We start from the raw sequence: 72,089 nt of genomic DNA, 5'->3' as shown, positions 1-72,089 counted from the left end.
GCTACAATTAAAACATGATAAACTTGACATACTAGTATTGAATGTTCCCACTGATACTGTGGATTCACTATTATTGTTTAGATATCAATTATACTGGATTATACTGGATTTCATGGGTACAAGGAAACATTGATTTTAAAATGTGCAACAAATCACAAATTTGCTGTATGATTAAATGCAGACTTTACGAAAGTAAATATCAACGAAAATGTTTTCCTCAATGGACAAAAATTGGTACCCACAAAAAAAAATGAATCCACAGCAGTAAACCGACATTTTTCATAATCAAAACTGTATGAATTTTGTAGGTTTTTACCTGGCCTTTCAAAAAAATCTTGTTTCAGTGTACGGTTTCCTGCTCCTAAAAGAGCTTCAGTGGCTGCAAATAAGTTTTCAATTGTCACTGCATAAAAAAACAGACTGTTTACAGTGTTGTTTCCCCTCGAAACATGTAAATATTTAATATAATTTATAAAATTATTTCAATCATTCAACCTGTTTTAATTGAAAGCTAATTAACTAATTTTTACAATCAAATACAAAAAACATGATACTTTTTCACCAAATAAGTAAATAAACAGCGGTTTCCCTTCATGGTTATTTTTAGTCGGGGAATAACCCCTAGTTTTTAGTACGAAACTGTTTATAGCACCCTTAAGGCAAAACTTTGTATGCGACAAATTAAAATTTCTTAGCTTTTCTGGATCTGTAAACTATACTGATTAAAATGATGTCTTACTTTAAGGATTGTGACCACGAACAGTGAAACTACAGCTCTTTTTTTATGTTGCATAGTAATGGCATTTTGGCCAGTGGCAAACAGTTTAACTGGCAAATTCCAAACAATTCCTGTATGATGTATCACATTTTCATCAGTTTTACAAAGAAAATAAATCATAAAACAGGGTTTCTTTTGAATGAATAGAATAAAAACTATGAAATAAGCATGAATAAAGGTACTTAAATCATATTTTGTACCTAGAATTATATCAACTAAGATAAGGCTGAGTTGAGAAAAATATTGAAATGGTGTTTTACTTAGGAATGGCACTTGTACCTTTTTGACTATAACAAGTACAAATATACAATATAATGAATAAAAATGTATGTTACTCTGATCAGTAGTAATGGTCAAAGTAGAAAAAATCTACACTTTTCATGTGCAACTTTTAGTTTCAAATATATGAGGGATTGAATAAAAATATCATGACGTTGCAAAAAGACGAAAAACTTCAATATTCGCACAGAGTCTGATTTTCTTATTTCTGGTTGCTATGTACAAATCTGTAATATTTGCATTAAATGTACCAAACTGATGCTTTTAAATTAATGTATACATGTCATATAATATTTTTCAAAATAATGTTACTCCATTTGCTAACACATTTCTTTGCTAAAACATCATTATATTATATGTTTGTCCCTTTAATTTCGTTGTATTACCTAGTGAACTAGAAATGTCTATTCTGTTAAAATATATATCTAAAAATTCTTTCTGATAGGACAAATACATACTAGAAAAATTCTATTCACATTAAAGGTTTCATAAACAAATTTATCACAAAAAGTATGAAATCAACACTTCCATTATATCAAATTTTGTTGTATATAAATGTAGGATGAATTAGGCCTTTGCAATTTGCCGTAAAGGAAATTTGCCTTTTACTGTAGATTCATTTATTTTCGTGGGTGTCAATTTTCATGGATTGCTATAAACTTGCATATTCAAGGATATTTGCTTTCATGGTTTTGCCAATCTCTGTATACAAAGTCTATTGAAAATATGTTAGTCGTTGAACATTTGAAATTGTGGTTCACTTGTACCCACAAAACCAACGAAAATTGGTATCCAACAAATAATAATGAATCCACAGTAATTGATTATGTAAATCAAAGAAATAAATTGAACTAAAAAACCTCTGGTATACAATGTTTGTTCCAATGTTTTGGCAATAAACAAAAGAAAACTAGAGGCTCTTAAGGTGGTACCCAACACTTTTACTAAAATTAATTTGGCTCGTTTAATTTTCATAAAATTTTGTCAAAGTATTTACTTTGACCCTTTATCAAAAATATAAAACTTTCAAAAACTTTCAACCAACCGTTTTGTCAGAAAAATTACACTGGTTATATAGCAGTTTGACAAACACCAATTTTAATCATTGAGAAGCTTGATATTCCTTTTACAACACGACGTAATTAAAACGTTTAGCTGATTTTACAGAGTTATCTCCCTGTAGTGTTAGGTACCACCTTAAGCAGGGCTTAAAAAATGGTCCAGGTGAGCTAAAAAGGTACCTTTAATCTTGCGAAGAACACTGTACCATATTTACAGATGGACAGTAAATACTAATTAAAAAAAATTCCTTCACACAATTTCTTATAATGAAAAATACCATTTCAAGTTAAGACTATTCAACTTAAAGGACTTTAACCAGTTTAAACTGATCCCTTTCCTAATTCTACAGGACATCCACTAATGTGTAACAGACTTGCATTGACTGCCCTTATATTTACCTGTTTCTGTCTAGTTATTAAATCCCAATCATCCACAAGTAAAGGCTTCATTTCATCGGGCATTTTTATCTTGACTTCAATTTTTGTCATATAAGATTCCTCCTATCAAAAAATAAATAGCAATTTGTTTACACTGAAAATATTCTGTTCATGATTTTATACATTTCAAATTAAAAATTTTAATTTAATTTTACCAAACTTGAATGATATCAGCAAAATATCAACAAAACCCAGCATGTTCATAACATGCCAATTGTTGCATACTTTTCCCTTTCTGAGTTGGGTAAATGGTCAATAACTTTAATTTAATACTTTAATATAAAAGTACATAAAAACAAAGTATTTGTGGTGTAAAAGAATTTACAAGAAATCTGGTGAATGATACACAAATTTGAAGATTTCATTTACAAAACTTTGCATAAAACAATGGACTTCATTTAAGGAAAATGAAAACTTGGTATAGTGTAATAGCAAAATTTCAAACTGAAAATAAGTTGATTTGAATACAAAGTTGCACAGTTTGTTTATGGATCAAGATATTTAAGAGAACAGGACCTAACAGCTGCAGCCCCTATTTTTATGATGGTATACAGGCAAAACCTCACTTAATATTTCATTGACAGTTCTTTTAACATTTTTCATAAAATCCAAAGTGAGCATGACAACTGTTATTATCAATAAAATTATCATTTCCAAGGGTCATAACTCAAGTTAAATTATTTGATATTTGCTGATTATTGATCTCATCCTAGGCATTGCCAATATAAATTTCATCATAAAAATTTGACTATAAATGTAGGAGCGAAAGTGTCTACAATGCAGATTTTCATATAATTTCCATGTCAGCCAAGTATACAATAATTACTGTTTCTATAGTAGGTTCCGCCCTAGCTCTCTTCCTCTTCTGATCTACAGTTGTTGGAGTTGATGTGATACTAGTATGACTTGTTATACTGTCTTGTGATGATGCCTGTAATTTAATATGTCAAAGGAATTTATATAGGGAAACTTGTCCGACTCTTATTGTCATAAAATTTAAGCTATATGCCAAAGGAATCTATCGAAAAAGTAGACTGAATATACAGTCAAATATCTTTTTATCAGTCACTTGTAAGAATAACAAAAGTGGCCTTTGTTTCACATTTTGTCAAACAATGTCCTTAAAAACTTACTATATATGGTATAGGTTTTGCTCATTGTTGAAGCAATAGTTTGCCTAAAGTTATTAACATCATCTGTATTTGGTCCATGGTGGGTAAGTGTCCTACTGGCAATCATACCACATCTTCTTATTTTTTATTTTTATACCATAAAAATTATTTAGAGTGCAGTGGTAAATCATAAAATTCATGTGTATATATAAAACTGACCACTGATGAGACTGATAATGTATCTACTGGTGTATCTACCCGCCCTCGTTTACGTTTGGTTTCTGCAGTAGAATCTTGTGAAGAAACTGGTGTTGAAGCAGTACTTTCCTTCCCTGGAATGGTAACAACATTATATATAATCCTATACAAGTAATCTCAAAATTAATTTTCAATCACCTACCATCAATTAAGAGCCAAAAGATCACCCTGAAAATACCTTTTCATGTTGTCTATTCCCAAGTAAGATGTGGATAGAAGATAAAGTTCAATAGTGCTGTCTTTAATTAGATATAGGAAGATATGGTTAAATTGTGGGTACTATTTATTCTACAGTTGCTGGTCTCTTAATGTACTCTTTATATATTCTACACTGTGTAAGTGTTCTATTTTCATAAAATATTTAATTTGTCTTCTTTTTTCATAGTGCATGTAACTGGACCTTTTTTCTACAGCATCCAGTGTGTGTTACTAGCAACTTCTTCTTCAGTGTGTTTAACTTAACTGGTCTCCTTATTTACAGTGTGTGTAGTTGTTCCTCCATTACCTTTTTCTTCTTTATCTTTCTTTGTTTTGTCTGGTGTTTGGTCTTTAGGTGTCTCTTTGACTTTCTCCTTCTTCAGCTTCTCTACAGTAGGTGTAGCTGGTCTCTCCTTATCTCCCTTTTCTTTCTCAACTTTTTCTTTTTCTTTTGGTTTTTCTTTCTCTTTTGGTTTGTCTTTTTCCTTTTCTTTATCTTTTTCCTTGTCCTTATCTTTGTCTTTATCTTTGTCCTTATCTTTCTTGTCTTTATCTTGTTTATCAGCTTTTTCCTTTTCTCGTTCAGCTTTTCTAGCAGCCGCTTTTGCTTTTTTCTGACTTCTACAAAAGAAAACCAAAACTTATTATAGTGTATGTCTACATGTAGAAGTTTACATAAGAATAGTGAAACTAATTACACCTTTGAAGCCAATATGATAAAAGCAAGATGAGGTTTAATACACAAATTTTAAGAAAGCACTATGAAAATTATGGCAAGGGTTGAAATTAAAGAAGCATATTTTGAGATAACTCAGATCTTCTTAAGATACTATACTATATATTACTGTCTAAATCAGCTTCAGTTTTACACGAATTACATAAAAACAAATTACATGCATTTCGATTAGGGCTATTCCAGAAAAAAAATGTATGGTGGGGTTGGAAGGCACATTGTATTTTAATACAATTAAAATAAGACATGGGTGATGGGTATCAGAGCAACTTTTCACACTATAATGCACTATAATTCTCAAATTTTACAATTTTCTGGGTGGCGGGTGCTGACAAAAACTGCCTTCCAACACCCCCATACATTTTTTTCTGGAATAGCCCTTACATGAATATACTATCTTAAACTCAAATGTTATTATAAAACCAACTGGTGTGCTTTTTGTAGTTCCTTCTGTTTTTGATGTCCAGCTTCATTGCACTTCAATACTCTTGTTTCTGGTACCCATTCGTCCCAACTACAAAATATATTGCATTAAAAAGCTTTCAAAAATAAACAATAAATTTCATTTCATGAAATACAAATGAGTTAATGAAAATTGTTCATTAACTCCATAAAGTACTTCTGCTACCCTTTGTCAACTTCTGTTATAAAGTCAACTTTATTTTCAATTCAATTCAATATATTTTGCCTAACTTTCAGTAAAATATCAGATTTCTTCAACTTTCAGTAGTATTCTTTTTCTTTCTGTTTAATACAATCTCAATACATACAACATTTCATTAGAGAAAAAATAACTTTTTGTGTTTAAGGTGGTACCTAACACTACAGGGAGATAACTCTGTAAAATCAGCTAAACGTTTTAATGACGTTGTGTTGTTAAGGGAATATTAAGCTTCTCAAAGATCAAAATTAGTGTTTGTCCAACTGCTATATAACCAGTGTAATTTTTCTGATAAAACGGTTGGTTCAAAATTTTTAAAAATTTTATATTTTTGTTAAAGGGTCAAGGTAAATACTTAGTCAAAATTTTATGAAAATTAAACGAGCCAAATTAATTTTAGTGAAAGTGTTGGGTACCACCTTAAAGGTGGTCTTATCAGAAATTATATTTGTTACTGTGTCTTATATATAAGGAATTATATTTGTTACTGTGTGTCTTATATATATATATATATAGTTTGATTAAAATAATGATTAAATTTTTACTGAAATACTTACTTTTTATTCCAACCATTGTAGTGTATGAAGTATCTCACTATTTTGTCTTTTACTTCTGCTTTAACACACTGAAAAAAAAACAAATTAAGTAAGAAAAGTGACTTCAAATTCTAAATAAACTAACTTGTATGATTATTATTTCATTTTTAAATGTTACCTTTTCAGAAAACAAATCTATTAATACAATTATGAATAGTGTCTAGTTAAGCCAAAACTATTTCAGGGAGGAGTGTAGAACCTATTTTAAATTAATAAGAACACATTACAATTAATGTGCTGCCAATCAAAGAAATTTTACAACAAAATATGAAATACACATTAGTTTGTTCATCATAACTAAATACAAAATGTAGCATAAGAAGAGAAATATAGATTCCTACGCTGCAACAATTGTATTACGAAATTTCTCCACTTGAAACAGTTGAATTTTATTATTTAAAGCGTGAGGCTTGCCAAGCTCTTGAAACAACTAAAATTCAACTGTCGAGAGTGGAGATATATCGTAATACAGGACTTATCATTTGCAGAGAACAGATTTTTCACTAGTGAGAAATATTTTTCTCACACCGGTCAGGAAATGTGAAAATAGCATAAAAATTAGAGAAATATAGATTCCACCGTTGCAACAAGTGTGTTACGATATTTCTCCCCTCAAAACTGTCAAAGTCTAGTATTTAAACAGAAGGCATAAGTGTGACAATATGATAGGCGAAAAATATATATATAAATATATATAAAATATATTTATATTTATATTGATGATTATATATTCTTAAAATGTTTATTAAATTGAATAAAATAAATACAGGGGAATATCTATTAAGAAAATCATGACCTTGTAAAAGGTTGTTCAATTGACCGCTACTGCATATGAAATATTTACATGCAGATCATGAGGTGACATGTAACAATTAGTTAAACACTGGACATACGTGTATTGCATACCATGTGGAGACATGTAGCAATAACAATTAGTTAAAACACTGGACATGCGTGTATTCTTTGATCATTAATTTCCAGGTTGGCCAAAACATGTCAATTAGAGTCAACTTAATAAATATTCATCCCTGTATCTTTTAATTTAAGACTATAATGGTCAAATTAATAGAAACCTTGACACTGTTTATATTCTGTATATATACTTGTGTATTTTACTGTATAGAGGAGACCGTCCGTTATGGACACTGGTCCAGACGGGCTTGAATAAACTACTATTCCAAATAACCATATGTGGTGTTACATGTGGTTATTTTTGGTGAACCGTGCCAGGACGAATTCTGAAAATACTAAGGTACGTGTGATATTTTATTTGATAATCTTAATTATTATATTCTCAAAAATGGCTGAACAAGAATTTAATGTAGGGTTAGTTTTTCAAAATTTAGCAACACAAGTTCAAAGTCTTACTCAAAAGTTAACTGCAAACGGTGTCAATACGATAGTTGAAGGTTTTGATGGTTCAAATTCAGAAATATTTTCTCAATGGATTCGTTCAATAGAAAAATATGCAATGATTACAAATTTAAGTCCAAATGATTGTAAAATGATATGTTATCAAACATCTGTAGGGCCAGTAAGTGATTTCATTGCTAGGTGGTTAAGAGAAACCGATCAGGAGAATAATAATTGGGAAAATCTAAAAACTCAATTGAATTTTCGTTATGGGCATATTCCTGATGCATCATATGCATTTGAGCTTCTGAATAAGGTTAATCAAAAAATTGGCGAAAATGTTCCGATATTTGGAGAACGAATTTTAACTTTGGCAACAGATGCTTTTAGGGGACAAGATATCAATCAACCAATAGTTCAACTTCAATTAGTTAACTTTTTCATAAATGGGTTGTATCAGGATTATTTGAGAATGAAAATAATGCGTGAAAATCCACAAACTTTGGCTCAAGCAGTAAACTCGGCAATGGCTGAAACACAATTACGAAGAAAATTTGATTTGAAAAAAAATAACGGTAATGAGCGTAATATAACACCAATGGACATATCGCATTACCGAGAAATAGGTGTGAAATGTAACAATTGTAACAGATTCGGCCATAAGGCAAAATATTGCAGGGATAAACCGAAATTTCATGTAAATGTAGTAAGTTCGCGTGCCAAATTACATGTACCCCGAGGAAATTCTAATGACAATACGATAAGTAATAATGCAAATACATATCCTAGAAGGTTTAATTCAGTACAACACAATTTTAATGACAACACGATAAGGCATAATACAAATACATATCTTAGAAGGTTTAATTCTGTACAAAACAAGTCTGACTTGACAGGACAACAAAGAAGAACATTCTTCTGTTGGAACTGTGGTAAACCAGGTCATTATGAAAGAAATTGTAGAGCAAGATCAAATGAACAATTTAGGAAACCAAGGGAAAATTTAAACTAGGACGGTCTCTTTATGCTGAAGCCAATAGGGAGACTTTTAAGGGAATTAAGGGAAATAAGATGTTTGAGAGAAAAATTAATTATAGATATACAAAACCTGTATATAATATATATGAATCATGGTTAAAAAAAAAAAATAACAAATCAACAGATTTTAACAATGCATGTTCTAACAATTCTACCTATCACTGGAATAAAAATTATTATAAAAGATATAACAATTGTAATTCAAAACCGGAAACAAACAAAGAAAAAATGGCGCGAAATTTCAAATCAAAACCGGAAGTAAACAAAGAAAAAATGGCGCGAAATTTCAAATCAAAACCGGAAGTAAACAAAGAAAAAATGGCGCGAAATTTCAAATCAAAACCGGAAGTAATCAAAGGAAATATGGCGCGAAATTCAAAATTCAGCGAAAATAAAAAGGTTAGAGCGCGAAATTCAAATATACAAAATAGAAATATTGAAACCTATCAAGAACAAAAATCATTAAAAAATGTATCAAAAAACAAAATTGAAAATGAATCTGAGCAAGTAGAAACATTTGAAATTAATTTGGCGGGAAATCCAAATTCTTGTTTGATTAAAATTGCACATATGAAAGTTAGAAGTTTAATTGACAGTGGAGCTTCGGTATCTTTATTGCATAATAAGATTTACAATTCAATTAAGGGATTACCAAAATTAGAAAAAAAGAAAGTCAATTTACAAGGAGTTAACGGGGCTTCTTTAAATGTTTTAGGAAGTATAAATTTAGACTTTAACATGAAAGGAAACAAAATGAATCATACCTTTTATGTAGTATCTGACATGAACAGAAATGTAATTTTGGGTCGTGACTGGTTAGTCAAATTTGGTGTTAGAGTTTATTTTGATTTGGGATGTTTAAGGATAAATAAAACTTATGTACCACTAGTGGAAGATATTCATATAGCTTCAATTGTTAGGCTTGCTCAAACCACTGTAATTAAACCTCAGACAAGTAATATCTGTTATGTAAAAGGTAATAAAAATTATACAACTTCAAGTTCTAAATCTTTTGAAATTTCACCAATTACTAAGGGGCATTTGAGTTATCAACCAGGGTTAATGGTTGCTAATTCAGTTGCAAACTTTAATGAAAAACGTCATATGCCAGTTCTTATAGTAAATACTACGAATAAAACTTATAAGTTTAGAAGGGGCATAGCAATAGGAAGGGCTTCACCAGTTTTAGAAGAAAATGTTGTCTCACTTGAATCTACTCAAGAGCACTCTGAAATTGAAAATGTTTTTGAAACTGATCTTAATGTGCCTGATGTTCATAGGGGTAGGGTGTTACAAATGTTGAATAACAATAGAGATGTTTTTGCTTTCAAGGATACTGAATTAGGTCAAACTGACACTGTGAAAATGAGAATAGATACAGGGGATAATCCTCCGGTTCAATTGAAGCCTTATCGAACTCCATTACACAAAAGAGAAATAGTCAATAAAGCAATAACTGACATGTTAGAAGCAAACATTATAAGAAGATCAAACAGTAACTATTCCTCACCAGTTGTTTTAGTTGATAAGAAAGATAAAACTACACGTTTCTGCATAGATTTCAGATCCCTGAATTCTTCTACTTTAGCAATCCGATATCCACTTCCGGTTATCGATGATATATTGACACTTTTAGGGGCTGCCAAGTTTTACACATTAATTGACCTAAGGGCAGGATTCTGGCAAATTAAGATGGCGGAAGAAGATAAATCAAAAACAGCATTTGTTTGTCATAAGGGACTTTTTGAATTTAATGTTATGCCATTTGGATTGCAAAATAGTCCTGCTGTATTTAGTCAATTGATGGAAATAGTTTTACAAGATCCAAGTTTTGCTATCTCTTATATTGACGATATTTTGATATTTTCTGAAACTTTAGAAGAACATTTTGATCACATTCAACAAGTATTTGACAGATTGAGACAACATAATTTGAAATTGAAATTAAAGAAATGTCAATTTTTGCAGGAAGAAACTAATTATCTAGGTTTTAAAATCAATATCGACGGTGTAAAACCGGACGATGCCAAAGTTGAGGCAATAAAAACATTACCAAACCCTGTTACTGTTGAGGAGGTAAGAAGTTTTATAGGGGCGTGTTCATACTATAGACGATTTATCCCTAATTTTTCAAAGATTTCTATACCTTTAGTTGCTTTAACTAAAAAATATGCTAAATTTCAATGGGATGATGAGTGTCAAAGAGCTTTTGATTTTTTGAAAGATAGTTTAACTGTAACTCCTTTATTATTTAGCATATCCAGATTTGAAGAAACCTTATGTTTTATATACTGACGCTTCTAATGATACCATAGGTGCATGTCTTACGCAACCTTGCGAAGAAGAAGAGACTCATTTATCATGTTTAAGAAAAGAAAAACCTATTTACTTTTTATCTCATAAATTATCAGATACACAGACTAGGTGGTCTACTATTGAAAAAGAAGCCTTTAGCATTCATTATGCATTACAAAAATTAGATCATTATCTTCATGGAGCTGAATTTATTATCAGAACTGACCACAAGCCTTTAAAGTACTTATTGCTTTCGCCACAATGTAACAAAAAATTACAGCTTTGGGCTTTAGGGATTGCAAGTTACAATTGTAAGATTGAATGGCTAGCGGGGACTGATAATACTATTGCTGACTATCTTTCAAGAAGACCTCCGGGTCAAGAAGGCAATCAAAATCAAAGTGAAACAATTGAAGTAGATATAAGTGACAAGGCTTTTCAAATCAATACTTTGAATTCAAATGAGTTCAATCCAAAAGATTTTGCAAGTTGTGACTATAAAGAAGATGATCAACTTAGCGTTAAGGAATGCACGATTCCTGGTTATGACATGAAAATTGAACAATCTTTAGACATAGAACTTTCGGAAATTATTTTAAAATCAAATAAACACTGGTAAGGCTTCAAAAAGTGTTGATAATAATCATATTATTATCAATGATATACTTTATTACATTTCTCACCCTGATGATGATTTAAAGTTAAGGCTTTATATTCCATTACAATTACGAAATGAGGTCATCAAAAGTTATCATGATAATCTAAGTCATTTAGGAATTGACAAATGTCACGATTCAATTAGGCAAAAATATTTTTGGCCAAAGTTATATAAAGAACTTAATTCCTATATTAATTCCTGTGTTATTTGTCAATCTCAAAGTGCAGGTAAAACAAAACCTTTATTACAAATATCTGATATACCACCATTTCCATTTGCTAAGATAGGGGTAGATTTATCTGGACCTTATCCTACATCATTGTCAGGAAATAAGTATATTGTTAGCTTTGTTTGTCATTACAGTGGGTGGCCTTTGGCTTTTCCTGTTCCAAATAAAACTTCGGAAAATGTTGTTCATTTATTAATTGAGGAAATAATCCCAAACTTTTCTGTACCTTTAGTTATAGTGTCAGACAATGGCGGTGAATTCACTTCTAAAATATTTGAAGAAACTTTAATTAACTTTAAAAGAATTAAATATAAGTCACATAACAACTTCTTTTTATCATCCACAGGGAAACGCGAAAGTAGAAAGATTTCACAGGACGCTTCATGACGTCATGGCAAAGAAATTGCAAAGTGATGCGTCTACTTGGGACGTATGCTTAAATCAAACAATAGCAGCTATTAGATTTCAAAAAAATGAATCAACTAAATTTTCTCCATTTTTTCTTTTATACAATAGAGACCAAGTTCTTCCAATTGATAACCTGTTGAAAGCCTAGAAGAAAGTATGTAGGTGAAGATCCGCACAAGATTTTGCTAGAACAACAACACAAATCTTTCATTTTAGTTCATAGAAATTTGAAACAGTCTAAAGAAAAACAAAAACAAAACGCAGATAAAAATAGACAAGAAATTAATTTAGAAATTGGGGATCCGGTATATTTCAAAAATCACTTAAGAAAAAGTAAATTAGACACTAAGTGGAAACCTTATTACAGAATTATTGAAAAAACTTCTCCAGTTACATTTGTCCTTAAAAACCAATTAGATGGGTCTGTTGCTAAGAAAGTCCATTTAGAACACCTTAAAAAAGCTAAGATTGATGAATGGGTTATTCCAACCAATCTAGAAGGTAGGCAATTAAGGAAAACAAATTATGTTGTACCTCCCGAGGATAGTGACGGTAGTGATAGTGAACTTCCGGTTGCTAATCCACGAGAAAGACTCATAAACCGACAAGAACGAGAAACATCTTCTGATGAGGATGATATTCCACTCGCTGAACTTAAACAAAAAATAGCAAATAGAAACCGACGTGAAAACGAGGAAGACAAATCTTCTGTCACTTCCGGTTCAAGCGAAATGTCGGATAATAATAGTTCCGATGGGTACAATTCAGAACGCAGTCAAAAAATGTCTGTTGATGAAGTTAGAATACCAAAGAAAACTAAACGAACTGTTAAAAAGTATGAAAAGAAAGACGAATTAATTCTAAGTTTTCTCTCAAACATTTCTAGTTATCTTAATAAAATGAACGACTAACATGTCGTAGACGTAGGCTTCGTGATAATTGTTTTTAAATAAATATATGTGTATATAAGATAATTTTGTTTTTATTAATCATTCTAATTCTCGCTTCAGATTGCTCGATGAAAAATTGTTGATTGTTTAGAAATCCTTTAAATATCAGTAATCTCTGAATCACAGTTTTGTTATGAAAAAGGAAGGAAAGTGAAGGTTGAATGTCAAACCTCAATTAAACAATTGTTCTATCCTAAGACTAGATAAAAGTTTATCTTATTAGCTTATTGTTCAAGTATTTGAGTTTATTTTTTTATCTTCTTATTTAAAGTAGATAACATATCGAAAAGTTATTTTTTCAAAATTAAAGCAGTGAGAACTTGAGGACGACTTTGAACTATCAAATTTAGTAAATGCATTAATTCATTAATTTATTTTTGTTGCTATATTTATAGGTATTTGTTATCAAAATATTTTTAAGTTTAATAATAGGTGTTTAGCCAAGAGAATTTAGTAATAGAGAGATTCAAATAGTCACACGATACCTTGGTGGCGATCAAATGGTGTCAACTGATGTTGAGGGCGATGGTACTGCCTACAGAGATGTTAAAATAGCTTCTGCACCATTACTGAGAACCAGCCACTAAGAACCATTATCCAGTATTGGATATTGGCTTTGATCATTGGACACAACGCAGACGTTAAGATTTACATAAAACTATACGATCACATAACTTTTTATTGGTAGAGGGAATCGTTCTACAGCATCACAGGTAGATTTTCCTGTAATGTTTCAGCCGGTGATAACTGAGCAACCTAGTCAGGGACTCTGAATTAACAGAGTAGGTAAGCTAGGTCAGTTAGGAGTAAATCAACAACGGATGGTGGATCACATGAAGGACGGATGGTGGATCACATGAAGTACGGATGGTGGATCACATGAAGGACGGATGGTGGATCACATGAAGTACGGATGATGGATCACATGAAGGACGGATGGTGGATCACATGAAGTACGGATGGTGGATCACAAGAAGTACGGATGGTGGATCACATGAAGGACGGATGGTGGATCACATGAAGTACGGATGGTGGATCACATGGAGAACGGATGGTGGATCACATGAAGTACGGATGGTGGATCACATGAAGGTCGGATGGTGGATCACATGAAGTACGGATGGTGGATCACATGAAGTTGGAATGATTGCAGAACTTCTAAATGACGGGAATTGGTGTCGCAGATAAACAAATGGATTGTTGGAGTTGACAACGACGATCAGAGGAGCAGTTCACTGGAGTCGGGGTTATGAAGACGGTCCGCAGTTGATGGTTGCGCCTTTTTCTAGGAATAAGAAGTTCCAATAGTTGATGTTACGAACTTAGTTATTCACACAAGAATTGTATGAACTATACATTGCTGAACATTCAGATGTTGTTGAACTTTTGAAATGATTTTATTTATGAATATTTTTGTTTTTTTTTGGGAAATTTGTAAGCATTCATATTGTCACCGATTTTAACTAAAATATAAATTATATTTCTTAAGAAAGGGAGGAATGTGACAATATGATAGGCGAAAAATATATATATAAATATATATAAAATATATTTATATTTATATTGATGATTATATATTCTTAAAATGTTTATTAAATTGAATAAAATAAATACAGGGGAATATCTATTAAGAAAATCATGACCTTGTAAAAGGTTGTTCAATTGACCGCTACTGCATATGAAATATTTACATGCAGATCATGAGGTGACATGTAACAATTAGTTAAACACTGGACATACGTGTATTGCATACCATGTGGAGACATGTAGCAATAACAATTAGTTAAAACACTGGACATGCGTGTATTCTTTGATCATTAATTTCCAGGTTGGCCAAAACATGTCAATTAGAGTCAACTTAATAAATATTCATCCCTGTATCTTTTAATTTAAGACTATGATGGTCAAATTAATAGAAACCTTGACACTGTTTATATTCTGTATATATACTTGTGTATTTTACTGTATAGAGGAGACCGTCCGTTATGGACACTGGTCCAGACGGGCTTGAATAAACTACTATTCCAAATAACCATATGTGGTGTTACATAAGCTTGTTCCTTTTCAAATATTTGCAGAAAATTGTGTTCTTAAAGACTTTATATGTGACAATCTTAAGCATCGTTGCCTTTTTTCGTGATGTCACAATCAAAAATTCAGAAGAAAACAAGAAAATGTGACATCATTATTAAATTTCGACCAATCGTTTGCAGAGAACAGATATTTCACTATTGAGGAGAAATACTTTTCTTACACCTATTTAGAATTGTGAATATAGCACAAAAATAAGAGAAATACAGATACATACCTTTGCTTCATATAATAAAGGTCCATGGAAGCAAAGAACTTTTTCTCCTGTAAAAAATATCATATTTGTTACTTTTATGTTTACTTAAAAAGAAAAACAATAATCATTAATATTTCACCAAATCTTCAACATGCATGTTCAATATTAAATTAATGATCCATTAAGTGGCTTCTAGGTATAACAATAAGCACCAAGATTCTGACTCTTTTAGAAACAATTTGAAACAAAAGAAAACAAGAAAGTGTCCATAGTCATGAGGCCATGGAAAATTAATTGTTGGTTTCCCCTAACATGGGAAAATTTGAAAGACCTGGCAGGCAGGCTTTTTTTTTTTTTTTTTTTGTTACCATGCATGATTTTATATCTATATGTTTTGTTTATATAGTGGAACTATAAATTTGCATATTTTCAACACTTTAAGTTGTCTCTGCAAAAAAACAATTTTTATTTTTTTTAATTTTTTTTTATATTTAATTTTTTTTTTTGATGCCCCTGGCACTCACACTGTCTTTTTCTATGTTCATGATCAGTGGACCCTGAAATTGGGATAAAAACTCTAATTCGGCATTAAGATAAGAAAGTTCATATCATAGTGAACGTGTGTGCTAAGTTTCAAGTTGATTGGACTTCAACTTCAACAAAAACTACCTTGACCAAAAACTTTAACTTAAGCCGGACAAACGGACAATCGCACAGACTAGAAAACATAATGCGTCTTTACTATTGTAGGTGAGGTATAAAAACAAATATGACAGACATAAGCAGACAAAGACAACAGTTGAACTGAGGGGCTCCTGATTCCGTCAGACACACAAAGAATGTTGCGGGGTCAAAACCCGTAGAATAAAATCTTATGGTTGTGATAATCAGATTACAAATAACTCTTGTTCCTGTTCTATTGACAGACCCTGCCAAGTGAAAGTCATATGGTTTCAAGCAAATGTGCATCTCTGATTTCCAAAAGGAATAATGACAACAGTACAATACACCTTAATTATTGCGCCCATTAACCCAAGACCTGCACATGTTGAACTATTGATGTCATACAACAATGATTTTAATTCCATTGTGGTGTCAAATACTTTCTATTATGATGCAAAAATTATACAGAACCTTTGAAATGTCCAGTAATAGCAGAGAGGAACTCCCTTCTGCACTCTACTTCATAACATCAAAACTAACACTTGAATCAGAAGTATTATTAGCAACAACAGAAAATGAAAATTACTAACATCACATAGAAGATATTCAACATTTGTTAGAGGTCTTTATTAAAGATACTGGAAGGTTTACAACAAAAAAGATAGTTCAGGTTTTATAAGGGTTAATTATTTATTTATTTATTAATTTATTTTTTTATTTTCTCTGCAGTGCAACATCATAAATACAAATGTACTTATGAGTTTTGTTCAATAGCGACATAAAATTACCGGAGTGATCAAAAATACAGAGATTATAGTGTCAAGGTGACACTCACTAAGGACAAATACTAAAATAGTGAAAAGATCTAGAAATTAGATGCATAATTTACAAATGTCGAAATGGATTTTCATTTCAAAATAAATGTTCCTTGTACATCTTTCACATGCAAAATCTTCCTTGTATAAGTCATTTATAAATGATAGCTAAACAGATAAATATTCTAGGACATGTTAGATAGGACCTTTATCCATACATGTCAAGTGACATGATATTCGTGTGTAATACACGCTTTTTCAACGGTTTACACGCGAGGATTTTATCACATGGCATGTACACGCTTTTCAGCACTTTACACGCAATTACACGCTTTTTCGTTCTTTTCATTTTTTGGTCGTTAGTGATATCGCTATTCTCGGGTTTTTATCCTTATTCGGCAATAAATACCGAAAAAATCGAAGGACAAACAGTAAAAGGTAAGTAGTTTGTGATTAGTTTTAACGATTTTGTGACTTTCTTTCAAATTCACTTTATAGGGGAAATGTGCACAGAAAGAGGTCACTTTCAGGGCCTGTACCATCGTCTAAAGTGCCGATTGTTAAGCCAAAACGAGGTGTACGGCAAGATTCAAGATTTATAAATTATATTTTGGAGTTCAATTTAAATGATCGAGTGACAAGTAACGCATAATTTGTGCATTCTATGTTGCAATGATAAAAAAACAATACATGTGAGAGGAGAAATACAATGTAGCTATTTGAATAAGCATTTAACATGTTTATCTAATGGAAATCAAATTTATAAAACATTTTTCTTTTTCAACTTCAGTTTCAGTTTCAAATCTAGCCAACACGGCAACAGATTTCTACGACCATGGGGATAAAAAATATCACAGAACTGTTGGATCAGCTCTCATAGTACCAGCTTTCTATTGATGAACTACCCAGTTTTAACCAGGCAATAGCAATGGGATCAATGGCAGAGATAATAGATGACATTTTACATTGCCAAAAAAAAAAACATTATGACATTCTTTCAAATCTTGATAAAGCTAATTCAGTCAAATATCAATTCCTACTGTGGGAGAGCCTTTTCAATTATAAAGAAATTGACACTGAATTCTGATCAGAACTTGACTATGTTACATTTGTATTGTGTGCTGTTATCAAATAAATGTAACTTAACTTGAAACTGGCAGTTGTTTTATATATGTGCCTAGTGGTGGTGCTTTAAAAGCAACATATCAGACCACTGTTTAATACAATAAAAGTTCACAGTAGAATATATATTGTTTTTTTATATTCACAAATTTGTATGAAATTATGAACATTACCACATTCATATTAACAAGTCCGCATCTACGTTACGCGTTTTCACACGCTTTTTGACATATCATGTCATGTCATGACATGATTTCCCATTGTCAGAGGTTGACATGTATGCCTTTATCTGGACTCCAGAATCGATTTTTTTTTTTAGCTATGGATTGACCCTTTTGAGATCCGGGAATTCTTTTTTCAAATTTCGTGACCTCAGGATTCCGTGTTTTAAAGCCCAGGATTTAGGGATTTCGTGTTTTTAAACCCAGAATTTCGGGATCAGGACCCCTCCTCCCCCTCTCATGTTAGGCATGACATGTTATTGTAAAAGGGGGGGGGTATCTTTTTCTGGACTTTTTGCACAGGAGCTTGTTTCCGTCTTTGAGATTTTTCGTACAAGTGTGGATAGTAAACCGCACATAGTCATTGACAGAAATAAGTGCCTGTAACTTTTTGGTGCAAGCAAGATATATTTTGGTGTGTTTGTGCCTTTTGTGGATAGCTATATTTTTTGGAATTGAAACAAAACAAAAATCCATTGCAGCGAAAAGACAGGATGCCAATCTATTTATAAATGTCAGATTCACATTATTGCTTAATTAATGCATTAAATACCTTCTTGGAACTTATATTTAGGCGGCATTTCGTTTATCCAAGCTTAGATATTCTGGGGAAATGTTTGCACATGTGTTTACGTCATCAATTTGTGTGTGAAATAATTTGAGACTGTCTAAAACACGGAAGTAAGAAAAGACGGAAATAATACCTATCCTCTAAGTTTAATATTTCTCTAAAAAAAGCTCAAAATAGATTTTAATATTGAAACGGGTTTAAAAGTTTAACAGAATGGTCTAATATATATTTCTTTTAATTTCTAATTGCATTTTGACCAAAACAATATCCGACAACTTTGAAGATCCTTGAACATAAAGTATACAATTAAGACTGGAGACCTTTATTTGATATCTTTATTCTTTAACTCGTAATGTACATTTCTCTATTCTTGCCTTATTTTGACCATAGTCTATTTTCTTGATCTTCTAGCGCCCAATCATGTATTCTCTATTCTGTATTTAATCTTCCCTTTTTTTAAATATTTTGTCGTGATTTTTCTCCTTTACTCTGCAATATCTCATTGGTTGAATTTGGATACAATAATATGTTTCAACATTTGGTGTGTACTTTAGAGGTCGTCTAATTAACCACCGAGATGATCTCCGAAGACTGCCGTCGGCCGTTATAAAATCTTATAGGGATATAAATAGATAGCGACCACGTGCAATTTGATTTTTCTATGTATGTTAGATATCGTACCGTGGCGGAAATTAAAAAGTATGTTAATCATCGTTTTGCCTGTATAAGAGGTACTTTTTTGTGATTTGAAATAGGCAATATAATGGTTCATCCTTATTTAACACCGTCAATGTTAACATTCTATTCCTTTTAAATAGTCCAGAATACAAGTGTTCAAGGCCAATCTTTAGCAGAGAGGTTTGATTAAAGGTCACATAATTACGGATGCAATGATGTCGAATTAATCAATTGCAGTTGAATACTCCATCAGCGATATGATCCAGTCCTACTTTACTTTGCCTGACAAAATTGAACCAAATTGGCTGCTAAAGGCGAAATATCACTCGCTATTTCACTTTTATTAACTGAACAAAAAAAATCATTCTTTTGTTTTCTTTATCTCGTAGCTCAGTAATGCCCTTAAATAAAGGTGTTTAAAATGTACAATTTCAATTACGAACATTAAATATAGTATATTCATACGAGTTTATCCAGATGAAAACTCTCAGTGACATGTTTGGAGTTTTGTGTTGTGTTGGGAAGAGGATAACTGACAATATACTGTCATAGCTATAGGTAGGTTGGCTCGAGGAAAATAAGGCAAGTTTATATAGAAAAAGGCGGACCAAACATGCTGCTATATATACACAGGCACTTGTCTCAGAAAAAAAAATCCTATATACCTTATTATAACAGTGTTATAATAAGGTATATAGGAAAAAAAATTCTGAGACAAGTGCCTGTGTATATATATATATATAAATGATGATCACTATCAAAGTAGCAACTCATGCATATATATTAAAAAGAATTTCTATATAGCAAACTTAATTATATGTATAAAGAATTGCGTAGACAGGACTGGCTGTAATACTTAAAAATCTAACAGTAGTCCATCATAATGAGAAGCGAATATGTGTCAATCTGGACATCTCTCTGGAACACATTCAATCAACACTTGAGCATACAGGTTGATATAAAAGAAATGCAGAGCAGCAACCATGCATAGAAGAACAAGCAATGGGAAATGGGCATTAAAAGCATGCGGGAAAGCGACATCCCAAACAACCCCCATGCAGGCTGAAAGAAGATAGCATATTTGAACGATTGTTTTTACCAAATGTGGATGTTCTGTTTTACTCTGTTGACTCCTTCTTTTCAAGAACGTCCCTTATAAAATTACTAGAACTATAGAGTCTATAATTTTTATAATCCAAGGGTAAAATCTGTTGTAGAATCTTCAACTTTCTTTTTTATTCATAGAATTATAAACTGGATGTCCTGCATTGGTATAACAGATAATGTGAAATATCATATGGGAAACCAAAAGCAAGATTAAAATTTGAGGTAAAAAAAAACACACACACACGTCATGAGTAAACTGAGTTTAATAGCAGTTGTTGATTAGATATTTCATTTCCTAAAGTTCTTTATTATAAATACTTCGCGTATATGCGTTTTCATTTCTATATGTCATATTCACAACACAAACAAGGTTTCTGCTTTCCGGTGAATATTCCATGTGGAGGGAAGCATTCATTATATAGTCCTTTAGTTATAAACAACCAATTCTACTTTCGTAAAACTTTATTTGAAGCTGTTTCCAACTCTAATTGGCATGTTTAGACCGTTATAGCCTGGGATCCTGGCTAATCTTGTCAGTATTGCAAGACGCCGGGATGTCTCGTTCAACGTGTTCTGCTTTATATTTTATTTAACGTGCACTATCTTGATTTTCAAAGTCGTTTTTTGCGTGCTCGGCATTTTCAAATAACTTGAATTCAAACGCTTGGGATCTCAGTCAAGAAATGTTTTTTTAAAAGCCGTAAACCAATTATATCATAAATATGTATACTAAATCGGGAATATCAAGTAAAACAAAAAGTTAATATATACAAGAAGACAGTGAATCAGTCACAAAAGGTTCACATAAAAGTATTTATTTCAAGTTTCGTGCAACGTTCATTTAATTAGGCCTTGAAATTGTTTCACGTTCACTCGATCAGGCCACTGTGGATCAGGCACTGAGACCGCTCAGTTACCACTATATGTTATGCTAAAATTGTTTTCGAATTGTCGCCAAAAAATTGATTGTCTTTCGCCAAAGGCGAAAAAAAAAGTTTGTCCAGAACCCCCCCCCCCCCCCCCCCGTCCCAGAAGGTATCAGGTCCGTTCGCGCCCAATATACTTTCGCACCCTACACGTTCGCACCTCGCATGTTCGCACCCAAGGTCCGTTCGCACTCTACACGTTCGCGCCCAATTTTAATACAAATTCCAGTTGAATAATTGGAAAATCGTGATTGTTGTTTTTAAATGCTTTGATGTAAGGGACCTACCATTTGATTTTTATGGGGGGGGGGGGGGGGGGGGGGGCTAGGATGAAATTTGAAGAAAAAAAAGGCAGGACAGGAGTTTTGAGTAAAAAAAAAGGCAGGATGAGCATCTTGGTAAAAAAAAAAGGCAGGATGACAATTTGGGTAAAAAAAGTCAGGATAAACTAGTAAAAAAAAAGGCAGGACCGAATAGAGTAAAAAATAAAAAGGCAGGACAGAGATTACAACTAAAAAAAAAAGCAGGACAAAATTTTTCATCCTAGCCCCCCCCCCCATAAAAATCAAATGGTAGCTCCCTAAATACTGAATGTATTTATAGCTTGGTATGAGTAAATGATTGAATATTTTAAATGAAAAACACAAAAGAAAATTGTTTTTAACAGCTTGGTCCCTTTGATCTGAAACAATGACATAATAAAATATGCAATACACTATTAATATATAAACCAAAACATGATAAAATTTATTCAACGCACAAAAAAAAACGTAGTCAGAATCTCACTTCATTTTGAAACAAGTCAATGAAACAAAGTTATAGGCAATACACTAAACAAAACATGATTAAGTGTTATTCAATACAAAATAAAACGTTGACAGAATCCCACTTTAATTAGAAAGGAATATTATTTTTTTAACAATACACTCTCAAAAACATGATTAAGATTTATTCAACACATAAAAAATGCTGTCTCGCTTTATTTTGAGACAATGGAATCAATTATACTTTTAAGAATACCTACTTGCCAAAACTTGATATCAAAGTTATTAAACACAAAACCAATTAAAATTGGGCGCGAACATGTAGGGTGCGAACGGACTTTGGGTGCGAACATGGTGGGGTGCGAAAGTGAAAGGGAGCGAACATGAGAGGGTGCGAACGTGAATGGGCGCGAACGGACCCGGATTCGTCCCAGAAGATCAAATGGTTGCTGCCTAAAAGCCGGAATCAACTTCAAGCAGCAAAACGTTTGAGCGAAAAAAAAATGGAATTCAGTACTGAAACGTAATATTATTTGCATATACATGTATAATAGATCATAATAGATATGAGAGTGTGTTTAAAAATAGAAAATATTATTGCGCGAAGTCTAACTTTAGTAATAATTATAATAATTATGACGTAATGTCCAGAACTTTCCAATCACAAAGGATGAAAATAGTCACATGATCTATTGCTATAAATACTAAAAACCCGCCGTCTTTCTGCATAGACGCAACTAACGACGAAGAGAAATTAGAGCTCATTACACAAGAAAACTATAATATAAGAATTGGTAAGTGTATATTAAAACAAGATATTTAATTTATTAACAAAGATGTGTAAACGTAAGGCAATACCATTATTATTCCTATTTGTTTTCTTGATTTAGAAGTTTGCGCAGAACAAATTATTCATTCAGTCGCCATATTGAAAATATTTTCATTTTATATTTCTTCTGATATTTTTCTCCAAACAGAATCAAATCCATTAATTTCGCATGGATCCTGTCACACTTTATTTATGTTCCTAACAAATTCATTTCGTTTTGATGAACTAAAGGATGGTTTCTCTGTCATCAATAGTATTGTTTATACCTGTTGAACTTGGACTCGCCTTTTTGTTTTGAAATAAAATGGAATAAATAAAGAATAAGAAATATTTTCAACCATTCAATTTTAAACGGGTTATTAAGGGGAACTTTTTCATGCTTTTCATATTTTATAAAATAAAGATTGATGTGTCACTGTTAAACCGGATTTCAGTGTTTAGTTCTAACCAGTTGAAACCTTTCCTGGTGAATTACTTTTCCTGGTCTGCTTCAAGAAGAAGGAAGCAGTAAAATAATAGCATGATGAATCAAAACATATTTACATGAACTATTGTCTTGTGAACATTTTTTTGTAATTTCCAGTGTCCTGCTGGACTTCATTTCCCGTTTTCACAGCACATTAATTTGACTTAAAAACACACTTGCAAAAAAATGGCAATCCTGTGTCACACTAAGACCCTAAGCACTGTGTTTCATCAGTACACCAGATATAGGTACTAACCAAGCGGGCATGATTGATTTTGACCTTACACGGTAACGAAAATCTTTGTTTTGCTTTATCAATATTTAATGTACATTTCTCTACATGTGAAATTCCTGCTCCGAAATAATTTTCGCATCGATATTTTCCTATTCTTAAAACAACTTTGATATTTAAATATGAACAATAAACTTGTACATGCGCAAATAGTTGTGAATGTCAACACCAACTTTCAATTTCGATACAGTTGTTGAGACATTTACATGTTTTATATGAAAGAAACCTAAAACAAGACAAAAGCAATAGTTACCAATCATAAACCTACCTGTGTTTACTCATTCCTTGAAACTTTTTGGGTAATAAACGAGTTTGAAAATAAAGTTTTTGTGTACGGTGTACAACAACTTAACTATGCACCGTACATAAGGGTTTATGTGGCCAGCTAAACACCGTACACAACACTTCTTTTGGGATAAAATATCGAAAAATAACATGTATGAATGATTTCAATGCCAATTATTGAAACAGCCAACTTATTACACACACACACACACATTGACCTATCAGAAAAAGAGTTGCAATGAATATAGAATTATATCGGATGAGACGAGGGCCAACTTCTTTTACAAGTATTTGCAGATGCTTTTAGTAATCCCTCTTGTTCTGTGAAATTAATGAGACATGTACATCTCTTATCAACTTACAACCAAAACATTTCTTAAAACAGCAATTATGTTTAAGATCAAAATCACTCACGCCCTCTTGGTTAGTACCTACATCCGCTGTACTATGATTTTAAATATTTCTGACCATTAAGATGGGTAACTTACTTAATATTAAACCTTAATGATGCTTTATCAATTGACAATTTTCTTAATCATTTAAATTTATTTTTCAGACAATGCAGATCTTTGTTAAAACACTTACTGGTAAAACCATCACCCTAGAGGTTGAACCATCAGATACCATTGAGAATGTCAAAGCTAAGATTCAAGACAAAGAAGGTATCCCACCAGATCAACAGAGATTAATCTTTGCAGGAAAACAACTTGAAGATGGCAGAACACTGTCCGACTACAACATTCAAAAGGAGTCAACACTCCATCTTGTGCTCCGTCTGAGAGGAGGTATGCAGATTTTTGTCAAAACGCTAACTGGCAAAACCATCACCCTAGAGGTTGAACCATCAGATACCATTGAGAATGTCAAAGCTAAGATTCAAGACAAAGAAGGTATCCCACCAGATCAACAGAGATTAATCTTTGCAGGAAAACAACTTGAAGATGGCCGAACCCTATCAGATTACAACATTCAAAAGGAGTCAACACTCCATCTTGTGCTCCGTCTGAGAGGAGGTATGCAGATTTTTGTCAAAACACTAACTGGCAAAACAATCACCTTAGAGGTTGAACCATCAGATACCATTGAGAATGTCAAAGCTAAGATTCAAGACAAAGAAGGTATCCCACCAGATCAACAGAGATTAATCTTTGCAGGAAAACAACTTGAAGATGGCCGAACACTGTCAGACTACAACATTCAAAAGGAGTCAACACTCCATCTTGTGCTCCGTCTGAGAGGAGGTATGCAGATTTTTGTCAAAACACTAACTGGCAAAACAATCACCTTAGAGGTTGAACCATCAGATACCATTGAGAATGTCAAAGCTAAGATTCAAGACAAAGAAGGTATCCCACCAGATCAACAGAGATTAATCTTCACAGGAAAACAACTTGAAGATGGCCGAACCCTATCAGATTACAACATTCAAAAGGAGTCAACACTCCATCTTGTGCTCCGTCTGAGAGGAGGTATGCAGATTTTTGTCAAAACATTAACTGGTAAAACAATCACTCTAGAGGTTGAACCATCAGATACCATTGAGAATGTCAAAGCTAAGATTCAAGACAAAGAAGGTATCCCACCAGATCAACAGAGATTAATCTTCGCAGGAAAACAACTTGAAGATGGCAGAACACTGTCAGACTACAACATTCAAAAGGAGTCAACACTCCATCTTGTGCTCCGTCTGAGAGGAGGTATGCAGATTTTTGTCAAAACGCTAACTGGCAAAACCATCACCCTAGAGGTTGAACCATCAGATACCATTGAGAATGTCAAAGCTAAGATTCAAGACAAAGAAGGTATCCCACCAGATCAACAGAGATTAATCTTTGCAGGAAAACAACTTGAAGATGGCCGAACACTGTCAGACTACAACATTCAAAAGGAGTCAACACTCCATCTTGTGCTCCGTCTGAGAGGAGGTATGCAGATTTTTGTCAAAACACTAACTGGCAAAACAATCACCTTAGAGGTTGAACCATCAGATACCATTGAGAATGTCAAAGCTAAGATTCAAGACAAAGAAGGTATCCCACCAGATCAACAGAGATTAATCTTCGCAGGAAAACAACTTGAAGATGGCCGAACCCTATCAGATTACAACATTCAAAAGGAGTCAACACTCCATCTTGTGCTCCGTCTGAGAGGAGGTATGCAGATTTTTGTCAAAACATTAACTGGTAAAACAATCACTCTAGAGGTTGAACCATCAGATACCATTGAGAATGTCAAAGCTAAGATTCAAGACAAAGAAGGTATCCCACCAGATCAACAGAGATTAATCTTTGCAGGAAAACAACTTGAAGATGGAAGGACACTGTCTGATTACAACATTCAAAAAGAATCCACACTCCATCTGGTATTGCGTCTACGTGGTGGAAATTAAACTGAACAAACATTTTACCTTTTAAACGTAACACTTACAAGAAAGAAACTTTTGTGCAATTGATCAATAAAGTTAACTACACTATACTTAATAATCTTTATTGATTGCAACTTTAAAAAAAATAGTATTTAAAAAAAGATTGCCAACATAGGTTTAAATTTGGTTTCATTTAAAATTTTGTATTTATTACTAATTAGATGCCTTATGCTATGAAGTTTCCGTCTGTCATGTCCATTGTCCTTGACCTCATCTTCATGGTTCAGTCACTCAGTGACTACTTGAAAAGATAAAATTTTTGTAATATCTACTAAATTCTAGTAATAGGATAACTATATTTGGTATTTACATACCTTGCAAGGTCCTCATTACAGTTTTCATTTGACCTCAACCTCATTTCATGGATCACTAAAGAAGTATAAAAAAGATGTGGTATGATTGCCAATGAGACAACTATCCACAAAAGACCAAAATTACACAAACCATAACAATTATAGGTCACCGTACGACTGTCAACAATGAGCAAAGCCCATAGAAAACTAACAGCCTTATTAATGTAAAAAAATGAACAAATATGTAACCTATAAACAAACGACAACCACTGAATTGGGACAGGCACATACATAAATAATGTGGCGGGATCCCAACCCTCCCCCTAACCTGGGACAGTGGTATAACAGTACAACATAAGAACGAACTATAAAAATCAGTTGAAAAAGGCTGAACTCATCAGATAGACAAAAAATACCAAGGTTACGTTTTGGTGGTTAATACAAAAAAAGATGTATGATTGCCATCGAGAACACAGGAGACCAAATGACAGAGAAATAACAGTGAGCAAAGCCCATGCAGAATAGTCTGCAATAAATTGCCCTCAAATAACAAATGTAAATCAATTCAACATATAAAACTTTGTTTGATTTCATCAAAAATTGAATAATTGGGGTTCTTTGATATGCCGAATCTAACTGTGTATGTAGATTCTTAATTTTTGGTCCCATTTTTATACGACCGCAAATTTTGAAAAAATTTTCGTCGTATATTGCTATCACGTTGGCGTCGTCGTCGTCGTCGTCGTCGTCGTCCGAATACTTTTAGTTTTCGCACTCTAACTTTAGTAAAAGTGAATAGAAATCTATGAAATTTTAACACAAGGTTTATGACCATAAAAGGAAGGCTGGTATTGATTTTGGGAGTTTTGGTCCCAACATTTTAGGAATTAGGGGCCAAAAAGGGCCCAAATAAGCATTTTCTTGGTTTTCGCACTATAACTTTAGTTTAAGTTAATAGAAATCTATGAAATTTTGACACAAGGTTTATGACCACAAAAGAAAGGTTGGGATTGATTTTGGGAGTTTTGGTTTCAACAGTTTAGGAATTAGGGGCCAAAAAAGGGCCCAAATAAGCATTATTCTTGGTTTTCGCACAATAACTTTAGTTAAAGTAAATAGAAATCAATGAAATTTAAACACAATGTTTATGACCACAAAAGGAAGGTTGGTATTGATTTTTGGAGTTTCGGTCCCAACAGTTTAGGAATAAGGGGCCAAAAAGGGACCCAAATAAGCATTTTTCTTGGTTTTCGCACCATAGCGTTAGTATAAGTAAATAGAAATCTATGAAATTTAAACTCAAGGTTTATGACTATAAAAGGAAGGTTGGTATTGATTTTGGGAGTTTTGGTCCCAACAGTTAAGGAAAAAGGGGCCCAAAGGGTCCAAAATTAAACTTTGTTTGATTTCATCAAAATTGAATAATTGGGGTTCTTTAATATGCCGAATCTAACTGTGTATGTAGATTCTTAATTTTTGGTCCCGTTTTCAAATTGGTCTACATTGAGGTCCAAAGGGTCCAAAATTAAACTTAGTTTGATTTTAACAAAAATTGAAACCTTGGGGTTCTTTGATATGCTGAATCTAAAAATGTACTTCGATTTTTGATTATTGGCCCAGTTTTCAAGTTGGCCCAAATCGAGGTCCAAAATGAACATTGTTTGATTTCATCAAAAATTGAATAATTGGGGTTCTTTGATATGCCAAATCTAACTGTGTATGTAGATTCTTAATTTTTGGTCTAGTTTTAAAATTGGTCTAAATTAAAGTGCAAAGGGTCCAAAATTAAACTAAGTTTGATTTTAACAAAAATTAAATTCTTGGGTCTCTTTGATATGCTGAATCTAAACATGTACTTAGATTTTTGATTATGGGCCCAGTTTTCAAGTTGGTCCAAATCAGGATCTAAAATTATTATATTAAGTATTGTGCAATAGCAAGTCTTTTCAATTGCACAGTATTATGCAATGGCAAGAAATATCTAATTTCACAATATTGTGAAATAGCAAATTTTTTTTTAATTAAGAGTTATCTTTCTTTGTCCAGTATAGTAAGCAAGAAATATCTGCAAGAATTTTTTTTAATTGGAGTTATCTTTCTTTGTCCAGAATCAACTTAAATCTTTGTTATATACAATATACAATGTATATTCACTTTTTACTACCAACTGATTAATTTAAATAATCTTTACCATTCAGTGATAACAAGCAGTTTTTTTACATCTTAAAATTTTATGATGTATTTAAATGAGTAGTAATTGTTGCAAACTCCATTAGAATATTTTAATTGAAATTAGTTTTGGAATAAGGGAAAGGGGGATGTGAATAAAAAATTGGGTTCAATTTTTCTCATTTGAAATTTCATAAATAAAAAGAAAATTTCTTCAAACATTTTTTTGAGAGGATTAATATTCAACAGCATAGTGAATTGCTCTAAGAGAAAACAAAAATTTTAAGTTCATTAGACCACATTCATTCTGTGTCAGAAACCTATGCTGTGTCAACTATTTAATCACAATCCAAATTTAGAGCGGAATCCAGCTTGAATGTTGTGTCCATACTTGCCCCAACCGTTCAGGGTTCAACATCTGCGGTCGTATAAAGCTACGCCCTGCGGAGCATCTGGTTCAAATTGGTCTACATTAAGGTCCAAAGGGTCAAAAAAATTAAACTTAGTTTGATTTTGACAAAAATTGAATCCTTAGGGTTCTTTGATATGCTGAATCTAAAAATGAACTTAGATATTTGATTATTGGCCCAGTTTTCAATTTGGTCCAAATCGTAGTCCAAAATCAAACTTCGTTTGAAAAATTTTCGTCGTATATTGCTATCACGTTGGCGTCGTCGTCCGAATACTTTTAGTTTTTGCACTCTTAAGTAAAAGGGAATAGAAATCTATGAAATTTTAACACAAGGTTTATGACCACAAAAGAAAGGTTGGGATTGATTTGGGGATTTTTGATCCAAACATTTTAGGAATTAGGGGCCAAAAAGGGCCCAAATAAGCATATTCTTTTTTTTTCACACAATAACTTTAGTTTAAGTGAATAGAAATCTATGAAATTTTGACACAAGGTTTATAACCACAAAAGGAAGGTTGGGATTGATTTTGGGAGTTTTGGTTCTAACAGTTTAGAAATTAGGGGCCAAAAAGGGGTCTTAATAAGCATTTTTCTTGGTTTTTAAGTAAATAGAAATCAATTGGAGTTATCTTTCTTTGTATAGAATAGTTCGTCCTGAATATGCATGAAATATTTGCCACTGGACTTTAAGCAACCAACAATCAATCAATCAATTGTATAGAATAGTAGTTGAATCAACTTTTTTGCACCATAACTTTATTAGTAAATGGAAATCTATGAAATTTAATCAGAAGGTGTATGACCACAAAGGAAGATTTGTATTGATTTTGGGAGTTTTGGTCCTTACAGTTTAGGAATTAGGGGCCAAAAAGGGGTCCAAATAAAGATTTTTTTTTGTTTTTAGTACCATAACTTTAGTATAAGTAAATAGAAATCTATGGAATTCAAACACAAGGTTAATGACCATAAAAGGAAGGTTGGTATTGATTTTGGGAGTTTTGGTCCTAACAGTTTAGGAATAAGGGGCACAAAGGGTCCAAAATTAAACTTTGTTTGATTTCATCAAAAATTGAATAATTGGGGTTCTTTGACATGCCGAATCTAACTGTGTATGTAGATTCTTAATTTTTGGTCCCATTTTCAAATTGGTCTACATTAAGGTCCAAAGGGTCCAAAATTAAACTTAGTTTGATTTTGACAAAAATTGAATCCTTGGGGTTCTTTGATATGCTGAATCTAAAAATGAACATAGATTTTTTATTATGGGCCCAGTTTTCAAGTTGGTCCAAATAAGGGTCCAAAATCAAACAAAGTTGAATAAATGGGGTTCTTTGATATGCCAAATCTAACTGTGTATGTAGATTCTTGATGTTTGGTCCTGTTTTCAAATTGGTCTACATTAAAGTCCAAAGGGTCCAAAATTAAACTTAGTTTGATTTTAACAAAAAATTAATTGTTGGAGTTCTTTGATATGCTGAATCCAAACATGTACTTAGATTTTTGATTATGGGCCCAGTTTTCAAGTTGGTCCAAATCAGGATCTTAAATTATTATATTAAGTATTGTGCAATAGCAAGAAATTTTCAATTGCACAGTACTCAGCAATACCAAGAAATTTCCAATTGCACAGTATTGCGCAAGAGCGAGAAATATCTAATTGCAAAACATTGTGAAACAGCAAAAAAAAATTAATTAGAGTTATCTTTCTTTGTCCAGAATAGTAAGCAAGAAATATCTAATTGCACAATATTGTGCAATAGCAAGAAATGTTTTAATTGGAGTTATCTTTCTTTGTCCAGAATCAACTTAAATCTTATATGTTATATACAATATACAATGTATATTCACTTTTTGCTACCAACTGATAGATTAAAACAATCTTTACCATTCAGTGATAACAAGCAGTTTTTTTACATCTTAATATTTTATGATGTATTTAAAAATGAGTAGTTATTGTTGCAAACTCCATTAGAAATTTTAATTGAGATCAGTTTTGGAATAAGGGAAAGGGGGATGTGAAGAAAAAAAATTGGGTTCTATAAACGACAGCAAACACTGTACGGCCTTCATCACTTGGCGTCCGTCGTCGTCGTCGTTAACAATTTTTCAAACATCTTCTCCTCTGAAACTACTGAATGGATTTGGATGAAACTTAGCATGATTGTTCCTTAGAGTATCCTGCACAAAGTGTGTGCTTCGATTTTTGATCCGTCAAAAAACATGGCCGCCGTTACTTAAAATAGAACATAGGGGTCAAATGCAGTTTTTGGCTTATATCTCAAAAACTAAAGCATTTAGAGCAAATCTGACAGGGGTTAAAATGTTCATTAGGTCAAGATCTATCAGCCCTGAAATTTTCAGATGAATGAAACAAACCATTGTTGGGTTGCTGCCACTTAATTGGTAATTTTAACGAAATTTTGCAGTTTTTGGTCATTATCTTGAATATTATTATAGATACAGATAAACTGTAAACAGCAAAAATGATCAGCAAAGTAAGATCTACAAATAAGTTAATATGACCAAAATTGTCAATTGACCCCTTAAGGGGTTATTGTCCTTTAATGACAATTTTTCACAATTTGTTCATCATATTTGCTAACTTTAAAAAATCTTCTCCTCTGAAACTACTGAATGGATTTGGATGAAACTTAGCATGATTGTTCCTTAGATTATCCTGCACAAAGTGTGTGCTTCGTTTTTTTTTTGATCAGTCAAAAAACATGGCCGACGTTACTTAAAATAGAACATGGGGGTCAAATACAGTTTTTGGCTTATATCTCTAAAACCAAAGCATTTAGAGCAAATCTGAGATGGAGTTAAAATGTTCATTAGGTCAATATCTATCAGCCCTGAAATTTTCAGATGAATCAAACTACCCATTGTTGGGTTGCTGCCACTTAATTGGTAGTTTTAAGGAAATTTTGCAGTTTTTGGTCATTATCTTGAATATTATTATAGATACAGATAAACTGTAAATAGCAAAAATGTTAAGCAAAGTAAGATCTACAAATAAGTTTATTTGATCAAAATTGTCAATTGACCTCTTAAGGAGTTATTGCCCTTTAAAGACTTTTTTCACAATTTGTTCATTATGTTGACCTACTTTAAAAAATCTTCTCCTTTGAAACTGCTGTATCAATTTCAGCCAAACTTACGCTAAATGAGTTTCAGAGTATCTAGTATAAATTTTATATTTCGATTCCTTGTATGTCAAGAAACATAGCTCCTATGGCTAAAATAGAACATAGGAGAAAATGATTTTTTTTTTGCTTTTGAAGATAATATGACGATTCAAAGAACATTTGAATAAATTGAAAAGCCAAAATAATCATTGATGAGAGATTAAACCAAAAAAAATCAGGTGAGCGATTCAGGCTCTTGAGAGCCTCTTGTCTCATTTGAAATTTCATAAATAAAAAGAAAATTTCTTCAAACATTTTTTTGAGAGGATTGAATATTCTAAGAGAAAACAAAAAAATTAAGTTCAGTAGAACACATTCATTCTGTGTCAGAAACCTATGCAGTGTCAATTTTTCAATCACAATCCAAATTTAGAGCTGGATTCAGCTTGAATGTTGTGTCCATACTTGCCCCAACCGTTCAGGGTTCAACCTCTGCGGCCGTATAAAGCTGCGCCCTACGGAGCATCTGGTATACATTGTACCAGTATCCCAACAACAAAAGTATGCTTATTACAGACCTGAGAGCATTCAAAGCCATTAATAACTAATCATCAAATCCTGCATCTAAGACTAAATATGCCCAAGTCCTTCTTTCTGGTACTAAAAACATTATCTGTAAATTTGGTGTAAGGAAGGATTTTAAGGTGTATATATCCAACTGGCAGGTGTCGTCTGACTTTCACCTCATTTTCATGGTTTCGGGATTATAGTTAAGCTTTTAGATTGGGACCGTGGTTTAATATATATTGGTATCAGGTTGTCGTCGTCCGAAGACAGTTGGTTTCCAGACAATAACTAGAATATAAGTAAATAGAAATCCATGAAATTTATACACAAGTAGATATGGTATGAGACGACTCTTCATCCAAATAACAATAAATAAATTTAAACCATTATAGGTCAAGGTACGGCCTTCAACACAGAGGCTCACACCGAACAACAAACTATAGATAGGCCCAAAAATATAAGTATAAAACGACTCAAACAAGGTTAAGGACCACAAAAGGAATTTCTTTATGGTCCCAACAGTTTAGAAATTAGTTACTAAACTATAAGGACCATAACCCTCAAAACCAGTCCCAACCTTCCTGTCATAGTTATAAATTGTAGTAATTTCATAATAACTTGTGTTAAAGTGAATGAATTTCCCCTGTTTACCAGTATGCTAAATTAAATATTTTGGGATAAATATGGTTTGTGTCAAATGTTTAATTACAACCCAAAGAAATTCAGACCTTTATCAAGTGCTTATGTATAGTGTCCAATTTTGACCCCACTGTTCAGGGCTGGACCTCTGGTCGTATCGAGCTGTGCTCAACGAAGCTATTTATTTTGTTCTATAAACGACAGCAAACACTGTACGGCCTTCAACAATGAGCAAAACCCACACCGCATAGTCGGCTATAAAAGGCCTCAAAATGACAATTTCAAACGAGAAAAACTAACGGCCTAATTTATGTAGAAAAATTGAACGAAAAACAAACATGTAATTCATAAACAAACGACAAAGCAAGTATTTCTTTAGTTTCAGGTTAATAACTCGTGTGTGTTTAAGTATTTTGATTGCTTTGTATTTACAAAAAGCAGAAGGAAGGGATTCGTTTTGGGGTTATGGTGCCAACAGTTTAGGAATTTTGAAGGGCCAAATACAAGCATTTTTGTAGTTTCAGGACAATTACTTGTTTGTCAGTGTATTTATTGTTCGCTGACATTTTACCACAGGGTTTCATATCTTAAAGGGAAGGCTTGAATTGATTTTGGGAGTTATATTTCCCAAAACATGCAGGAAAAAGGGTCAAACAAGCTTTCTCAATTTAATTGAAATGTAGGATACCGAAACCAGAGATCTATAGTCTAGAGAGTAACTTGTGCTTGAGTGTATGGATCTCTATTGTACTACAATGTTCCATACTACAAAGGAGAGCTGGGATTGATCTGAGGATAAATGCTCCGACGTTACGCGCGATGTTCATACCTCATTGAAAAATCGGTGTAGTTGACAAGATGCAAGTCCAAAATATTTTATTGTGTGATATCGTTCATTTTTTTGCATTTTTTACGACGTTTTGATGACGTCATAGAAAAAAAAGTGTTCCATACTACAAGGGCAAATCTGTCCCACGGGAGAAAAAAAATTTGGTATTCCAGATTTGAGAATCAAAAACATTTATCTAAAATGGAAAAGGTTAGTATTTGTATTTACTACATCAATGTTATTTTGCTTAATTTCATGAATTTAAAGACAAATATCCTGAAAAATGATATATGGTAATTTATGAGCGATTTTTCAAAGGCTAACAAAATTGTCGCACCGAAATTGTTTTATGTAAAATGAACTCAACTCAAATTTACGTCAATTGTTTGCTTACCAGAGCTCTTATAATGGTAGAATTTTATTATTTTTTTAAAATGCTATTTTTCTTAATTTTCCAAAAATCTAAAGTACATCAATTTTCAATAAGTAGTTAAAACGCACCGTCGATTTTGTGGAGTCTTACAAGAATGTCGCACATGCTTAAAACCAACGTTTCAGTCGAAGTTTTGGTTTGAACGTTACGAAATATTCGCGACGTTGTGTTACGCTTACATGTACGAACATCGCGCGTAACGTCTCAATGTTGGGATTCAAAACTGTTTTTTTGGGGGGAGGGAAGGGTTCAATTTTTTTCAGGGGTTCATATTTCAAATTTTTGGAAAGTTTCAGAAGATATCTTAAATCGCACAGTATTGCACAATACATTTGTAATATCCTTGACCACGTTTATTTTGTGTCTGAAACCTATCTTATGTCAAAATTTGATCACAATCCAAGTTAAGACCGTATCAAGCTTGAGTATTGTGTCCAAATTTACCCCATTGTTCATGTGGTCGTATCAGGCTGCGCTCTGCAAAGCATTTGATCTTGTACTGTATGCATTAGATCTATTTTATTTGGTTTATGAAATGCTTGTAAGGTGTAGATGTCCAACTGGTAGGTGTCATCTGTCCTTGACCTCGTTTTCATGGTGTTTGGTTCATTGGTCAATGTTTAGTTTTTATTGGTTCAAGTCGTGTTTCTAAGAAACTATAAGTAATAGGTGTACATGTATTTCTCATTTGGTTTATCCGTTACAGTACACCGGATATAGATACTAACCAAGCGGGCATGATCGATTTTGACTTGACACGGTAACAAAAATCTTTGTTTTGCTTTATCAATATGCAATGTACTTTTTCAACATTTGAAATTCCTGGCTGCTCCCAAATAATTTTCGCATCGATTTATTCCTATTCATAAAACAACTTTGAAATTCTTATAAGGACAATTAAGGTGTACATGCGCAAATAGTTGTGAATGTCAACACCAACTTTCAACTTCGATACAATTGTTGAGACATTTACATGTTTTATCTGAAAGAAACCTAATACAGGGCAAAAGTGATAGTTACCAATCATAAACCTATATAAATACCTGTGATTACTAATTCTTTGAAACATTTTGGGTAATAAACGAGCATAAAAATAAAGATTTTGTGTACGGTGAACTACAGCTTAACTATGCACCGTACATAAGGGTTTATGTGGTCAGCTAAACACCGTACACAACGCTTCTTTAGGGATAAAATATCGAAAATAACATATGGATGACAGATTTCAATGCCAATTATTGAAACAGCTATACTTATTACACACTTGCATTGACCTTCTATCAGAAAAAGAGTTGCAGTTAATTTAGAATTATATCGGATGATACGAGGCAAAACTTCTTTGACAAGTATTTGCATATGCTTTTACAATGTTATAGTAATCCCTTTTGTTTTGGGAAAATAATGAGACATCTCTAATCATCAACCTACGACCAAATCATTTCTTAAAACAGCAATTATGTTTAGATTGAAGTACACATTGATATTATGTGAACAAAACACATATTTTCATTACCGTGTAAGATCAAAATAGCTCACGTCCGCTTGATTGGTACCTATATCCGCTGTACGATCATATACGGTGGTTTTTGTTTCTGCTCTCTTACTTAAATTTGCCTCAACCAAATGTAATGAAACTTGCACACAATGTTAATTATTACAATATACAGATCGAGTTTGAATTTTGGTGGCATCACTTATACTGTTCTAGAATTATGTCCCTTTTGTACAGTTGGGGAAAAAATGATTTTTTTCGTTTCCCTTCTCTAACTTTATTTTGCATCAACAAAATGTTATGAAAATGGTACACAATGCTTATTACCACAAAACACAGATCGAGTTTGAATTTTTGGGGCGTCACTTTAATCGATCTAGAGTAATGCCTCTCTCACAAATTGAAACATTACTTAATATTCGTTTCCCTTCTCTGACTTGAGTTTGCCTCAACCAAATGTTATGAAACTTATGCCTCGTTTACATGGACATTTAATTCGAATTTGAACCCCCAAGGGTGACTGGGGTATAGAAATAAGATCACTTGGTCTTCTCCCGACCGGCAGTTAAACGCTTGCCGAAGTGGGGCGTCCGCTTGGCTGTTCGGGATGTATCAAGTTCGCAGTCGCGTCCGATCAGAAGGGGGACGTTAAATCCGATGCCTCGTGTAAAGATCGTGTCACGTTCTTTGCACGTTAAGAACCCTTGCAACAACTCTTTTGAGGGGTCCGTAGGTGGCCTGTTGCAAGGCAAAATTTCTCTCCCAATCCAAGATTCCCTCATTCCCCAGTGGCAGTCCAAATTTCCCCGACCATCATCCAAGATGGCCTCTATTATATCAACCCAACTATTGTGTTTATTGTGAACCTGTCATCATCCTGAATATGCATGACATATTTGCCACTGGACGTAAAAGCAACCAACAATCAATCATAATTCGAATTGAATTCGAATCGAATTCGCTAATTGCGTTCACACCCTCTTCTTTTTTTAATTCGAATTAATTCGAATTGGCTAATTCGAATTACCCAATTCGAATTAGAAATACGTTTTTGTTAATACGAATCAAAAGTTATTCATGGACAGTATGTAGCGAATTAGACACGCATTGTAATTCGAATTATAATTGACGTTAATTTAGCACGTAAAACGTTTCGAATGCGAATTAAACTTATTCGAATTACTAGTAGTTAATGCGATTCGAATTCAAATTATGTGTTAACTCAGCATTATGCACAATTGTAATACCACAAAATATAGATCAAGATCGAGTTCTAGTGGCGTCACTTTTACTGTTCTAGAGTTGTGCCCCTTCAGTACAGTAAGTACAAAAACGATAATTCTTACAATTTACATAGCGCTATTTTTCGCGCTAGTAGCAACATCTAATGTTGCGTCTTAAATTATATATAGTAAGATCAAGTTCTAGCCTTACTATTATGAAGTTGTTTATCTGACTCTATTCAAGTTATTGTCATTAACTATGAAAAAACCTAAAGGTCAAGTACGGCCTTTAATAATGAGAAACCCCATTCCTATATTTTTATACGACAGCAAACTTTTGCAATTGTATTATATGTTATGGTGATGTCTATCTTAATGTCTGGAGACATTTTAGTTCGCAGACAATAACTTGAGTATAAGTGTATGATTCTCTATGAAACTTTAGATTCCATACCACAACATGACTGTTGGGAGTTTTAGGGATATTGTCAGAGCTGTTTAGTAATTTGGTACCAAAAACGAGCATATTTCTTATTTCAGGATAAGAAGTTCACTTTATCTACGGATATCTATGAAATTTCACCATACGGTTCTACACTTCGAAATTTAAGAGAGTTGGTATTGACTTTTTTGAGGGCCGAAAAGCCCAAATACAGTAATTAAGAAACTAGGGGCAGATAAAAGCTAATATTTTCTAGTTTCTGGACAATAACTTGAGTATTAAATACTATGGATTGCTATTCAATTGTGCCTCAAGGTTTTATACAATATAAAGAAGGTTGGCATGGCTGAATTCTGAGCCGATCACTTTGATGAGTGGTTGGCCTTGGGAAAGGTGATGGTAACAATGTTTTGTTAAAAAAAACCTCGTTGCATTGTATCAATGTTATGCAAAAGTCACCAATGGCTTATACCTGAAAATGATTAGAGTATCTCAAAATTGAAACGCTTTGCAGGCGATCATATCCAACTATAGCAGTCATCACGTGACTTTTGTGACGTCACACATCACCCGTATCAAGCCCAAGTAAATTGTATAGAAATGCATAGGGGCTTTCTGTAATCGATGAAATACATTACCTTAAGTTCATGATACTAAAAGTGTGGGTCTTTGTAGTAATTCCTCATATATTTAGAAATATAAATATTCCTTTTGGAATAGTTTAAATTTTGATCTTCTCCCTTCCAAATGCTTTTGAAAATTTGTCTTGTTGCCTCGATAGTTCACACTGTTGAATCATACAACTACGATAAATATTGGATTTTCTGTCGTCTTTAACCTAAAATTGCGATTTAAACAAAACAGATGGAATAATTGTGGGTCTTTGTGCTTATTATTATATTCATAAATATTTGAAATATCGTATAAAGAATAGTTTAATTTTCTATTATGTCCCTTCCAAATTGATTTGAAAATAAGCTATTTTCAGAAAATCGGCTATTATTTTTCAAGATGGCGACCAGATTGACAGCGTGGGGCGACATGGTAAAAATATTATTTGTACGATTTTTACTATGAAAATTAAATAACTGTTGGATGCTCTCGTTTTCATTCATTGTCTTACCTTAAAGCAGCATGTAATCGAACATTGGTTCCTTTTTATCAAGCTTAAACATGCTGTTGTTATTTTTATAAAATTTTGAAAAATGGCGAACAAATAATTTTCAAACGTAGAGGATGTTCGACACTTATTTTGTTAATGCACATACTTCAATTTATTTTCTCTGTTTATATTGCAATTAAATATGACACGTTATTGTAACTATAAGAATAGCCATAGCAAGATTAAGGAGATATCAATTAAGTCATAACATCAACGTGATCAAAGAAAACAAACATGGCACCTAATCACGATGTAAGTTTTGACAATACCCATGTAGATGCATGTTTTGACAATACCTATGCCGGTGAGTGTTGTCCGATTATCAATGAAATTCTTTGTTATATTATTTCATATTCATAGAATAAGACATCGAATGGATATAAACCGAGGTGAACTAAATATATTTTTCAATTTTCTTTAAATAATTCATCAGGTAACCAGTGAAAAATCCTAATTGAACCAGTCACCTGCAGAGTTATCGAACGTGATTATGACTGTCATAGTTGCATATGGCTTGATACGACCGCAGAGGTCGAACCCTAAACCGTTGGGCCGTAAGTATATTATATACACTACATTCAAGCTAATTCAGCCATGCCAAATTAGCTTGTGATTAAATATTTTACACAGCAAACTCGTGATATGTTTTTTTCAAAACGAATGAATATATGGTATACGAACTTTAAAAAAAAATGAAATTTGACATTGATTTTTTAATTAGTTTCACAGTGCACCTTTTTCAGAGTACTTTTCAAAAGTAAATATTAAATTGCACTACGTTACCAAAAAAGGCAAAAACAACAAACTCACCGCTATATTGCGCACAACTGACCTGATGCCGGGGAAAATCCATTTTAATAGAAATATATTGTGCTGGCTTGAATTAAGATATTTAAATTAGAGCCGGCAAAAAAAGCCAGTGCCTTATAGCAACCTTTGCCTACTTTAGCATGTTTAAAAGACGGACTGCATGTGTCTCTTCAATGGCTCTTAAGTCTCAAAATAAATCAAACTTTTCATTCGCTAAGATATACCCAAATATGCTATTCTGGTTCGAAATTGTTGTAAGTTACAGGGGTATCAAATTGGTCCGATTTATGATAGTTTTATGGTTCATGTAAACTTTTAGTACATTAGTATCTTCTATTTTTCGGTTCTAAGCTGCAAGGCGGAAGTTAGCGCAAGATCAGCTTCCGGGGAAACAAAAAGTAGCGTGAAAATCTTGCGTTTCAAAATCAACGTTTAAAATGTCAAGTCGTAGACGACACGACTCTTATAGTGATGAAGAAGATGGTGAGTAATATATCTTTCCATTAGTAGTTGTCTCTACGTGCACAAAATAAAACTTAAAACAAATACGACCAAAAAATGTGAGCCAACCGGTTTGTTTTCATTTTTAAATTATCCAGCCCTGCTTCTCATATAGAACGGGTTATAGTAATGCAGTGCACCAAGTATATTTGCAGCACCAAGTAAAGTTGCTTGGTGAAAGTATTTGAATGCAGTGCACCAAGTATGCAGAGTATTTGAATGCTGTGTACCAAGTAGATTTGCTGCACCGAGTACGCTGAGTATTTGAATGCCGTACACGGGTCTCACTAATTAGCGACAACAAGCGTCAAGAAGCGACAACAAGCGACAGCAAGCGACAAGAAGACTAATTAGCGACAAGAAAACATTTTTTTTTATAAGTTATAAAGAAATTTGAATGTAATGTGTTTTTTTTAAATGTACGAGCAGATATGTCTTATTAAAATGTTTTATTATATAGATAGACGAAGAAATGAAACATTTGTGAGGAAGAAAGAGATTGTGAAGTTTATATTAGTATATTGGTAAATGAAGAAATTAACATTTGTGAAGAAGAAAGAGATAAGGGGGGATAGGAGGGGTCCTGATCCCGAAATCCCGGGCTTAAAAACACGAAATCCCGAAATTCTTAATTTAAATACAGTAAATCCCAAATTATAAGATAAATAATATGTTCTAAAACACAAGGAAAAGTAATATCATAATACAATAACTAAACGTAATACTGGCTGTTATACATTATAGATGATAAAATAAATATGTAAATAATGTTTCATTTTTTTCTATCAATTTTAACTTTCTTGTAGCTAAAATTATATTCTTTTGCATTCTCTTTTAATATTTATTGCAATAATTAATTTTAATTAAAAAAAAAATGTTTTCTTGTCGCTAAATAGTTTCTTGTCGCTTGTTGTCGCTAAAATAATTTTTGTTGACGCTTGTTGTCGCTAAAATTCTTGTTGTCGCTAACTAGTGAGACCGCCGTACACCAAGAAGATTTGCTGCACTGAGTACGCTGAGTATTTGAATACAGTGCACCAAGTATGCTGAGTATTTGAATACAGTGCACCAAGTATGCTGAGAATTTGAATACAGTGCACCAAGTATGCTGAGTATTTGAATACAGTGCATCAAGTATGCTGAGTCACAGTCGCCTGAAGATTTCATAATTATAGCGAAAAAATGGGGGAAATAAAATATTTTTTGTGGTATTATATGGAATAATACCACAAAAAACGCTATAATTATGAAATATTCAGGCGACTGTGGCTGAGTATTTGAATGCCATGTTCAAAGTAGATCTATCACCGAGCAAGGTTTTTATTGAGCTAGGTGCAAGTTATGACACCGTATGACTCATTGTATATAATACACCTTATCGCTATTTGTCCCCCATTACTGGATATCACACAGGTTCCCGTAAAATTTTGACGCCATAAAACAAAACATCTGACGCCACAATGGAAAAGTGATTGTTGTATGCGTCAAAGGTCAAGCGGCTAGGTCGGCCGGCCTAGTAGGGTAAAAGCGATAAGGTGTATAATTAAGGTATTTTGTTTCATGAACCGCTGTATTGTTTTCAGGTTCTAATTGAAATTTATTTATCAATTAAAAGAAGAATTAGTAAAATTATAATCTTCACTTTGATCGAGGATTCAAATTCAAACTGCTCTGCTCTCAAATTATTTGTTCATACTTGTTATCCCCACCCCCACCACCTGCTCCCCCTCCCTACCCCAAGAGAGGGCAGAAACTTATACAAAATGCTTATTTCTACAAAACAAAGATCAAGTATGAAATATGGTGGTGTTACATTTACCTTTTTTGAGTTATGCCCATTTACAAATGATTTTTTTTTCTTCTCCGTTCTCTAACTGTAGTTTGCCTCTACCAAATGTAATTAAACTTAAACATAATGATCATGATGATAAGAATTCCAAAATACTGATCAAGATGAATTTTTGCGTTCTAGAGTCATGCTCCTTTACATATGGAAAAATATGAATTTAGATTTAACCAGCTACAATTATGGACACAGGAAATAACTTCAATTTGCAAAAGTTATTTTAACAATTACATCAACTACAACCAAGGCTATATTGTTCACTGAAAAAAATAAAACAATCTTTATCTTCGGTGCTTACAAGCAGTTTGAATAATGTTGTTCAGTTTTGTCCCTTTATAACATTATTATATATGATATTTTGTTTCCTTTCTCTTACTTAAGTTTGTCTAAACTTAATTGAATGATATGTATATATATATATATATATATAGTTTTCAATTTAGAACACTTAACTCAGTTTAGGTTCAAATTTTGGAAGCGTCACTTTTACAGTTTTTTTAGTTATGTGCCTTAATGCTAGCTGGGGCATCATCTGTGTCCCTATGGACACATTCTCTATTTTTTTTAAGTGTTTTTGGTTTAAATGTATTGGCTCAAAAATAAGACTACACTACAGTGTTCAAGCAAGGATTTCAAAAGGGCAGGGATCCAATCATGAAAAGGGTACTTAAGCATGTTGATTGATAATTCAAAAAGGGCATGCCAAACATTGCATTTTACCCCCAAATTGAAAGGCTATTAAGAAATACAGAAAATTGCTAATGAAAAGCAATGGAAATCATTATTTTTTTGGACAAGATTAACTTGATTGATAATTTTCTTTCTGGAAATTAGCTTTCTGAAGTCTCTATCTCTACTTTTATTGTCTATTGGTTAAAAACTGTACTTTCAATCTGCAGGTGTACATAGTACTTGCCCATGTTGACAAGTTATAATAAGAGTTCAGACTTTTGTTTTTGTGTAAAAAATAAAGTTATATATGTAATTTTATGTTTAGGTCCTTCCTCAGCAAGAAAGAGAAGACGAGTATCAGAAAATGTTGACATTGAAGACAGACTTGAATCACTTATAACTAGAGTTGGAGAAAAGGTAAACAAGAATAAAACAAAAAACACAACTTAAATCTATTTAAATCATGGTAGAGTGATAGAAAGTAATAACTGAGGCCACACCAATTTAGTTTCTTGTTCTACAGATTTTTGGACTCCAAAAATTGGGGCGAGCGAGCGATTTGATATTTAAATAAAAGAATATTTAATTTGCAAATTTTTTAGGCAAAGCTTGAAAAGTAAAGGCAAGCAATTATAATTTTTTTTGTTAACATAAAAGAGTAGGTGAATGAAAAAAAGGAAGTATATTTTTCCTGTTCAACAAGAAATAATTGAATAATAAAATCTGGTCTATGTTTGTGTGATTGACAATGCTCCATCCAAGTCATAATTAGGTTCAGAACAACCCCTTAATTTTATAAATATCTCTTTTATGAGGGGTCAATATAAGTTTTAATATTTTTTTGACACTTTTTAGTACAAAAGGGCTCATATTTTCCGAAAGAACTATAATATCTATCTGGAAATAAATGGTCAAAACATGTCCAAGAATTTTGTAATATTCCTGGACTTGTATAGTAGCACAATACAAATCCTTGGTATTTCTATTTTCTTTTCTACAATCAGTAAAATGACCCCTTGTCTGAGGGTGGGTTGTTCCAAACCTGATTTAACAAACACAGGTCAAAGTATGGCCTCTTACACAGGGCTTTGATCCAGACTAAACAGCAAGCTATAAGGGACTCCAAAGTTATAATTGTACACAATTCGAACAGGAAAACCAATGGTCTACATGTTGTTTATATATCCAAACGGGAAAATACCAATGAACCACATCAACAATTGATAACTGCTAAACGACAGGCCCCTGTATCATGTTTATAATATTATCTTTTGAATGATATACAATACTTTTGTCTTGCAGAGTACATCCTCTTTAGAAAGTAACCTTGAAGGCTTAGCTAGTGTCCTGGAGGCAGACTTGCAGAATTACAAGACAAAAATCTTGAAAATTTTAGTAGAATGGTAAGTGATGAAGTTAACTTTGATCATGTTTGATGCAACTCTGAATAATTTTGTATTTATAAAATCAGATAGATTCCTTGTAAAAAATACTTAAAAATGTAAGTTATAGATGGTCTGTAAAGGATCTTGACAAACACAATCGGAATTCTTTTATTAGTAGTCAACATTGTGTTTACACTTACAGGATTCCCTTTGGATAGGTATTTACTAGTGGAACATTATTAAAGAACTAAATTAATGAATGTAAAATATTCATATCTAATAAACATGATAAAGCTCCAGATTTCTTACAGCTCTTCTATAAAAGCATGCATAAGCAAACTTGATTGCTACATTATGTTTGCTTGGATGTTTGCATACAATTAGAAGTCGTAGTTCTAGTATGTTTACTATTTACTTGAATTTGATTGGACAATAAAAATTGACATGAAATGAAGTTAATGTTTGTTGACCATTTAAATTCCAGTATATAGTAAACAAACAAACAGACTACCTACCTGTTGTTTACAAACATAGCAAGCAAGTTGATCAAAGGTTTGCCTTACATGCTTTTATAGAAGAGCTATAATGAGTGTTTACATTCTGCTTGCAAAACTTGCATAACTTCATTGAAAAATAAAAGCAATAGGTTTCATAAAATTTGTATTTTTGACAACTGATGAAGTTTGTTATAAAATTAATAAAATATGTTTTAGAACTAGGTTTTATTTGTTTACATTAAATAAGAAAGGTCAATTTGAATTTTAAAGAGAAATGTCCTGTTTAAACATGTTAAAGCATAAGTGTAAAAAGATTTTGTAAATGCCAAGTTACAGTGTACCTCCCAGTAAACAAAAGGGACTCGCATAGGACCCTCACTAATTAAACCCCGTTCTCGTTCATAAAACTTTACTCAGTACTCCCAGAACATAATACGGGCTTGAAACACAAAATTCAGTATTTTGATTGATTGATTTTTGAGTCTGAGTACAAAAATCGTGATCGAAAGTTTTATGACTTCAAGGCCTGGTGTTACACCAACTACATTGAATATACTGATGCCTGAATTAAGACAACATTGTGATAAAAACAATTTGTTTTATTACATTGTACTTGCTAGGATTTTAATGAGAATTGAATTGACTATTATTGAAAGCCTCTAATTTAAGAAATGCCCAGCTAAATACCTAGTGGTATGATTTTAACAAAACTTTGTAATTATTGAAAGTTCTGCAAATCCTGAATGCATTTTTGGTGTCCAAATTCATTTAAATGACAAAGTATTCAAAAAAATTTGCTTACTATACATCAGTTTTTCTGTCTAACACAAAAATCAACAAACAAAGCCAGTGCAAACATTTTTCAGTTTTTCTGTAGTTTTTGCCATCCTTTTCCTTTTGTCTTTTATTGATAATTGTCTATTTAGCAATCATGAAACATCCATTTGTTGTTGCTCTTGTTGTTGTCATTCTTGTCCTTGGTGTTATGTGGATTAAGGTTTCATTAGCAATCATCAGACATTTATTGATTATGTGATTACATTTTCAGTGTAGCAGCTTTACCAGAGAAGATGGCTGTGTATACCACATTAGTGGGTCTTCTTAATGCAAAAAACTACAACTGTGGAGGAGAGGTACGTTTAACTTTTTATCATAAAAAAATGACCATAAGTTATTACCAATTAATGGTTTGAACTGGTCAAATTTGGCCTGAAATTATATATCAACCAGAAAAGATCTAACGAGTCGTTTCAAACTTTACCAATTTAGGATTTTTTTAATGAAAATTTAAGCACCACTGTCAAAAATTATACATTGCGGTAAGACCAATAGCACCATGCAAAAAAAATATAGATCGGTCCTTCAATGGCCTGGGAAGAACAATTAAAAAAATCAGTTAAAAATCTAATAGAAAAGATAGGTTATAGGGCATTCATCCATAACACAAAAGCAGTACATGCACAACCAAAAAAAAGGCAAGCAAAGGAATATTGCATGTATTGCTGTTCATCATCTCAAGTCACAGTTAGGCCTTTAACACTGAGCAAAACCTCTCTCTCCACTACAAGTTTAAGATTACGCCTATCACTGGTTTGAACCGAAGTCTATGCAAACTGATGACCATGCCATGATTGTGAATTTTAAGAACAAAGCCATAGATTAATATCAATAAAAGAAATTAAATATATACTGTCATAATATAGCCAGACAAGCACATTGAAAAACAATACAAATATAACAACAACCATGCTGCATATTGAGATATGTGTTAGATAACTTGGCAGCAATAAATTTGTGTATAAGTTAAATAATTTGAGTAGACTTTGTAAGGTTTAAAACCACTAACTTGGGGCTGGTAAAAAAGATCATACCAAAAAAGTATATATTTAAAACAATGCATCTATAATACTAAAATTACGAGGTCCAATTTGTCAGCCGTCATCACATAGAAACGACGAATCAAGGAATTCAACTTTATATATAACTAATATAGTACAAAGGTGTAGATTGAAAATTACACCACTCCAGGACCTTTTGTTTTCCACGTAATTAATATTGCCAATAATTAAGAAGTTCCGGGTCGAGTCCGATACCGATACCGATACCAATAGTATATTCACCTGTTACCGATTACCTTATCTGTACGTTCCGCATCTGACAGGCGCACCACCAAACGGTGTATTCAGGATTAATATGCTATACAGTATTACACGGGCCATAATCACAGGGTTGACACTACTTAATTGTCAAATTGTTACCTATTGTAGTATTTTGATCAGTTAGACTTTCTAAGATAACAATACGAATACTAAAAATCTGGACTAAAAATAAGGCGTATAGGTACAGTTTTCAATTTGTTAACGGACATGACATAAAACAGCGAATCAAAGAATTCAACTTTATTTATAACTAATATAGGAAAATGCTGTTGATTAAAAAATACTCCATTCCAGGAACTTTTGTTTTCCAAATAATTAATATTACCAATAATTGATAAGTTCCAGTTCGACGGGTTCAAACAGGAAGATTTGAAAGCAGAAAAAACTGTGTATCTTATAATCGGCATGACTTTATCAAATGACAATACTATAGTTATATACTTTAATTTAGTCACGGACCCGCGATATCACGGGTGTGTTCTAGTAATAGTTAACTTAATGTAAAGTATTAGAAATATGGAGATATAAATAATTTTGAAAAAAATGAGTCTCTTATCCATTTTTTATGCAACAAAAACAAAAATCTGGTGTTTTTTTTGTGTCAGAACTATTGTCTAATTTTTGCATTGCATATTGAATTTGGCAGGAGAAGTGATTAATAACATTATATGTATGCATGAAATACAATGTATTGAGGGCTGTTTCTTGAAAATAAACAAAGTTATGTTTTTGTCTTTCAGTTTACTGAACTATTAGTAAGACATTTAAAAGAAGCTCTGAAGACAGGAGAATTTGATAATGCTTTGTTAATTGTGAGTAGAATAAACATAACAATGTTACAGTAATGTGTGTTGATACCAACAAGTGTTTGGATATTCTTTTTCATTTTATGATGTTTTCTGAATTAATAATACTGTAGAATTTCACTATTAAGTTTGTATATGTTCCAGACCATATGAGTATTTGGACCGTACGCATACACGTACTAGTCGGAAATTTACAATTCATAACTCATTTTAAAAAGCATACAAAAATAAAAAGAAATACATAAAAATATTGTTCTTTTGATGTCTCCTGTATTTTTATCCTGAGTTTTTTTGTTGTTGTTTGAGCTGTCAAGACTTTTATTTTCTTTTAATTTTTTCAGGTACGATTTTTATCTGACCTAGTAAACTGTCATGTAATTGTTGCTGGTTCACTGATTGCAATGTTTGATAACTTTATAGAAGTGACATTGGAAGACAACATACCTCAGGTACATTCACAAGAAAAAATGGATGTGGCTATAATTTCGGATCTGTTCTATAATAGTTAATTAACATGCTATAAAGTGTACAAATAATTCATAAAACATGTGTCAAAAACAAAGGTTTTGAAACACTAAAAATGTTAGACTTGGCAGAGCTATCTTAAGTTGTAACCAAAACTAACAACAAATTTGTTCTTTGCCTTTTACAAGAGGAGTAACATTGAAAAACAACCTGACAAAATCTGGATTAAACTGCAAAAAGATCTAAAAAATTTTAAGTGATCGTGCTACCAAGTTACCAACTATATGCAATCCAGAGCATAATCGAAAACCGTGATTCTTTGTTGAAAAAGCTATTAATTTAGATAGGAAAATGTGAGGAAACTGTTTTAATGCATCAACTTATATATTTTATGTAAAAATTTTGAAGTTTTTAATAGTAAAGATCTAAATTATTCCCTGTTCATACCAAATGTAGATTGTTAGTTGTTCATTACAGGTTAGGTCAGATTTCTATGTATACGCTGTCATGGCCTCATTACCATGGGTAAGTAGCAATAAAGGTTATTACAATAAAGAAATGCATGCTGATTACTATATTTTATGGCATAGTTACCTGGAGTTTTTACTGTTTTATTTCTAAAATGAAAATGGTATATGATTAAATTAGATTTAATTAGCAGGTTTTCATCCATTTCTGTGAAACTTTACCATTCTAAGCTTGACTTTTTTGTTTTTTTGTTTTAGGTTGGTAAAGAACTCCAGGAAAAGAAGGAGCAGGAATTTAATAAGCTATTGATGTCAATAGACAATTATATAAGGTAGATCTACTTTTCTATTGATGGGTTGAAGTGAAAAACTGAGCAGATCATGTTTGTCCAAGCTATTATCAATGTTGACAATAGTTCAGTTTACATTAGTTGGTGACAATTTCAGCAACAGCCGTAGTTTTTAATTACCAATTTTATATTATTTTTTGTATTACCTGAATAAGAGACTTTAGCTAGTTGTTGCAGGCAGCAGCGTCAATAAGTAAAGTTTGTGATTTGATCGAATCATCAGTTTAATAAAAACCAATGATGGTGAGTCAATATAAATGTGATATGCAGTTGTATTAGCATTGGCATGGAGATTATTTGGGGCTGTCCTTTTCTGTCATGGCTTACTACCATTTGGGTTTCATGTTGAATTACTGTCATCTTAGTATCAAGAATTGGCACTTTAGTATCAATAATTGTCATTTTAGTATCACTATTGATATGCAATTTAATATCAAGAATTGGCATTTAATTATCAAGAATTGACATTTTAGTATCAAGAATTGGCACTTTAGTATCAAGAATTGGCATTTTAGTATCAAGAATTGGCAATTAACTATCGAGAATTGACATTTTAGTATCAAGAATTGGCACTTAGTATCAAGAATTGGCACTTTAGTATCAAGAATTGGCATTATAGTATCAAGAATTGGCAATTAACTATCAAGAATTGACATTTTAGTATCAAGAATTGGCACTTTAGTATCAAGAATTGGCACTTTAGTATCAAGAATTGGCACTTTAGTATCAAGAATTGGCACTTTAGTATCAAGAATTGGCATTTAACTATCAAAATAACATATAGACAAGACATTTCTCTGTGTCAACAATCCTATATTGAAAATGTATTGTAAAACTTAAATGAGGCAGAAGATTCATGTTTGGAAATAAAATTCTGTTACTTAAATTTTTATGCCCCATTTATGGGCATTATGTTTTCTGGTCTGTGCATCCATTCTTCTGTCCCGCTTCAGGTTAAAGTTTTGGTTGAAGTTTTTGGTCGAGGTAGATTTGATAAAGTTGAAGTCCAATCAACTTCATACTTAGTAAACATGTTCCCTATGATATGATCTTTCTAATCTTAATGCCAAATTAGAGATTTTACCCCATTTTCACGGTCCACTGAACATAGAAAATGATAGTGCAGATGGGGCATCTGTCTACTTGGGACACATTCTTGTTTTAAACTTTTAATTATTTATGTGTTATTGTTATAGCAAGAGACAAAAGATTCATGCCCCTACGCTGAGAGTTTGGACTTCAGATGATCCTCATCCACAAGAAGAGGTAATATCTTTATATATCAACTTTCATTTTAAAAAGCAAATAACAACATATGGTTCCTACAATATGATAAAGTGAGAAAAAAAGCAGATTTTATATGTGCTTTGCATAACATGAAATCTAGTATTTTGGCCTTTTTTTCAATTTGAAAGGAATTTTAATCATTCCTAACGAAAATTGATAATGATTCTCACTTTGTTTTTTATTTACATCTTGATGGTATTTAATATGTTTTTATGTGTATTTATAGTAGAAATAAATTTATATATCAGAAATATTACTGAAGTTATTTTAAAATTTCATAGCAGTTTTATATTTTAGTTAAAAATATATGAGAAAAATGATATGTTTTCATATGATATTAAAACAAGGGATATTGATTAATTAAACCAGTCTAAATATTTTTAAATTCAATGAAGCGTGCCAAAATTGTTTTCAAGATAGTGAATGGTTTACTGCTCACGAGGAAACATTGATACAGCATAAATATATTTTTTCAATCCAACTAAGTTTCATGACTCTTTAAGAATTTATAAATTACAAAAGATATCTAGCAAAATATGTTTATATCTTTCTGGTTTTTTTTTGTTCTGATCCCCTGCAACTGTTTACTGGTTTATGTATAAACACACACTAGATATTTCTTATTAAATTTGATATATATAGTATTAAGGGAAGGCTTGTTAAATCGAAAAATATAACTACCATATGATTAATTTTTTAGATTGACTCTGGTTCCATTTATATTTTTACTGTTTTCAATTCATTTAGTTTTCACATTATTGGTTTTGCTCCAGATATTCAATATATTTAATATTTTTAATCCAAAAATCTTTTCAGTATTTGGACTGCTTGTGGTCACAGATAAAGAATCTCCGAGCCAATAAATGGGCAGAGAAACAGATAACACGCCCATACCTAGCTTTTGATGGTGTTTTATGTGAAGCCTTACAGCACACTTTACCACAGATAATACCACCATCACACAATGACGAAATGAGCTATCCTTTGCCAAGAGTTATTTTTAGAATGTTTGATTATACCGATGTACCAGAGGTAGGTGATTTATATCAGAGATAGCAAGAGGCTAATAATTATCCCGATGTTTTTAATGGATTAAAAAAATGAATTCAAAGGAGATATAATAGCAGTCTTTGGTTTTTATTGAAAGTAAAAAGTTATGGTTTGAATGCCTTTTTACAAAGACCAAAGGATGTTGATGTAATACTGCAATATTACTAATACAAATTTATTATTGTACATTTATAATTATTCACCATAGATTGGCAATAGAAAATGGTCACATTGAAATCTGAATTTGTATTCTTATATTCTAAGAAATAATGCCAAATTTCTTTTTCCTAAGAGCAAGAATTAATCATTTATTTATACATCATTCAGCTATTAACAGTGTGTTATACATACCGCAGTACTTCATATAGTTGTGTCTTAAAATATTGGAAAAGACACATGAAAGATGATTAAATGTAAATGAGATAATATCTCAGTAATACAAATGTAGTGTACAGACAAATAAAGCTGAGTCTTGAGTATTATGAAATGAATATATTTTACTGAAGATTTTTATACCCCCGCTTTAAAAAAGGGGGGTATACTGTTTTACCTCTGTCTGTCCTTCCGTCAGTCCGTCCATCCCATGGATATTTTTCGTCTCATTTTTCTCAGGAACTACAATACAAGGATTTCTGAAATTTGGTTTCAGGGTTTATCTAAGTCAGCTATACTGTGTGATGCGTTTTCAGATTGATCACTTGACAACTTCCTGTTTACCGAACACTTGTATGATTTTACACATGATAGCCAAGTTGAAAATTTTCGTCACATTTTTCTCAGGGACTACAATACAAGGATTTCTGAAATTTGGTTTCAGGATTTATATAAGTCAGCTATAGCATGTGATGTGTTTTCAGATTCATCACTCGACAACTTCCTGTTAACGGAACACTTGCATATTTTTACACTATTTATATTATCCACTTGCCGCCGGGGTATCATCAGTGAGCAGTAGCTCGCACTTTCACTTGTTTTTAGCTCACCTGGCCTAAAAGGCCAAGTGAGCTTTTCTCATCACTTGTCGTCCGTCGTCTGTCGTCGTCTGTCGTCGTTAACTTTTACAAAAATTTTCTACTCTGAAACTACTGGGCCAAATTAAACCAAACTTGGCCACAATCATCATTGATATATCTAGTTTAAAATTTGTGTTTTTTTACCCGGCCAACCAACCAAGATGGCCGCCATGGCTAAAAATAGAACAAAGGGGTAAAATGCAGTTATTGGCTTATAACTCAAAAACCAAAGCATTTAGAGCAAATCTGACAAGGTAAAATTGTTAATCAGGTCAAGATCTATCTGCCCTGAAATTATCAGATGAATCAGACAACCCATTGTTGGGTTGCTGCCCCTAAATAGGTAATTTTAAGGAAATTTTACTGTTTTTGGTTATTATCTTGAATAATATTATAGATGGAGATAAACTGTAAACAGCAATAATGTTCAGCAAAGTAAGATTTACAAATAAGTCAACATGACCAAAATGGTCAGTTGACCCCTTTAGGAGTTATTGCCCTTTATAGTCAATTTTTAACCATTTTACATAAATCTCCATGATCTTTTACAAAAATCTTCTCCTCTGAAACTACCGGGTCAAATTAATCCAAACTTGGCCACAATCATCATTGATGTATCTAGTTTAAAATTTGTGTTTTTTTACCCAGCCAACCAACCAAGATGGCCGCCACGCCTAAAAATAGAACATGAATGTGAAATGCAGTTTTTGGTTATTACTCAAAAACCAAAGCATTTAGAGCAAATCTGACAAGGGGTAAAATTGTTTATCTCGTCAAGATCTATCTGCCCTGAAATTTTAAGATGAAGTAGACAACCTGTTGTTGGGTTGCTGCCCCTGAATTGGTAATTTTAAGGAAATTTTGCTGTTTTGGGATATTATCTTGAATATTATTATGGATAGAGATAAAATGTAAACAGCAAAAATGTTCAGCAAAGTAAGATTTACAAATAAGTCACAGGACCAAAATGGTCAGTTAACCCCTTTAGGAGTTATGCCCTTTATAGTCAATTTTTAACCATTTTTCGTAAGTCTTAGTTAACTTTTACAATAATCTTCTCCTCTGAAATCATTATTAGTCTATCTAGATTAGAAAGTGTGTTTTGTGAGCGGGCAAACCAACCAAGATGGCCGCTACGGCTCAAAATAGAACATAGGGGTAAAATGCAGTTTTTAGCTTATAACTCAAAAACCAAAGCATTTAGAGCAAATCTGACAAGGGGTAAAATTGTTTATCTCGTCAAGATCTATCTGCCCTGTAATTTTTAGATGAATCGGACAACTCGTTGTTAGGTTGCTGCCCCTAAATTGGTAATTTTAAGGCAATTTTGCTGTTTTTGGTTATTATCTTGAAAAATATTATAGATAGAGATAAACTGTAAGCAGCAATAATGTTCAGGAGTTATTGCCCTTTATAGTCAATTTTTAACCATTTTTCGTAAATCTTAGTTATCTTTTACAAAAATCTTCTCCTCTGAAACTACCTCGCCATATTAAACCAAACTTGGCCACAATCATCATTGGGGTATCTAGTTTAAAAATTGTGTCCGGTGACCCGGTCAACCTACCAAGATGGCCGCCATGGCTAAAAATATAACATAGGGGTAAAATGCAGTTTTTGGCTTATAACTCAAAAACCAAAGCATTTAGAGCAATTCTGACATGGGGTAAAATTGTTTATCAGGTCAAGATCTATCTGCCCTGAAAATTTCAGATGAATCGAACAACCTGTTGTTGGGTTGCTACCCCTAAATTGGTAATTTTAAGGCAATTTTGCTGTTTTTGGTTATTATCTTGAAAAATATTATAGATAGAGATAAACTGTAAGCAGCAATAATGTTCAGCAAAATAAGATTTACAAATAAGTCAACATTACCGAAATGGTCAAATGACCCCTTTAGGAGTTATTGCCCTTTATAGTCAATTTTTAACCATTTTTCGTAAATCTTAGTTATCTTTTACAAAAATCTTCTCCTCTGAAACTACTGCGCCATATTAAACCAAACTTGGCCACAATCATCATTGGGGTATCTAGTTTAAAAATTGTGTCCGTTGACCTGGTCAACCTACCAAGATGGCTGCCATGGCTAAAAATAGAACATGGGATAAAATGCAGTTTTTGGCTTATAACTCAAAAACAAAAGCATTAAGAGCAAAACTGGCATGGGTTAAATTGTTTATCAGGTCAAGATCTATCTGCCCTGAAAATTTCAGACGAATCGATAGTCAATTTTTAACAATTTTCATAAAATTTGTAAATTTTTACTAACACTTTTTACTGAAACTACTGGGCCAATCATTATAGATGGGGATATATGTTCGCAGCAAGAATGTTCAGTAAAGTTAGATCTACAAACATATCACCATCACCAAAACACAATTTTGTCACGAATCCATCTGTGTCCTTTGTTGAATATTCACATATACAAATGTACCAAGGTGAGCGACACAGGCTCTTTAGAGCCTCTAGTTTAATTCACAATATACCAAGGTGAGCGACACAGGCTCTTTAGAGCCTCTAGTTTTTATTGTTAACAAAAATCACGGATAGATGAATAAAGAGGGATATGCATTTAACATCAATGTGGTAGCAACCAAACATCTTGTAAATAATTAAAACTGAATTGGTATGTCTTACAGAATCTTAATTGACTAGGATTGTCAGTTTTGAGGGAAATTCAGCTTCCCCATTAATAAGAACTGATCGCCATCAAACAATCTAATTTAAGTTGTTATATCAAGATTTACTAATTATAGGGACCAGTTTTACCAGGAAGTCATGCAATTGAACGATACCTTATAGAAGAACAACTGAGAAGAATTATATTCAAACATGCATTTGATCGCAAAGACTGGTATGTAATTTACATAGAAGTTATTGACTGAAATAAGCTTTCAATATTGAAGATAAGATATTCCACTGTTACTGAGTTGCTGTCCCGCTCTTTGACATTCATAGTGTTTTTTTTTTTTAATTTGATATCAGATGTGAACATATTAATAGACTCTGCTTGGTAAAAGACAGACTGAAGGATTTTGAAGTCTTTGGAAATGGATGGACTGATAAACTGTAAACCACAGTTTGGCTTAAAATGAAATATAAAGAAATAGTTTTCTACCTTGAAATGAATTAACACTTCACACACAGTTGAAAAAATACACAACAAATATGACTGCTAGGATCAAAGTTATTCTTTACACAACTTTTGGCTGACCAACAACTGTGACATGACCTTTATCCTGAAAGTCAGTCAAAGACCTATAAAGTACTGGAGGTTATTATCTGTACTCAAATTATAAGCACAATAACACTGTGCCACAAAATTGTTTGAATGCACATTTGTTCTGTTGTCCTCATTGTTATGCAATGTTATAAAATACTAATTTTGATTTGTAGAATTACCAGTAGCGAAAGCATTGTTTTTATGTTTTCGTTCTGTGTATTTTAATCAAGAATATTTTCAATTATTCAATTATAATCATTGTCCCAAAGAACATGTCATTAATATAATGAAGGTAATATTCCTGAATGCAGTATATTAACATTTTTGATGTTTTTATTACAGTGCCGCTTCATTACTGAGTTATCCAATGAAGAACAAAGTGCCACTCAATTATATGATTGTAGAGGTTAGTGTTTTACTATGTTATTGTGTTTTTACTTATTACTATGTTCTTGTGTTTTAACTTATTACTATGTTCTTGTGTTCTAACTTATTACTATGTTATTGTGTTTTAACTTATTACTATGTTCTTGTGTTTTAACTTATTACTATGTTATTGTGTTTTAACTTATTACTATGTTATTGTGTTTTAACTTATTACTTTGTTTTTGTGTTTTAACTTATAACTATGTTCTTGTGTTTAAACTTATTACTATGTTCTTGTGTTTTAACTTATTACTATGTTCTTGTGTTTTAACTTATTACTATGTTTTGGTGTTTTAACTTATAACTATGTTCTTGTGTTTAAACTTATTACTATGTTCTTGTGTTTTAACTTATTACTATGTTCTTGTGTTTTAACTTATTACTATGTTCTTGTGCTTATTACACTGTCTTTGATTATAAAAGTAAGGACATGTGTTTTAGAATGGAGACAAAAGAAGTCAATAAGGACATGACATTTTGGTGTAGACTATGTTGACATATATTTGTTTGTGTTGTTGGAATACTGTCTCATTGATTTATACATTTCATCTCCTTATATATTCTGAAGTGAAGGATAGTTTATAAATTTTAATTTATATTCTATCCTTACTACTTTAAATGATGTTTATTTTCATTATTTCATTACTTTAATACATTGTTGTACATTTTAGGTGATGTTTGGAGAGTTGTTTTTGTTACCCCGGTGTCCTAGACTAGAGATATATTATGGTTCTACATTTATAGAGTTATGTAAACTACAGCCTGGATCTATGCCCCAAGTTGTATCCTTACTTTCTGGATGATGATCATCATCACATTTTTAAGCCTGATAATGTATGCTAGTCCTTTTTGTCTGACACTATAATATGAGGATAAAAGGCTTTTCAGAAAAGGAAAAATATTAGATTTATAGCTACTTGTAGTTGTAAATTCTACATCGTTTTGTTTTTGGTAGAGAGTTGTCTAGTTGTCAATCATAACACTTCCTCTTTATTTTTATATAAAGAAAACTCACTATAGTTGAGTAATTACAGGGGAAGTCAAGCAGTAAATAAAGCTAATTTAGTAAATAAAATCATCACAGAAACCAAGATCTCAAGAAATTAGGTAAAAAGTCATAATTTCTATGAGTTAAAATAAAAACAATATTTCTTCAAAATGGGGTATACTGTTTTACCTCTGTCTGTCCGTCAGTCCGTCCGTCAGTCCGTCCTTCAGTCAGTCAGTCCCATGAAACTTTCGTCACATTTTTCTCAGGAACTACAATACAAGGATTTCTGAAATTTGGTTTCAGGGTTTATCTCAGTCAGCTATACCGTGTGATGCGTTTTCAGATTGATCACTTGACAACTTCCTGTTTACCGAACACTTGCATGATTTTACACATGATAGCCAAGTTGAAAATTTTCGTCACATTTTTTTCACGAACTACAATACAAGGATTTCTGAAATTTGGTTTCAGGGTTTATCTAAGTCAGCTATACCGTGTGATGCGTTTTCAGATTGATCACTTGACAACTTCCTGTTTACCGAACACTTGAATGATTTTACACATGATAGCCAAGTTGAAAATTTTTTGTCACATTTTTCTCAGGAACTACAATACAAGGATTTCTGAAATTTGGTTTCAGGGTTTATCTAATTCAGCTATACCCTGTGATGCGTTTTCAGATTGATCACTTGTCGACTTCCTGTTTACCGAACACTTGTATGATTTTACACATGATAGCCAAGTTGAAAATTTTCGTCACATTTTTCTCAGGAACTACAATACAAGGATTTCTGAAATTTGGTTTCAGGATTTATATAAGTCAGCTATACCGTGTGATGAGTTTTCAGATTGATCACTTGACAACTTCCTGTTTACCAAACACTTGCATATTTTTACACTATTAATATTATCCACTTGCGGCGGGGGTATCATCAGTGAGCAGTAGCTCGCAGTTTCACTTGTTATTTATGCATCAAATAACCATAGCTTCTTTATTAAATTCAAAAGTTATTTACTGTATTGAATAGTAGCTGTATTTGTACTTTTTATTGAACCTTAACATCGATCAGTTAGCTCAAGCCACAGAACTTTTATTTGAAAGACTTGATTCAATGAATCTTTCCTGTATTGAAAGGTAAGTAAAATACAGTATTTAAAAATAGCTCAAGTTATAAAATTACAATTCGTTTTTTTTGTAATAGTATGGGAAAGAAGAAAAAGTTTCAACACAGATTATGATTTTAAGATTGTAAAACTGATGTGTCTTGTTAGACAACAGCATTTAATCAAACCTTCAGTGAGTATGTAGATATATAATATAAAATATTAGGTTAATGTTATAAAAATATAAACTGTTTTGTATGAGACTGAGAAACTGGGGAAGGGCACAGATTTACCATAGTATTGTAGTGTTTTCTTTGTAACACAGATTTACAATGGTATTGCCTTTTTTCTTTGGAACACAGATGTACGATTGTAGTGTATTGTTTTTTTTTGTAACAGATTTAAAATGGTATTGCATTTCTTTCTTTGTAACACAGATTAACCAACTGGTTTGCCTATCACTTAAGTAATTTCCAGTTTCGATGGAGTTGGGATGATTGGAGTTCATGTTTACAAATGGATCCAGAACTACCCAAACCAAAGTTTATCAAAGAAGTGCTCATCAAATGTATGAGGTGATTATGCAAATTAATTTATTTAACTCCATGATGTGAACCAACGCCTGTGTGAATCATTTTGATAGAGTCCCTGAAGTGGATACCTTGGTATGCCGGGTTGTCAAATTATGCAAATGAATGCAACATTAAAATAATACTCCAAAATGTTGTCAATTTGGAGTATTAAATTAATTTATTGATATTAACTTCTTTCCAGGAAAATAGTGTAAATGACCAACCCTAAATTATGTATAAAATGGTAATGTCATAACAGGATTTTTAGAAGGTAATTTTAAGTATATACATACTGAAGGAACAGGAAAAGTACAACTCACGTGTGAGCATATTTGAAAACAAATGTTCCTGAATTTCAGGGATATTCAAATTCATTCATAAGTGGAAAACAAACTGACAATGCCATATTAATATACGGAAAATTATGACAAGACAAACAGCAGTACTCAAACACACAAAACACAACATAAAAAACTAAAGACTGAGCAACATGAACCCCACCCCATTGTATCATGTTATAATAGAATACAAGTTGTTATTATACTGTACAAATTCAGGTTATCCTACCATCAAAGAATTGTGGAGACTTGTACTGAAGATTTTGCACCATTGATACCAGAGAAACCACAGTCTCATTTTAAATATGAGAAGGAAGGGTCAGGGTCATTACCAGGGACTATGACAGCTCATCAGCTGATCCAAGCCATCAAATCAAAATGTACTCCAGAGGAAACCATGGGGATATTGAAAGATTTACCCAACCCCTTGAAAGAAGATGATGAAAGTAAGTCTTATAACAAAATCCTAGATGGTGTTAATTTGACTTTAAGGATATTGTTCTGTATAGATGTAAAACTGACAATCATTTGTTAATGATAAATTGATATTTATTACCTATCAGTTTTATTTCATCAAGACCAATAGTATTTTTATACACTCATTTACAGGACCTATTTTTGAATGCCGGTGTCCATCTGTGCTTTGTCAACATGCCTGACAATAACTCAAAAACATTTGAAACAATTTGCATGAAACTTTAGTGAATTGATTTTCCAGTTTTTAGACAATAACTCAAAATGCTTTTAGCAGTTTTCATGAAACTTTGGTGAATTGTTTATATCTATTGATGTAAGCTCCCTTTCGAGTTTTGATTTTTATAAATTTTAGATTATACGATTTGGGATTGAGTGATTTTATTCATACAAAAGGGTGGATTGTCTAGTTTTTGGATAATGCTTTAAGCAGTTGTCATAAAACTTTGGTGACTGGTTTATATCTGTAAAGAAAACATTTTGTTTTGCATGAATTTCTGATATGACATTGTAAAGTAAATGAACTGTATTCTTTGTAAAGCAACAAGCATATATGGGCCCATGGCACAGCTGTGTATTAACCCATCCAAAGAGGAAGAAAGATTTAAAAACAATAAGGAGATGTTTAATTTGAAATCTATTCAACTTTTTTTTTCAGCTGATCCAACGTACCATCCACTAAGAATTGATGTATTTGTGTCAACATTGCTACATTTAGGAAACAAATCATTTAGTCACTCTTTTGCAGCTATTGCCAAGTATGTATTACTCTGTTTAGATCTGTGGATCATTACCATTTAAAGTGTTTCAATTCCTCTGTTTAGATCTGTGGATCATTACCATTTAAAGTGTATCAATTACACTGTTTAGATCTGTGGATCATTACCATTTAAAGTGTATCAATTACTCTGTTTAGATCTGTGGATCATTACCATTTAAAGTGTATCAATTACTCTGTTTAGATCTGTGGATCATTACCATTTAAAGTGTATCAATTACTCTGTTTAGATCTGTGGATCATTACCATTTAAAGTGTATCAATTACTCTGTTTAGATCTGTGGATCATTACCATTTAAAGTGTATCAATTACTCTGTTTAGATCTGTGGATCATTACCATTTAAAGTGTTTCAATTACACTGTTTAGATCTGTGAAACATGACCATTTAAAGTGTATCAATTACTCTGTTTAGATCTGTGGATCATTACCATATAAAGTGTATCAATTACTCTGTTTAGATCTGTGGATCATTACCATTTAAAGTGTATCAATTACTCTGTTTAGATCTGTGGATCATTACCATTTAAAGTGTATCAATTACTCTGTTTAGATCTGTGGATCATTACCATATAAAGTGTATCAATTACTCTGTTTAGATCTGTGGATCATTACCATTTAAAGTGTATCAATTACTCTGTTTAGATCTGTGGATCATTACCATTTAAAGTGTATCAATTACTCTGTTTAGATCTGTGGATCATTACCATTTAAAGTGTATCAATTACTCTGTTTAGATCTGTGGATCATTACCATTTAAAGTGTATCAATTACTCTGTTTAGATCTGTGGATCATTACCATTTAAAGTGTATCAATTACTCTGTTTAGATCTGTGGATCATTACCATTTAAAGTGTATCAATTACTCTGTTTAGATCTGTGGATCATAACCATTTAAAGTGTATCAATTACTCTGTTTAGATCTGTGGATCATAACCATTTAAAGTGTATCAATTACTCTGTTTAGATCTGTGGATCATAACCATTTAAAGTGTATGAATTACTCTGTTTAGATCTGTGGATCATTACCATTTAAAGTGTATCAATTACTCTGTTTAGATCTGTGGATCATTACCATTGAAAGTGTTTCAATTACTCTGTTTAGATCTGTGGATCATTACCATTGAAAGTGTATCAATTACTCTGTTTAGATCTGTGGATCATTACCATTGAAAGTGTATCAATTACTCTGTTTAGATCTGTGGATCATTACCATTTAAAGTGTTTAAATTACTCTGTTTAGATCTGTGGATCATTACCATATAAAGTGTTTCAATTACTCTGTTTAGATCTGTGGATCATTGCCATTTAAAGTGTATCAATTACTCTGTTTAGATCTGTGGATCATTGCCATTTAAAGTGTTTCAATTACTCTGTTTAGATCTGTGGATCATTACCATTTAAAGTGTATCAATCTCAAATGATTAAAATAAATCTTAATGTAAGTTTTGTTATTATTTCATTTAGTCATTTTAGCTAATATCTTTTATGAGACAATACTCTTCTGTAACTTTTACTAATTTGTAGAAATCAGTAGATATATTCAGATAGATGTTCTCTTCAGCATATGAAATCCTAGTGTCTTTGATTGCTATTTATATGGATTTTAAATTTACAAACCATATTTATTTCAAGCCAGGTATATTAATTTTCACAATGAAACACTTTCTATAAAAAATACCCTCAAGGAACAAAAACAAATGAGGTCAGTTTGCTGAACAATAAGTTGTGTAGATAATGTTGACCAGTAACCATCAAAATGTTTTTCACAATTAATATTTCCTCTATTTTGTTGATGTAATGGTCAAAGTAACTCAAATTAATCAATTTTGTTTATAGATTCCACCACATTTTAAAGTTACTAGCAGACACAGAAGAAGGACAGATTTGGGTGTTACGGACAATGTTTGAAGTTTGGAGATCACATCAACAAGTAAGTTACTACTAGTTAAACTTGATGCATAATCTTCTATAGGATGATTTAGAATTATGCATATGAAGATTTAATGTAAATTTCATGTTAAAAAAATCTATCCTATGTCCCTTTTTAAACAAAAAAAATTGTTTTATGTCAAAAGTATTTTTCTTTTTCTTCAAGGTCTTCAAATTTTTTACTCCCGCTTTAGCTTTACAAAAGAGGGGGTTTACTGTTTTACCTCTGTCTGTCCATCCTTCCGTCAGTCAGTACGTCCCATGAATATTTTCGTCTCATTTTTCTCACAAACTACTTGACAAGGGTTTCTGAAATTTGGTATCAAGGTTTATATAACTAAGTTATACTGTGTGATGCGTTTTCATATTCATCACCAAAAACCTTCCTGTGTTCTGAACACTTGTATTATTATACACATGATAGCCTAGTTGAAAATTTTCGTTGCATTTTTCTCAGGAACTACAATACAAGGATTTCTGAAATTTGGTTTCAGGGTTTATATAGTCAGATGTACCTTGTGATGGGTTTTCAGATTCATCACTTAACTTCCTGTTTACCGAAATATTTCAGCGGGGTATCACATCAGTGGGCAATAGCTCACAGTTTTACTTGTTAACAAAGGGAAAAAAGTGAATTATTTGAAACATATTTTGTGTGTTTGAATCACATGCAGCTTTATTTATTTCAGATGATGGTAGTTTTAGTGGACAAATTATTGAAGACACAAATCATAGAACCATCAGCTGTGGCTAACTGGTTGTTCTCTAGTGAAATGCAACCAGAATTTACAAAGTAAGTACTAAAGAAATAACCTAGTGTCAGAGCATTTGTATGTGGCATTTTGATGTTTTGTTGTAAGGGGTATGTGTCCATCTAACTTCACTAGGTAGGGGGAAATCAGTCAAGTTTAAGACTACTATTTACTGGCTTATGTTTATTTTAAGTTTAAACATATTTATTTATAGTGGATTGGGAATAAAGTTTTGCAACTTATATTAATCCCTTTCCACTTTGCGGGTGTGAGTGCTGCCTTGTAGCGGCATTAGCCTTCTTTTTTCGAAATCGACAAGGGTGTCTTTAACGTGCAAGAGATATGGCTCTTTCTTAACACGGGTCAGCCATTTATCATCTCCTTCCAACAGAGTATCATCGTTTTATCAAGACCATACTCGTCAAGGGAGAGCCGAAAATTGAGTTCATGAATTTTCATCCCAAACGAGAATCGAACCAGGAACCTTTGTGTTAGTAGTCCGATGCACTAACCACTACACCACAGCTCTCTATGTGTGTGTGAGGTTATTAAAAGTGTATGCTTGCGATATTTACATAAATTTCATTAAACTAAACTGTAACATATATTTGTTATGTCCCACCTACAAAGTAGTGGTGCATTATGTTTTCTGGTCAGTGCGTCTGTCTTTCGTTCGTTTGTCCGTCTGTCCTGCTTCAGGTTAAAGTTTTTGGTCAAGGTATATTTTGATGAAGTTGAAGTCCAATCAACTTGAAACTTAGAATACATGTTCCCTATGATATACATCTTTCAAATTTAAATGCCAAATTGGAGTTTTTACCCCAATTTCACAGTCACTAAAATATAGAAATGATAGTACGAGTGGGGCATCCATGTAATATGGACACTTTCTTGTTGATCATGTTTTCAACTGGCTTTTAGCAAGTGTGTCTTGTGATGGTATGGCAATTTCATGATGTATTATTTTATTAAACATTTGAAGTCTCCATTCCTTTTAAAGATGTCCCATTGCCCAAGTTATTGAGCATATACGATACACTGCAGGTATTGAATAATATGGTTATTACAGCTCTTTTAACATATTCTGATCTGTTTATAACTTATAATTTATATTGATCTTTAACTGTGACAGTCTAAGATCAACCTATGCAGTTTTGGTTTCAAGATCTGCTATTTCATGAAAGTATAAATAGAAATGACTACTAATTGAAGACAATTGTCAGTTGTAAATTTAATAAACAATTTGTTTACAGATTTTATGTCTGGGAGATAATGCACAGTACAATAACAAAGATGAGTAAACATGTTGATAAACTACAGAAAGAAGTAGATGACGCTAAAGACAAACTGGATGCTTACAAAAGAAGGGTAGGTGGTTTTAAGGCATATATTAATATTTTTTCTTCTGTTAAGACTACAAATGGGGTACTTTAGCCTGTAAATATTGAATTGTCAATATGTCTGTTGTTGCTAAATAGTATGTGACTAGGATTTTTTAGAGGGGGAAATTATGATTTTTGCAAGAATAAAACACATATTTTATATTTCTATTTTATGCAGTATTTCCTGAAATTTTATAAGTTGATCTCACTTTTGTCCATTGATAATCAATAATTAATGCACACAGAAATTGCTGAAGTATATGAATGTTGGTGGTTAAAAGTATTACAACAGTAAACTGAATGACTATACCTCCCCCTGTTAATTGGTATGTAACTTGTATTTGTAGATAAATGATGGTTTAGAAGATGATGATGATGACGAAGTACCCACAGAATCTCTGATAGAGAGAATGGAGGAAAGATTAGATCTGGCACAAAATCAACAAAAGAGACTTTTTCTTATCATATTTCAGGTAATGTCTATGAAGGTGTGTCCTTCCAAATCCAGTTAAAATTTGTGTAGCAATATTATGTGAACACCATTGGTGTAATTGTAAGGATGTATTGTTTGTGCATATAACAATATAAGAATAAACTGAACCCAAATACTCTTCATAAGTTTAAATGTTGTTTGGGTGTAAAATTCATTCATTTTACCTAAATTTTGTAGTTTTGCAAGATTATGTATTTGGTTCTCAGATAAGTTGAATTTTATAAGAGGTGTAGTAGGCAGTTGATTTTGAAATATATTTGTGAATTGAGGTTTAAGATTTTTGTCGAAACATTTGAACAACTATAATTTTTATAACATCTAGTTATCCATTATGTATATATATGATAACATTACCAACTATGACGTTTTTATGTTTTTAGAGATTTATTATGGTTTTATCTGACCATCTTGCCAACTGTGAGTCGAATGGCATTGATTACAGCACACCATGGTATAAATGGTGTATAGAAAGATTACAGCAAATATTCCTTTTAGTAAGTCATTAAAAATCAATGATCATGAGACTTGTACTGCTAGAGATAATTTCTAATGCTTGTAGAGTAAAATTATGGTTGGCTTGCTTGCTTTGTTAGTATAAATGTTTACTCAAGCTTTGTAATTAAGATTGACATCTTCAAATAATATACAGTGTTCCAGCTAGGCCGTTTTCAGAGGGCGCAGCACCCGCCCTTTCCCGAGTGGCGCCCTGTGCCCTTTTTAATGTTTCCAGGGCGCCCTGCCTTTTATGAAGATTGATTGCATATTATTTTGTTCTTATTGATATGATACGCTTATTACTAAATTTTACCTGGGGAAAAGTTTACGACTGTTTACGACCCCAAGCTAATCAATGGTTACAACAAGTGTCATAATCTGTTGTTATAGGTAATCCGTTTATCGGATGGGCCATTAATGATCATCAACATTAATTAATTCAAATAGAATTGGTCAGTCGGCAATTATCTTTGAAAAAATGTGCATACAACAACTTGGGCACAATTTGCGATGTTTACCGTAGTTTCATGGAGGAAACGTATTGACAGAAAGTTGAATACCATAATAAACTCGTTGAAGACATTGTTTTACTTGTTTTCCGTGAAATAAACAGAAAATTCAGACGTATTTGTCATTGACTGCCTTCATTTTTGATACGAAAATAACAAAATCGGCCACCATATTGTGATCATATTTACATCATATTTACGTACTGTTTATAATCCTCCAAAGAAGGAGCACACCCAAATAAAGAAAGATAACTCAATCTGATTTTTCCCTAGCATTGAGTAACCCATTTACATATTCTAAAATATGTCTACATACTTCTTGCTTAAGAATATATATGTTTAGGTATTTATTTTGAGTTATGGGAAAAGTTAAAGAGGGTCTTAGTAGCAGTGTTGGTAGGGTGTCTTGGTCATCTTTTTCTGTATTCTTTATTTTTGATACAAGTTTTTACTGTTGCTATATATATCCTAAAATTGTGCATGTACTGAGCACAGCTGTTTTGTGCTGTATTGCCAAAGCACAGCAGGGGTAGAAAGGTGAAACTGGTAAAATGTGGCAGACCATAGAAACAGTATGAAACAGGTCACCTTTCAAAACATACTGCATATAAAGTTCAACTGTGCCAAGCAATGATGAAAAAACTTGTGTAACAAGCTGCTTGACCAGTTTTTCAGCCTTAAAAGTAGAAAGATAGAGTTCTATATGGGCTAATGATGTTGTTATTGTATAACCTGTGATTCAACGAATAAACACAATGTTTGATTAACATCTTTTGTTAAAATATGCCCTTTTCATATTATCATATCGCGCGTTAAATGCCCTTTTTCAGGATTGGCACCCTTCCCTTTTGAAATCCTAGCTGGAACACTGATATATATAGTCATAGTTAAACCTGTATATATTATATTTAAATTTGATTGCACATTATCTCAATTACAATAGTAAAATATACAAAAAAAGCAAGCAAGTTAACCAAAGTTTTGCTCTGCATGCATTAGGAAATTATCTCTTAGGTCATATATAGTTTCTTTCAAGGTCATGCCATATATATGTGCCAGATAGGTTACCTTGTAATAACCGGAAAAGATATGCCAATTGTAAATAAAACCATACTAATCTATTACTATTTACCTGTAGAAAATCATATTTTTATGCTGCAGCTGCCACAGCTGAAGGGGAATTCAGATTTACCATTGTTTTCTTGACAGTCATGCTATATCTTAGTATTGTGAAAAAGATGAGAAGAAAATATGTGAAACAAACCATACACATTGTTGTTTCCTTGACCAAAAAAATATTAACTGTCAAAATTTCCAATGAAAACTAGCAATTTAACAAAACAAACTCCACTTAAACTGAGGGTTAATTTTTGTGAAGCGTAAACAAGTTCTGTTTCTACAGTGACACCCATAATGTGGCTAATGGTATATATATATTAAACTTTTATTTGTTTATACAGGTTATTGTGGCTTAAGAAATGTTTATCGATTTTTAAAATTCAAAGATTTTTTAATTTTAATCCACAAAATGGAATTAATTCACTGTTTCAAGAAAGTAAATGTTTATTTTTTATATGTAGATATATCATTGGTTAGTTTATACTAGAATTTATGCAACCTATTGTTTCTGTCTATAATTAGCATTATTTTGTTCTATTTCAGCACCATGAATTGGTATACAGATACATCAGTACATTAGAGACATTGTTATTCACAAGTGACATTGATTTCCATATCTTGGAAATATTCCAACAGTTCTGTGCATTACGATCCTGAAATTTATGTTCTCATTATCATCATTGTTATAGACAAGTCATTGAGTCATAGGATTTTTTTCTGTCATCATTAATTTTGTTTAAACTTGAGGTAATGTGTTGTTGTAATACATGATAAAATAAATGTATGACCATGGTATTTATGAGAACAAATGAAATAGTATGAAGACTGTACATATTTCATTTAGAAAAAAATCTCTTTTTTTTTTCAATAGGGAATGCAAAGATACAGTTACTGTAAAACAACTTATTTTCGCAAACAATTTATTTACACGAATTTCACGATCAGAAAAAATAGCGCAAATATAAACCAACACTTATATGTAAAACTTGGATTTTTCCCTTTATATCTCCATCATGTTAGTTTTAGAGGTGCAAAATTAAATCGCCACGAATTGGGCTAGATAGGGCTAAATGTGAGATAAAGTACCCGTGACAGTAAGTTGGTTTACAGTATGAATGTATGTAGTCAGTTTCCACATTGATGTTACCTTGTTAATGGTTATAGTCACAGATATAGAAGATAGACAAAACATAAGGAAAATTAAAACTAGATACATATGGCTTCAACATTTTACTGATATTCTTGCAATTACCAATTGTAAAATTTATTTTCATTTTACTGAGAGCTTTTTATACGACTGCAAAATTAAAAAAGAATCTTGTTGTAAATTGATATCACGTCCTCGTCATTGTCAGTGTTGTCCAAAGACAGATGATTTCTGGATAATAACTTTAGTATAAGTAGAAATCAACATTCATTCTGTGTCAGAAACCTATTCTGTGTCAAATATTTAATCACAATCCAAATTCAGAGCTGTATCAAGCTTGAATGTTGTGTCCATACTTGCCCCAACTGTTCAGGGTTTGACTTCTGTGGTGTATCAAGCTGCGCCCTGGGGAGCATCTGGTTTAGTATTAAAACATTCTTAATGAAAAGTAAGTAAAACATTTCTGAAGCATAATATATCAAAGATATTAAAAGTGATTCAGAAAGTTGCAGTGCTCTTTCATTGAATCCATGCACCTTCAAGTTATGTATACTTTCAAGAAACTATTTTTTATGAAGAATTTCAAATATTCAGTTTGTACACCATGTCATTGTTACTGAATTTGATAAAATTGTAAATTAAAATATCAAATGTGAATTTTTGTGTTTATTTTTCAACATTGTGAGGACATTGTTTTAGATAGGTGATATGAAATGTTCTATTACTCCTAAGGAATATCCTCCTTATTGAAATGTGTGTATAGTGTCTTCTTTAGAGTAGAAGAAATCGGGATATACCATAGCTATGAACTAGGTGACATGAGATAATCTTTTATTCTTGGTTTTAGCAATTATAGAAATATGAGTCCTCCTTTCTATTTGTTTGTCTTCTCATGGCAATCAGAGATAGAGATATATAATAATCTAGGCACAATCCTCATGTGAATAAATAGAATTTTATAGATCTAATGGAACAGAAGTCAAAGTCACCTAGCACTTCAGCCATTAAAGGATTTTTCTTATAAACTCTGAATGCTAAGTTTAAAAAAAGGGAAAAACTACAGATGATCTTTGTTTAGCCCCTTACCAAATTGTAAAATAGAACAAGAATATGTCTTGATCAAGTATCAATAAATTGCCTAAGCCAGTTTGCTTAGCATGAAATCTAGAATAGTTTTTTTTCATGCATAGACATCAGATGGGTTTTTCAAATTCTTAAATGCTTACCAATAGTTTATTCACTCAAATTTTGTTTTACAGATTTGTCATTTAACAAACAAATTCCTTTCATTTGTTGGAGTTCAGGTGACTGATTAGTCTAGGTCAATGTCTATCCTACATATTATGTATAACAGTTTTTCACAAGAACTGAAAATGAAAATAACTTGGCAGAGTTGTTCTTTTCTGAGTACACTTATTTGCCAATATTTTATGGATGCATCAAAGTTAATAACAATATCTCTGGTAAGAACCACTGCCTCTTTACAGTACAAGTGTCCAACTAACAGGTGTAAATTGACATTGACCTTCTTTTCATGGTTCATTGGACAATGTTTTGTTTTTATACAACCACAAATATGAAACAAAAATTGGTCGTATATTGGTACATTGTATCTCGTCGTTGCCAAAAGAGAGATGGTTTCCAGATAATAAAGTAAATAGAAATCAATTAAATTTTTACACAAGGTTTATAACCACTGAAGGAAGGTTGGGATTGATTTTAGGGGTTATGGTCCTAACAGATTAGGAATTGTTGGCCAAAAGGGCATTTTTCTAGTTTCCAAACAATAACTTGTCTTTCAGTGTATGGATCTCTGAAATTATACCACAAAGGGATGGTTATGAATGACAATTTTAAAGACCATGTAAGGCCTTACTTTAACCTATAATGGTTTACTTTTTAAAGTGTTACTTGGATGGAGAGTTGTCTCATTGGCACTCACACCACATCTTCCTATATAATTATCCAAATTTAATCCAAATACATTGGATTATCTCCCTTATACATTACTATAAAATTATGTATAAAGAAATTTTGTATTTTCTTGGGGTGATTAGCTGTCAATTAACTTTGAGAATTTCCTGTAAATTTTATGCTGATTAAAGTCATATGAAACAAGTGAGTGGTGAAAAATAATATTTGTCCAATTCTTGAACCAATGCATGTATACATCATAAACTCCTCTGTTCATGATTTAATCATTATTTTCGCAAATATATGATATAATCGTCAATTTTTTTTCTCTCTGTTTGTTATGATTTAACAAATATTGCTGCTCATTAAATGCCGTGTTTTGAAGCCAGGTTTTACAGTTTGTCACCTTATAGTAAACAAATCACAAAAAGCATGGGTATTGAGCACGTGTTTAACATGTTTAATCAGATATTTGTTTATTTCAATGACAGATAAAAAAAAAAAAAAATAGAAGGGGTCCTCATTTCAGATTATAGAAATTAAAAAGAAAAAAACAGCAAGCCATAAAAGAAATTCGAATAGAGCCATTGTAATACATATATGCATGTCTTTTATCTAAATCCCATTTTTAGGGTTCATTGCTCACGTGGATGTACGGAGCCGAGGACTAACGGACGGACATGTACGGTGATGTACCCTATCATCATACCATGTTATAATTTAAATGCAGAATTTCTTATGTGAATAAATTGCTCTCAAATTTCCCAGCGTATAAGCACATGGAAATATTTTGTTCATAGCAAATCGAAAAGCCTGCCGACACTGATTAAATACCGCTATTATGTTATAACAAAACTTCTAAGTAAAAAATAAATCGTTTAAATGCGACCAGTTACCGTCATTTCCATTATTTAAGCGAAACGTCGTGGTCATTTCGATGACGTCATCGTGTTTTTCTAACGGACAAGCATCAAAAAGTTGTTGACAAAATTTAGTTCAGTAAGTATCAATGTTGGGTAATTAATTTGTTAAAAAACACCTTTTTTATAACCCCCCTCATCTCATGTCCAGACGGGGGAATCCTTTGCAGCAAAAATAAACAGAAACTGACTTAAAAATATGGCAAGCCGTTTTGCTATTTCTTCTTACTTCAAGATATCTCATAAACTTTATAAGATATCTTATATAGTTTATAAGATATCTTATATAGTTTATAAGATATCTTATATAGTTAATAAAATAGCTTATATAGTTTATAAGATATCTCATATAGTTTATAAGATATATTATCTAGTTCATAAGATAAACTATATAAGATATATTATAAACTATATGAGATATCTTATAAACTATATAAGATATATTATTAACTATATAAGATATCTTATAAAATATATAATACATTTTATAAATTATAGAAGATATCTTATATAAAAGTTGTTTATAAGATATCTCATATACTTTATAAGATATCTTATAAACTTTAGAAGATATCTTATAAACTTTAGAAGATATCTTATAAAGTATATAAGATATCTCATAAAGTATATAAGATATCTTATAAAGTATATAAGATATCATATAAACGTTATGAGATATCTTATATAACATTAAAGATATCTTATATAAAATCAAAAAGATATCTCATATAACATTATAGAAAAGGAAATTATATAAGATATCTTGTAGATTATAGGAGATATCTTGAAATTCGAATAAATAGAAAAACGGCTTGCCATATAAAAGGTTGATTTACATATTTTCGAGACCCCTGTTCGTCATTTGGAAATCATTTTAGCCATTCATTTCACGATTTTGAATACTTATATATTTTATACAAATTGTTGTCAT

General features: G+C 32.1%; 3 protein-coding genes across 3 annotated transcripts in view; 2 read left to right on the top strand and 1 right to left on the bottom strand.

Moving 5' to 3' along the window:
- LOC134715052 (mortality factor 4-like protein 1) overlaps positions 1-18,820 on the bottom strand; it is a 28,009-nt gene extending 9,189 nt beyond the window's left edge. The window contains exons 1-9 of the mRNA XM_063576912.1: positions 18,707-18,820; positions 15,354-15,400; positions 6,076-6,143; positions 5,285-5,371; positions 4,432-4,745; positions 3,888-4,000; positions 3,383-3,487; positions 2,518-2,619; position 1 (exon numbers count right to left, since the gene is read on the bottom strand). The exon at position 1 is cut by the window's left edge and continues 85 nt beyond it. Coding sequence (XP_063432982.1) covers position 1; positions 2,518-2,619; positions 3,383-3,487; positions 3,888-4,000; positions 4,432-4,745; positions 5,285-5,371; positions 6,076-6,143; positions 15,354-15,400; positions 18,707-18,734 — 865 coding nt within the window. The 5' untranslated portion in view covers positions 18,735-18,820. The remainder of the gene's footprint in view (positions 2-2,517; positions 2,620-3,382; positions 3,488-3,887; positions 4,001-4,431; positions 4,746-5,284; positions 5,372-6,075; positions 6,144-15,353; positions 15,401-18,706) is intronic.
- Positions 18,821-22,862: 4,042 nt separating this feature from the next.
- On the top strand, positions 22,863-26,546 carry LOC134715050 (polyubiquitin-C-like). The gene is made up of 2 exons (XM_063576911.1): positions 22,863-22,993; positions 24,628-26,546. The coding sequence occupies exon 2, from the start codon at positions 24,631-24,633 to the stop codon at positions 26,458-26,460; it is 1,830 nt and encodes a 609-aa protein (XP_063432981.1). The 5' UTR covers positions 22,863-22,993; positions 24,628-24,630; the 3' UTR covers positions 26,461-26,546.
- A 13,884-nt stretch (positions 26,547-40,430) lies between these two features.
- On the top strand, positions 40,431-68,981 carry LOC134715049 (nuclear cap-binding protein subunit 1-like). The gene is made up of 23 exons (XM_063576910.1): positions 40,431-40,575; positions 43,437-43,528; positions 44,414-44,514; positions 46,042-46,126; positions 47,893-47,964; positions 48,300-48,407; positions 48,901-48,948; positions 49,149-49,222; positions 50,437-50,506; positions 51,344-51,559; positions 55,347-55,444; positions 56,156-56,219; positions 56,911-57,021; positions 58,301-58,365; positions 58,772-58,909; positions 59,464-59,690; positions 60,377-60,476; positions 62,335-62,428; positions 63,117-63,220; positions 64,433-64,547; positions 64,909-65,034; positions 65,435-65,548; positions 67,721-68,981. Exons 1-23 carry the CDS (start codon positions 40,530-40,532, stop codon positions 67,832-67,834), a joined length of 2,382 nt encoding a protein of 793 aa, XP_063432980.1. The 5' UTR covers positions 40,431-40,529; the 3' UTR covers positions 67,835-68,981.
- The last annotated feature ends 3,108 nt before the right edge of the window (positions 68,982-72,089 follow it).

This window comes from Mytilus trossulus, chromosome 4 (genome assembly GCF_036588685.1).
Source record: "Mytilus trossulus isolate FHL-02 chromosome 4, PNRI_Mtr1.1.1.hap1, whole genome shotgun sequence".
NCBI classification, from domain to species: domain Eukaryota; kingdom Metazoa; phylum Mollusca; class Bivalvia; order Mytilida; family Mytilidae; genus Mytilus; species Mytilus trossulus.
The sequence above is the reverse complement of the archived record's forward strand: the minus strand, read 5'-3'. Positions and strand labels throughout refer to the sequence as shown.

Coding starts and splice junctions, on each gene's coding strand:
- LOC134715050 (XM_063576911.1), top strand. CDS start 24,631: ATGCAGATCTTTGTTAAAACACTTACTGGTAAAACCATCACCCTAGAG.
- LOC134715049 (XM_063576910.1), top strand. CDS start 40,530: ATGTCAAGTCGTAGACGACACGACTCTTATAGTGATGAAGAAGATG. Junction 43,529..44,413: donor TAACTAGAGTTGGAGAAAAG/GTAAACAAGAAT, acceptor TTTGTCTTGCAG/AGTACATCCTCTTTAGAAAG. Junction 48,408..48,900: donor TGGAAGACAACATACCTCAG/GTACATTCACAA, acceptor TGTTCATTACAG/GTTAGGTCAGATTTCTATGT.